Raw genomic sequence first — 72,089 nt, 5'->3', positions numbered from 1 at the left:
TGTGATCCCTCAGCACCCATCCCAGATCAGACCTATACTTGCAGCCGTTGTGGCAGGACCTGCTTGTCCCGCATAGGCCTCGACAGACACCAGCGTGCCTGCAGAAGACGTGGATGTCCTTCCTAGATCTTCGTTCGCGAAGCCAAGCCATGATGATGATGATCTCCATCAGCATTGCAACATTGTATACTTATTTTTACAGATAAAGCCGATAAATGTATCACAGTTTACAGGCCATTGTAAATGTGCAAACTAACAACATGCACATAATTATTCAAGGAGATGCCCATCCCTATTCAAACGGAAGCGAACGATGATTCAGCATATAAATACTGAGGCTTAAGCACAATGGCCACATGAGCTTAATTATGTTGCTAGATATGAGGAGCTTTAGTACCGTGAATAGCAATTGAATGCAAATAAGTTCATGAAGAAAATGATTCTAGCGAGATTTCGTAAATGGGAAGAATAATCCGAACCAGTGTGCCCTAGCAATGGCAAGCAAATTGAAGTATGAACTTGAAAAAGACTTCATGCAAATAAACTAAACCCATGGCTTCAATACACTCATTAAATATGAGGACAAAATTCCTAATATTGTTAATAATTCCAAGCGTCTGGAGTGGAACCAGAGAAGGAATTTGAATCGCACGCTTTTCTGTAATTAGCGTAACGTACGTCAGTGTTGTGGGGCATTTATATCGTCAGCTTAACCTGTGAAAATAATCACAAGACCCCGCTATCTAAGTATTCTACTGTTTGTATGTACATGGATCTGTACTTCTGTGTATGTCCACTCGTGTGTTTATTTACACTCGTTAATGTGGATATGAACATGCGTGAATGTGTGTGTACAGGTATGTACAATCATTTGTTCGCACATTTGTTCGTGTAGTAGAACGCAATCCCTTTGTACGTCAACTACTGTGTATGTACACTCGTGTGTGTATGCGCACTTGTATGCATGTGCACCCGTGTGTGTATGTATGAAGCAGTGTGTATGCACATCTATATATATAAAATCGTTCATGTCTGTGTGTCTGTGTGTGTGTGTGTGGACTGCACTTTCATTGGACGGCGGTTGCCCCTGGCAACGGCTAGCCACGCCTTCGCAGCTTTCATTGGACCTGGCAACGGCTAGCCACGCCTTCGCCAAGGGCTGCAGTTTCATTGGACGGCGGTTGCCCCTGCCAACGGCTAGCCACGCCTTCGCCACTTTCATAAGCTCCGTATTTAATTAAATATTAGCCATTACACAGTATTGTTGGAGCGCTAGGGGGGGGGGAAGGAACGCCACCCGTACCCTGCCTCTTCCAAGCCCACAATTTTAGGCGAGACCGCAGGCTTTGCACGCTACTAGGCCTCGACACCCACCACGCCACTCTGAGGTAAATTCATCAAAGTTTTTCCTACTCTTCACTACACCCCCACCACAATGTGTGCTATTAATATTACTTTTAAACCCAACGCGCCAACAATCGATCACTTTAATGTTCACTGTACAAATACTCATTAAGCTGGGTGAGCGTACTGCCAGTCTATCATGTACACTGTAGCCTGCTTATTAAGCTCGGTGAGCGTACTGCCACTCTATCATGTACACTCTAGCCTGCTTATGAAGCTGAGTGCGTGTACTGGCAGTCTATAATGTGGACTCTTGCCTGCTTATTATAATCGATTCTTTATATGTTCTTTGTACAAACAGTCATTAAGCTGCTTGAGCGACCCCAGTTCGATTCCAACTCACGCCCACCACCGCTGACGATTATTTGAAACGGACCTGGCCCTCCCCTAGGTCCACTCAGCCTCAAAAGCGTAACTGCTGTCGTGTGTGAACATCGTCACTGGGGAGACAAAGGCGGCGGGGCATCGTGGATCCAAGTCCCCGGCAAAGCCGGGTCATGTGTGTGTGTGTTTGTGTTTATGTGTATGTCTGTGTGTCTCTATGTATGTGTGTATGTATGTGTATGTATGTGTTTGTGTGTATGTGTGTGTGTATGTATGTGGGTTTTTTTTATGTCTTTATGTGTATGTCTGCGTGTCTCTATGTATGTGTGTATGTACGTGTGTGCATGTGTTTGTGTGTATGTATGTGTGTGTCTATGTATGTGTGTGTATGTGTTTCTGTGTATGTATGTGTGTGTATGTATGTGTGTTATGTGTCTGTCTGTGTCTGCATGTATGTGTGTGTGTATTGTGTATGTGTTTATGTGCATGTATGTGTGTGTTTGCGTGTATGTGTATGTCTGTGTGTATGTGTTTGTGTGTATGTGTGTGTATGTATGTGTGTGTATGTGTGTATGTCTGTGTGTGTATGTATGTCGGTTTTGCCGCCGTGGTGGATCCAAGTCAAGCGACGACTTTGTCGTATTAAGTCGCTATACACAGCGTTGCCCGGGAGGAAAATACATTTTTACTCTTAACAAATCTTTTCTACATTACATAGCAATGACAAAACAACTGTCTAATTACTTTTTAACCCGACGCGCAAAAAATATATTCTTTCTAAGGTCACTGTGCAAATACTCATTCAGCTGGCTGAGCGGACTGCCAGTATATTACGTACACTGTAGCCTGCTTATTACATTCGGTCAGTGCACTGCTTATGAAGCACAGTGGGTGTACTGCCAGTCTATAATGTGGACTGTAGCCTGGTTCTTAAATAAAGTTAGTCAATTGGTAACACGTAGGCTTTCGCTAACATTATTCATAAACACCGTTATTGCCTTTAGATCGCCTTATTTATTAATGTGTTGTAACACTCCACCACCCCACACGGACAATCAGTACAAAAGTGTCCCGTTGATAAAACAATCATAGTTCACTGCTTTACGCCACCGCTGTGTTCAAGCGTTCAAACACTACAATTAACATTTCTGATTAAAAAACAACTGTATCCTTATGTTTAAACCCCACGCGCCATTATGTTTCAACCACACGCGCCAAAAATCGATTCTTTCCATCTTCACTGTACTAATTGTCATTCAGCTGGGTGAGCGTACTGCCACTCTATAATGTACACTGTAGCCTGCTTAATAAGTAAAGTCACTCATTATGTAACACGTACGCTTTGCCAACCATTATTCAAAAACAACATTATTGCCTTTACATCGCCTTCTTTATTAATGTGTTGTAACCCTCCACCACCCCACACGGCCAATCACTACAAAAGTGTCCCCTTCATAAAACACTAATAGTTCACTGGTTTAGCCCACCGGTGTGTTCAAGCGTCAAACCACAAAAAATACCATTTCAGAGTAGGACGTTTCGCTTATGCTCGATTCAATTACCAGCCAAACGTCCTACTCCACAATTCTCTGTCCGTCTGTGTACGCTCGCTTGCGAGCCATTTGCCCGGAGCCACGTACCGTGCCCCGCCATGGCAATAGGCATGTCAGTATTTTTTTATCCGTCACCTTTAATGTCGTTTTTTTTCGTCTTTTGTTAACTTTGCTATTTATTAATTTCCCCGCGCCGCTCCGCGCTTCCCATACAAACTATTGCACCATCGATCCCCGCGTCTTTCATAGGAGAATATCTTTTTCAATCTTTTCTATTAAGTTTGCTGCCACGCATATTCATAATTTACTGTTAAACAATTTACTTTCACGCATTATACTTATTCTTTATTCATGTGCGTGACCATCCCAAATCACGCACCTTTCGTGGGGGAGACGGCTAATGCCAAGTTGCACGCTGGTAGTGACAGCAACATTTTTTTTCCCCTTAAAAATGCTTTACAAATACACTAAACGCTCACCTAAATTCTTCACTGCCTCATGTCCTGCCACATATCCACTTCTCCCGAGGGGGGTGCGGCCAACCGTGCGTTTTCTGTACCATGGCTTTGCCCACATTTACCTTCCGTACCAATCCGATATCTCGAGGATCCCCAAGCCGGTACACACTCATTTTCCGAGCGTTCGCGATTTTTGTGTTGCCTCACTCTAGAGTTTCCTGTAGCGAACCGGACTTCACCTAAAGCTAATGATCCGAGCCAACCGCCTACACCTTGAATTGTATGGCCAATGGCAGAGACGTGTTCACACCGCAAGGTGGAAACAGACTGGTCATACCGAAAGGCGTCAGGTCAACGTTTCGTTTGGAACCCCATAAATCGGGGCCACGCAACACTATTTTCACACCGCCATAGTCGTGTTGCCCCATCGGAAGGGCCCCATTGGAAGGGATCTCCAACACGACTTGAGAGCACCACAGTCGTGTTGCCTCATTGCTAGCGAACTACAACACTACTCTAAACTACAGTTGGGTTTCCCCATTCGTAGGGATAATCAACCCCACTGTCAACCGACATTTAGTGTTGACGCTTTTGCGTTCAGCGCTATTGGTGGTCTTTTCCCACGCACGTGTCAACTTGCTGCACTTCATTCGAAGTTCTTTTTTCTCTTCCATAGAAACAAAGTATCCATGTCTACATCAAGCAAGGGAAAGCGTAAAGCGCAAACCACGACAACTAAACAAGCCAACAAAAAAGCCCGTACAACCACCGACGAAGCACCCTCCATACCTGCACCAAAGCGCGTTATGACCGAACAACAAAAAAAGCTAAAACGTCAACGGCCGGCGTTTATACATGCGGCGCAAACGGCTAAAGCCTTGCAACAAAGCCGCCACAATAAAGCAATTGCCAAGGCGCGTTTGCGCACCCAAGCTACTGCAAAACAACTTGAAGCCAGACGCCAACGCAACCGAGAGCTCATGTCTTACGCACGTGCCAACGAAACCCCCGAAGAACGCGACGCGCGACACCTACGCAACCGTGAGGTTACGTCGGACGCACGTGCCGCGGAAACCGAGGAACAACGCGACGCGCGACGCCAACGCAACCGAGAGCTCATGTCGGACGCACGTGCCGAGGAAACCGACCATGAACGCGAGGCGCGACGCCAACGCAACCGAGAGCTCATGTCTTACGCACGTGCCAACGAAACCCCCGAACAACGCGAGGCGCGACGCCACCGCGACCGCGAGGCGACGTCGGACGCACGTGCTAACGAAACCGCTGAAGAACGCGACGCGCGACGCCTCCGCAACCGGGAAGTTATGTCGGCCGCACGTTCTAACGAAAGCACCGAAGAGCGTCAAGCGCGACGCCGAGTGGATCGCGAGGCAACTGCCGTGGCACGGCAAAATGAAGATGAACGCCAACTCTCAACACCACGCGCTGACGATGCGCAGCGCAGAGCTGTCCGGGTCTCGACAAACTATCGAGACCTAATTGGCGCGGCATTCGTCTATTCACCCCACGACCCATATGCCGATATGCGCGTTCTCCAACTTGGTCTCATGGACAAGCGGTGTGTCCAATGCACTGCTTTAACGTTTGCAGGAGAACCCAAGGGTCTATGTTGTGCAAGTGGCAAGGTTGTATTGCCTGCTTTGCCACAACCCCCTTCGCCGTTGAATCAACTGTTGTACGGGAATGGAGACTTGGATCGGCATTTCCAAAACAATATCCGGCGCTTTAACTCTGCATTTCAGATGACCAGCTTTGGTGCAGACGTTAAGGATCAGGGGGGCTTTATGCCAACGTTTCGCGTCAAGGGTCAAGTGTACCATAGAATAGGGTCATTGTTGCCTTTCGCTGATAATAATCCTCAGTTCTTGCAGATTTATTTCTGCGATGGTATCGACACCGCCACCAATGCTCGATTGAGCTTCACAGTTCAGAACGAACGAGATCGGTCCAAGGACCGTGAGGTGGTTGTGATGCTTCAAGACATGCTTAATGACCACAACGAGTTGGTGCGGCAGTTCAAAAACCATCTTGGGAATTTGACTACACCAGGCCAGCGCTTGATCATTCGTGGGGACAAAACACCTGGGGATGAACATCGTGGGCGCTACAACGCACCAACAGCACCCGACGTCGCAGTCATCATCTGTGGAGAAAACGGAAAGAAAAGGGACATTGTGCTTGACAAATCAAGCGGTGTTCTGGTGCGGATTTCCGAATTTAATCCAACGTATGATCCACTGCAGTACCCCTTGATTTTTTGGAACGGGCATGATGGTTATCACTTTGATATATATCAAAACGGAGGGCAAAGCGCTAAAAAGGTGTCATGTATGCAATTCTACTGCTACATGCTCATGATTCGCGACGGTACTAAGAACCTATTGCTATACTATCGTGAATTGTTCCATCAATTCGTGGTCGACATGTACGCCAAAATTGAATCTGAACGATTGGACTTTATCCGTTACAACCAAACAAAATTGCGCAGTGAATCTTACTTCCATTTGTGTGACGCGATGAATCAGGCAGACGCGGATCCTACTCAAATTGGGAGACGTGTCGTCTTGCCTGCTACGTTCACTGGTAGCCCGAGACACATGCACAAATACGCTCAAGATGCCATGGCGTATGTGCGCAAGTACGGCCGACCTGATCTTTTTGTTACGTTCACATGCAACCCCAAGTGGGAGGAAATACAACGTCATCTATTCCAAAACCAAAAACCTACACATCGTCACGATGTGATCGCTCGGGTCTTTCGTCTCAAGCTTAAAAAAATGATGGAAGTCATCTGGAAGGGAAAAATATTTGGTGACACCATTTGCCACATGTATTCGGTGGAATGGCAAAAACGTGGGTTACCCCATGCGCACATCTTGGTTTGGTTGGCTACAAAAATACGCCCCAATCAAGTGGATCTCATTATCACTGCTGAGATCCCAGATTCCAACATGGACCCTGCTTTGTACACAACTGTCACTACAAACTTGCTTCATGGTCCATGCGGAAGGGACAATCCTTCCTCACCGTGCATGCTGAATGGCGTTTGTTCCAAGCGCTACCCCAGGCAATTCATTGTCGAAACACAAACTGACAAAGAAGGGTATCCTTTATACAGAAGACGAGATTCCAACCATGGTGGTCATACATTCAAAAAGACTATCCGTGGGAAAGAATTTACGTACGACAACCGATATGTTGTGCCATATTCGCCGATTTTGTGCAAAATGTTCCATGCGCACATCAATGTCGAATTTTGTCAGTCTGTGAAGCCTATCAAATACATTTGCAAGTATGTCTACAAAGGCAGCGACCAAGCTGTGTTTGAGGTCACTGGAGGCACGGCAAATTTTGACGAGGTTCGACAGTTTCAACAGGCCCGCTACATAAGCAGCAACGAGGCTATATGGAGAATCTTCAGCTTTTCCATCCATGATCGGTTTCCTGCCGTTGTCCATCTTGATGTGCATCTAGAAAACGGTGAACGCGTGTATTTTACAGCCGGCAACGTCGACAAAGTCCTTCAAGTGCGTCGCAATACTACGTTGACTGCATTCTTCAAACTTTGCGAAAGCGATGAGTTTGCGCGTACGCTACTGTACTCTGACATTCCGTCGTATTACACTTGGAAGAACTACACTTGGAACCGTCGTCTCAAGGGCCTACCAGTGGAAGGCTGGCCTGGCGTTTGCAAGGACCACGCATTGGGTCGCCTCTATACCGTTCATATGTCCCAAACGGAATGCTATTATCTCCGCTTGCTTTTGATTAACGTCAGAGGCCCAACATCCTTTCACTCCATTAAAACGGTCGATGGACAACTTTGTGATACGTTTAAACAAGCGTGCCAAGGTTTGCACCTTCTGGAAAGCGAACATCATTTGCACCAGGCCATGCAAGAAGCAGTAGACTGTCGAGGACCGTCAAAAATCCGAGATCTATTCGCTATTATTTTGACTACGTATACTCCAGCTAATGCGAGACACCTGTGGGATGCTTACAAAGATCACATGGCTGAAGACATTCTATTTCGCTATCAAAATGAGTCCAACGACCAAGGACTTAAATTGTCCGATGCTATGACTAATGAGGCTTTGATCTTGATAGAGAACATCACTTTGTCTATGGCGGGCCGCCCGTTGGAACACTTTGGTCTGGATACACCTCGACGAGACCTTCCAGTGCCCCTTTGTGCTGAAATTGTTCGGGAGCAGAACTACGATACTATTGCTCTCTCACATTTAGTGGACCACAATCTGCCTCTATTGCAGAATGTGCCTGCGCAACATACGGCATATGTATCATTGATAGAGAAGATCTACTCCGGACAAGGTTCCGTCACCTTCCTCGACGCACCTGCTGGCACTGGGAAGACGTTCCTCATCAACACCATATTAGCCTCTGTCCGGTGCAAAGGAGATATTGCGTTAGCAACAGCTTCTTCTGGCATTGCTGCTACTCTTATGGATGGGGGACGCACAGCTCATTCCACATTCAAGCTACCACTCAATTTGACACGTGAAGATGCCACTTGCAATATCTCCAACCAAAGTGGTACTGCCAAATTGTTACGTGCTTGCAAAGTCATTGTTTGGGATGAATGTACGATGGCACACAAAAGAGCTGTAGAACTCCTCGATGACACTTTACGCGATATCCGCGAACCCCGTCAAGTCATGGGAGGAGTCTGTGTCATTTTTATCAGGGGACTTTCGTCAGACACTGCCTATCATTACCCGGGGAACCATGGCGGATGAGGTCCATGCGTGCTTGAAGAAAAGCCGCCTTTGGACCCAGGTCGATAAGCTAAAGTTGACTACTAACATGCGCCTATTGACCAGTGGGGATTTGTCGGCTCAACGTTTTGCCGACACATTACTCCACATTGGAAATGGGACTATGCAGCCAATCCATAACGATTACATTACACTCCCTATCGACTTTTGTCATATGTTGTCGTCTCCTAGCGACTTAAAAGACAAAGTCTATCCTGATATCGCCACCAAACCTATGGGAGATGATTTGTGCACTTGGCTATGTGCACGAGCTATACTGGCACCCCGGAACGATGATGTCAATGCAATCAATGCTCATATTTTGGGGTTGCTGCCACAGCCTGCTGTGACGTACAAGTCGTTCAACAAGACACTTGAAAATGACGATGCAGTACGCTTTCCCACTGAATTTCTTGACTCTCAAGAATTGCCAGGCATGCCTCAACACAAACTCACGCTGAAGGTTGGCGCACCTATACTTTTGTTGCGAAATCTCAATGCTCCAAAACTCTGCAATGGTACAAGACTTTGTGTCAAGTCTTTGTTTCCAAACTTAATTGAAGCAGTTGTGTTGACTGGCAGTCACAAAGGGGTTGAAGTGCTATTGCCACGGATCCCCATTATTGCCGAAGATGTCCCATTTCCCTTCAAGCGAACGCAATTCCCCATTCGTTTGGCTTATGCAATGACCATTAACAAATCTCAAGGTCAAACATTCCTAATTGCTGGGATCAATCTACAAACGCCTTGCTTTGCCCACGGCCAACTATACGTGGCCTGCTCTCGCGTCGGATCCGCCAAAAACTTATTTGTCTACGCACCTGGCGGTATCACGAAAAACATTGTGTACCCACAAGTTCTCATTGATTAGTTTCTAAACTTCCGTAATCAATTATCTTTAAACACTTCACTTAAACACACTCTTTACTTACCTTTTTATAACACTCCGTAATAAATTATTCGATACACTTTAACATCTTTCTCTGTCCCCACTTATGTACCCGCCACAAGCGCAACGCGTGCACATGCAAACCACAAAATACAAAGCCTCCAACTCAGACAACACGTGAGGACCCGTGCAACGGCGGGTTTTACTGCGAATTGCCAAAGTTGTCAATATGTGTGTCTGTTCAACATGTTAACCGTATTTCCCGACATGCAACAAACAGCAAATTTCGCATGGGGCTACTTTGCAGACTGTACACCATGCAAACATTCTCAAAATACACTTTTTTTAGGGGAGGGGGTGAGCTCAATAATTCATATATTTTGGTACACCAATTGACCTGTGACGTCAAATATGTCATGTGACCCGCGCATGTGTAAGCGTAACGCATTGCAGTGTCGTGGTTAGCGCGCCGCGCTACGAACCCGGCCACCCAAGTTCCATTCCCGCTCACGGCCACCACCGGTGACGATTATTTGAACCGGTCGTGGGCCTACCCTAGGTCCACTCAGCCTCAAAAAGAGTAACTGGTGTGGCGTATGAACATCGCCACTGGGGAGACAAAGGCGGCCTGGCGTCGTGTATCCAAGACCCGGGCGAAGCCGGGTAGTACAGCTAGTTCGTGTATGTTTCGACAGTGCTGTGTATGTCCACTCGTGTGTGGGTCTGTGTACATGGGAGTGTATATGTGTACTCGTGTATGATTGTGCATATTCGAACAAACACATTATTTTTATGTGTCGTACAATGAATTTAGGGGCAATGTGATAGGAATGAGACTCCCCGCTCGTGGTGCTAAATGAATGAAAACAGCGCCACTGAGCAGACAGAGCCCCGCCCCTACAGCTCGTGAGTGTGACGTAGTGAGTGTGACCAGCGAACTGCCACGATGCTGCCAGGTAAGGGTAAACTTGTGTGATGGAGATGCTTCACCTGAAACTCGCCTCCACACGTGTTCGCTATGAACATTGTAGCAATAAGGGACGATCAGTAATCTTTAACATAGCAGGTCTTTATTGTTCTGCAAGTATATTAACGTTAAAACTCGTAGAAACACATGCACACTCGTGTGTGATTGCACACCGCTGTATATACAGTCGTGTTTGGATGCACACTCGTGTGTGTATGTGTTCTCGTCCCTGTTTTTTTGAAAGGAAAGATATGATAGCAATTACGTACGATCAGTCATCTTTAAAAACAAATCAGGTCTTTATTATTCTGCAAAATTTTCACGTTAAAACTCGTATAGAAATCTTTATTAATACGCATGCTCAAACAGTTAAAATATATTCTTAAAATCAAACACGTAAACGTCGATTTCCCCTTTGACGTCCTTTTCGCTTGAAGCCATTCGTCTATAGTTTAAAATTGTTGTAAGAAGATGACAACACATGCCACCTTCTACAATAAACAGCACACATTTAACAGCCCCGATGATCCAACGACGAGACGAGGCTATGTATCTATCGAAGTATAAAATTGTTGTCATTCTGAAATCAGTGAACTCTTCTGGAACTTAAAAGGAAGACATTCATCTGAACACATTATAGAGCATTCACAACAGCACTCTAGCTTGAAGTCCTAGAAATCACCGAAAAAAATATATAAGAGACACGAATATGACTCTCCAGCCACTCCACTACATCAATCCATCTCTCAGGATGCAACTGCATGGGGTCTAAAGAGGAATTTCGTTTAGGACTCATGACAACATTTTTACTCTTTGTTTGATGATGCCTGTGAAGTGTTGATGACCGTGAAAATGCTTCCAACACACAGAGCAATCAATCGGTTTTGTTAAAATAATTACACTAGCTTGGAGTAGTGCTGGAAATCACTGATATAATCAATTGCACCTAATACATTGATCTAACAGAGACACAAACGTGCACATTCCAGGACTTTAACAGAAGTACTCAATACTTTGATTATCCAGCCACTCCAGCAGCCATTTCTCATTATCAACCCGCATGGGGTCGAAAAAATAATTGGCGTCAGGGCTCAGTACATCCAGCCATCTCGCAGGATCCAACTGCATGGGGTCGAAGTAGGAATTGTCGTCAGGACTCATTACATCCACTACATCCACGCATCTCTCTGGATCCACCTGCATAGGTTCAAAAGATGCATTTTTTTCGGGACTCATTGCAGCATTTTGTTTTTCACCTTTTGATTTCACTTGCCTATCATTGCTGATCTTCTCATGCTTGTTTCGGGGTGATGACCGTGTCCTCTCCAACGGAGAACAATTGAAGATGTGATTTCCGTGCAAATGCCTTCCCACACACAGAGCAATTGAATGGCTTCACGCCCGTGTGTGTTTTCTGGTGAGTGTTAAGAGTTGATTTCTGTGCAAATGACTTCAAACACACAGAGCAATTGAATGGCTTCGCGCCCGTGTGTGTGTTTTGGTGATGGTGAAGATCTGCTTTACGGGCAAATGCCTTCACACAAACAGAGCAATTGAATGGCTTTTCGCCCGTGTGTGTTTTCTGGTGACGGTTACGATTTGATGAATCTGCAAATGCCTTCCCACAAAGAGAGCAATTGAACCGCTTCTCGCCCGTGTGTGCGTGCCGCTGTGGAGAGTTTTTCCGCTCCATGTGACTGATTCTTTAGAGCAGAGTAACAGTCGCGGGTGTTGTTGAGAGTTAAAGGCGACCTCTAAGGTGCGTGGATGTCTGGCTTAAATCGCCAAGAAGCAAACTCTTACCAACGTCTAACTGAGACACAGTAACGTCTCCTAAGTCGGACTACACACGCGTTTACCAGTGTATCCACTAACAAAGACACTTACTTGTTGATGCACCGCATATCGATGTCCCTGTAACCCGTCTGAAGAGATCGCCACGAACTCTCCCGAAGCGAAGTCGCCAACCAGTCGCCAAGCAATCGTGCTCGCCAAGCTGGGTCTCGTGGAAGAAGGGTTATCTGCAGAGCGGGGAGTCGAGCGTCTATCCTCAGCAAAATCCGTCTCTAAATGACCTTGAGGTCTGATTTTAAGTCCCTTTAAACTTCGCTCTAGCATCCAAATCTTTTGTTCTCAAATTGGTCTTCATGGACTTTGCATTCAATTGTAATTTTACACTAACAATCCGCATATAAAGTAACATAATACGTATGTACATATCACTGAATAATTGTACACTTCCGTTTGAATACGGATGTGCATCTACATGCATAATTCCATGATTCGTGTTAATTTGCTAATATTCACCCCCCAATGTCCTCTAAACTTCTGCAAGTTTAGAGGTTGATAAAGTGACATACAGTCTGAAGTATCAAAATTGGTGATCTCGAGCTTGATTTGGAATAAGATGTGCAAGTTTATACTGTACTGATTTTGTTTTATAAATATATTTAAGGACAATCGTGTTGAGCGGGGTGTTTCTAGAAAACGACTGTTTTATATAAAAAATTCTGCCATTTGTTCGTGTAGTCGAACGCAATCCCTTTGTACTTACACTGCTGTGTATGTACACTCGTGTGTGTATGTATGAAGCAGTGTGTATGCACATTCGTGTATGTTTCTACCGCGCTGTGTATGTCCACTCGTGTGTGGGTGTGTGTACATGAGAGTGTATGTGTACTCGTGTATGATTATGTATTGGAACAAACAAATTATTTTTTATATTGTGTCGTAGAAATAATTGAGGGGCAACGTGGTAGGAATGCGACCCCATGCAGTTGGATCCTGCGAGATGGCTGGATGTACTGAGCCCTGACGCCAATTCCTCTTTCGACCCCATGCAGTTGGATTCTGAGAGATGGCTAGATGTAGTGGATATAATCAGCGCTGACGACAATTCCACTTTCGACCCCATGAAGTTGAATCCGGAGAGATGGCTGGATGTAGTGGAGTGGCTGAAGACTCAAACGTATTGAGTACATCCGTTAACTGTTACCCTGTGTATATTCGTGTCTCTTAGATATTTTTTTAGTGATTTCCAGTACTCCGAGCTAGAGTGATGTTGTGAATACTCTATAATGTGTTCAGATGAAAGTCTTCCTTTTAGGTTCCATAAGTGTTCACTTATTTCACGATGGCAACAATTTTATACTTCGATAGATACATTGCTTCGTCTGGTAATTGGATCATCGGGGCTGTTAAATGGCTGGTGCTTATGCTGGAAGGTGATGTGGTGTGATGCGCAGTGGTTCAATTCCTGATGTTACTCTCGTTGTTAAGTGATTTTGTTGAGCTAAAGTTGGAGAAAGACTGTGTTCACAACTTTGCTCAATATAAAAAAAGAATAATTTTCCTCATTGTTTAATTAAAACTACTGCAGATTATCGGTTTCAGGATGTACGTGGATTTCAGGTTCGTTGTTCCTGTGTTTGATGGCTTTGACTTCAGGATGAATATCTTCAATGGATGAAGACGTTAATGGAGAATGATACATCGATGTTTGCTTGTTTGATTTTGAGAATATTTTAAACTATTAAATTCCATGAAAGTAAAATAATTTGTCTCGATCCACAACTGTTTGACCAAATGAATATTAATAAAGATTTCGATACGAGTTTTAACGTCAATATTATTGCAGATTAAAAAACAACCTGATAAAAAAAAATGACTGATCGTACGTTATTGCTACCATATCCTTCCTTAAAAACACACGGACGAGTAGACATGCACACACGAGTGTGCATCCAAGCACCACTATGTATACAGCGATGTGCATACACACACGAGTGTGCATATACAGGCGTGTACATACAGACATACAATGCAGTGTACACATACACGCGAGTGTGCATGCACAGCATTATTAACGTTAATAATTTTTTTGCAGATGAATAAAAATCTGATTTTTCAAAAGTTATTTTGATACTTCAGACTGTATGTCGATGTTAAATCCTCTAAACCTGCAGCAGTTTAGAGGACATTGTCGGGTGAATATTAGCAAATTCACAGGAAGCACGGACTTATGCATGGAGATGTACATTTTTATTCAAACGGAAGCTTACAATTATGCAGTGGGATGCACATATATATTAAGGTTTAATTACAATGGCCAGATTAGATAAGCTATGTTGATTGATATGCGGATTGTAAATGTAAAACAAATTACAATTGAACGCAAAGTCCATGATAGGCCAAGCCGTAAACAAAGGATTTGTGCTTGCTAACAGCACTTGCCCCAAAAGTCTCACGAAGGCTATATGGGTTTTTTTTGGTCTTTGTGTGTGTGTCGACATGCTTCTGGGTGAGTGTCTGTGTGAGAGACACTGATCTATCAGCGCTGAGATCCTTAATGCTCCCCCCAGATTTGACTATCTCACGTGGTTCGTAATGACCTTGTCGGAAACTTGGACAATTCCATGCAATGTGTGTGTTTTATATTGTCCTTATAAAACAAAGTCAGTAAAGTATAAACTTGCACATCTTATTCGAAATCAAGCTCGAGATCTCCAATTTTGATATTTCAGACTGTATGTCGCTTTATAATCCTCTGAACTAGCAGCAGTTTAGATGTAATTGGTAGGTGAATATTAGCAAATTAATACGAAGCACGGAATTATGCATGGAGATGCACATCCTTATTCAAACGGAAGTGTACAATTATGCAGTGAGATGTACATACGTATTATGTTGCTAGATATGCGGATTGTTAATGTAAAAATTAACAATTGAAAGCAAAGTCCATAATAGGCCAAGTCAAGAACAAAGGATTTGAATGCGAGAGCGAAGATATAAGGGGCTTAAAATCAGACCTCAAGGTCATTTCGAGAGGGATTTTGCTGAGGATAGACGCTCGACTCCTCGCTCTGCAGATAACCCTTCTTCCACGAGACCCACCCTGGTGAGCACGATTGCTTGGCGACTGGTTGGCGACTTCGCTTCGGGAGAGTTCGTGGCGATCTCTTCAGACGGGTTACAGGGACATCGATACGCCGTGCATCAACAAGTAAGTGTCTTTGTTAGTGGATAAACTGGTAATCGCGTGTGTAGTCCGACTTACTGTGTATCGGTTAGACGTTGGTAAGAGTTTGCTTCTTGGCGATTTGAGCCAGACAACCACACAGCTTAGAGGGTGCCTTTTACTCTCAACAACACCCACGACAGTTTCTCTGCTCTGAAGAATCAGTCACATGGAGCAGAAAACTCTACACAGCGCCACACAAACACTGGCAAGAAGCGGTTCAATTGCTCTCTTTGTGGGAAGGCATTTTCACGGAAACAAAAACTTCACACTCACCAGAACACACACACGGGCGAAAAGCCGTTCAATTGCTCTGTGTGTGGGAAGGCATTTGCAGATTCATCAAATTTTCACCGTCACCAGAAAACACACTCGGGTGAGAAGCCGTTCAATTGCTCTGTGTGTGGGAAGGCATTTGCAGATTCATCAAATCTTCACCGTCACCAGAAAACACACTCGGGCGAGAAGACGTTCAATTGCTCTGTGTGTGTGAAGGCATTTGCCCGTAAAGCAGATCTTCACACTCACCAAAAAACGCACTCGGATGAGAAGCCATTCAATTGTTCTCCGTTGGAGAGGACACGGTCATCGCCCCGAAACAAGCATGAGAAGATCAGCAAAAATAGGGAAGTGAAATCAAAAGGTGAAAAACAAAGTGCTGCAATGAGTTCAGCAAAAAATGCATCTTTCGAACCTATGCAGGTGGATACTGAGAGATGCGTGGATGTAGTGGATGTACTGAGCCCTGACGACAATTCCTATTTCGACCCCATGCAGTTGGATCCTGCGAGATGGCTGGATGTACTGAGCCCTGACGCCAATTCTTTTTTTGACCCCATGCAGATTGATAATGAGAAATGGCTGCTGGAGTGGCTGGATAATCAAAGTATTGAGTACTTCTGTTAAAGTCCTGGAATGTGCACGTTTGGGTCTCTGTTAGATTGATGTATTAGGTGCAACTGATTACATCAGTGATTTCCAGCACTACTCCAAGCTAGTGTTATTATTTTAACAAAACCGATTGATTGCTCTGTGTGTTGGAAACATTTTCACGGTCAGCAACACTTCACAGGCATCATCAAACAAAGAGTACAAATGTTGTCATGAGTCCTAAACGAAATTCCTCTTTCGACCCCATGCAGTTGCATCCTGAGAGATGGCTTGATGTAGTGGAGTGGCTGGAGAGTCATATTCGTGTCTCTTATATATTGTTTCGGTGATTTCTAGGACTTAAAGCGAGAGTGATGTTGTGAATGCTCTGCATTGTGTTCAGATAAAAGTGTTCCTGATAAATTTCTGGATGACAACAATTTTATACTTCGATAGATACATTGCTTCGTCTCGTCGTTAGATCATCGGGGCTGTTAAATATGTGGTGTTTATGGTAGAAGTTGCCATGTGTTGTCATCTTCTCACAGCTACTGATCTGGGTGTGCCGTCTTGTTTTAGGATTTGCCCATTCCTGTTATTCATTTTGTCGTGGTGTTTGTGTGGAATTCCGTGTCTTGAGTGTTGAGGTTTATTGTAGACTTCGTCACGTTAAGGTGGTGCTTTGTAGTCCTATCGGATTACTTGTTGATGTGGTGTGATGTGCAGTGGTTGTGAGGTGTTTCAATTCCTGATTTTACTCGAGTGGTTAAGTGGTCTTGTTGAGCTAAAGTTGGAGAAAGTCTGTGATCACAACTTTGCTCAATATTTTAAACATGTTTATTAATTTTCATGATTGTGTAATAAATTAATTAACTTCAAATAATAGGTTTCAGAGTGTGAGTGGATTGCACGTTCGTTGTTCCTGTGTTTGATGGCTTGGACTTTTGGACGAATGGCTTCAGTGGAAAAGGACGTCAAAGGGGAAATCGACGTTTCCTTGTTTGATTTTAAGAATATCTTTTAACTGTTGAATTCCTATTGGGAAATAATTTGCCAAGTTCCTTTCCTGTTTGAGCCTGCGTATTAATAAAGATTTCGATACGAGTATTAACGTGAGTTTTCTTGCAGATTAATAAAGACCTGATTTGTTTTTAAAGATGACTGATCTACGTTATTGCTACCATAGTTTTCCTTTAAAAAAACACGGGCGAGTAGACATACACACACGAGTGTGCATCCAAACACGACTGTATATACAGCGTTGTACATTCACACACGAGTGTGCATGTGTTTCTACGAGTTTTAACGTTAATATACTTGCAGAACAATAAAGACCTGCTATGTTAAAGATGACTGATCGTCCCTTATTGCTACAATGTTCATAGCGAACACGTGTGGAGGCGAGTTTCAGGTGAAGCATCTCCATCACACAAGTTTACCCTTACCTGGCAGCATCGTGGCAGTTCGCTGGTCACACTCACGAGCTGTAGGGGCGGGGCTCTGTCTGCTCAGTGGCGCTGTTTTCATTCATTTAGCACCACGAGCGGGGAGTCTCATCCCTGTAGTTCCCTGTTGTGGTGGCGCATTCCTACCACGTTTCCCCTAAATTATTTGGACGACACAATATAAAAACAATTAGTTTGTTCCAATACATAATCAAACACGAGTACACATATCCACTCCCATGTACACACACCCACACACGAGTGGACATGCACAGAAGTACAGATCCATGTACATACAAACAGTAGTATACTTGTATAGCGGGGGTTTGTCATTATTTTCACAGGTTAAGCTGACAATATGAATCTTAGATGCCCCGCTGCGTGGTCAACACATCTATGCTTCTATATAAGGAACAAAACAGTGAGACTTCCCAAATCTGGCTGTCGACTGATGAAGCTAGTTTTAATTACAGGCGAAACGTCGTACTCAGATTGTAAATGTTGTGGCTTGGCTCTCCAACACACCGGTGTGCTGTGCTAGTGACAAATTTGCATGTTCTGTTTACGTGACAACCCTTACTAGTTGATTTGTCGAGTGGTGGCGGGTTTCAACTACACATTTGTATATTTAAGCGATCTTTCAGATGAATATTTAAAGTCCACTCATTTTCTAGAAGCACCCCGCTCAACACGATTGTCCTTAAATATATTTATAAAACAAAGTCAGTACAGTATAAACTTGCACATCTTATTCTAAATCAATCTCGAGATCACCAATTTTTGATATTTCAGACTGTATGTCGCTTCATAATCCTCTAAACTTGCAGCAGTTTAGAGGACATTGGGGGTGAATATTAGCAAATTAATACGAAGCACGGAATTATGCATGGAGATGCACATCCTTATTCAAACGGAAGTGTACAATTATGCGTGAGATGTACATACGTATTATGTTGCTAGATATGCGGATTGTTAATGTAAAATTAACAATTGAATGCAAAGTCCATAATAGGCCAAGTCGAGAACAAAGGATTTGGATGCTAGAGCGAAGTTATAAGGGGCTTAAAATCAGAACTCAAGGTCATTTCGAGAGGGATTTTGCTGAGGATAGACGCTCGACTCCCCGCTCTGCAGATAACCCTTCTTCCACGAGACCCAGCCTGGCGAGCACGATTGCTTGGCGACTGGTTGGCGACTTTGCTTCGGGAGAGTTCGTGGCGATCTCTTCAGACGGGTTCCAGGGACATCGATACGCCGTGCATCAAAAAGTAAGTGTCTTTGTTAGTGGATAAACTGGTAATCGCGTGTGTAGTCCGACTTACGAAACGTTACTGTCTCTCGGTTAGACGTTGGTAAGAGTTTGCTTCTTGGCTATTTGAGCCAGACATCCACGCACCTTAGAGGGCGCCTTTAACTCTCAACAACACCCGCGACAGTTTCTCTGCTCTGAAGAATAATTCACATGGAGCAGAAAAACTCTCCACAGCGCCACACAAACACTGGCAAGAAGTGGTTCAATTGCTCTCTTTGTGGTAAGGCATTTTCACGGAAACAAAAACTTCACAGTCACCAGAACACACACACGGGCGAGAAGCCGTTCAATTGCTCTGTGTGTGGGAAGGCATTTGCAGATTCATCAAATTTTCACCGTCACCAGAAAACACACACGGGCGAGAAGCCATTCAAGTGCTCTCTTTGTGGGAAGGCATTTGCACAGTCGGCAACACTGAACAATCACCAGAAAACACACTCGGGCGAGAAGCCTTTCAATTGCTCCGTGTGTGGGAAGGCGTTTTCGCGGAAATCAACTCTTAACACTCACCAGAAAACACACACAGGTGAGAAGCCATTCAATTGCGCTGTGTGCAGGAAGGCATTTGCACAGAAATCATATCTTCACAGGCACCAGAAAACACACAAGGGCGAGAATCCATTCAATTGTTCTCCGTTGGAGAGGACACGGTCATCGCCCCGAAACAAGCATGAGAAGATCAGCAAAAATAGGGAAGTGAAATCAAAAGGTGAAAAACAAAGTGCTGCAATGAGTTCAGCAAAAAATGCATCTTTCGAACCTATGCAGGTGGATACTGAGAGATGCGTGGATGTAGTGGATGTACTGAGCCCTGACGACAATTCCTATTTCGACCCCATGCAGTTGGATCCTGCGAGATGGCTGGATGTACTGAGCCCTGACGCCAATTCTTTTTTTGACCCCATGCAGATTGATAATGAGAAATGGCTGCTGGAGTGGCTGGATAATCAAAGTATTGAGTACTTCTGTTAAAGTCCTGGAATGTGCACGTTTGGGTCTCTGTTAGATTGATGTATTAGGTGCAATTGATTACATCAGTGATTTCCAGCACTACTCCAAGCTAGTGTTATTATTTTAACAAAACCGATTGATTGCTCTGTGTGTTGGAAACATTTTCACGGTCAGCAACACTTCACAGGCATCATCAAACAAAAAGTACAAATGTTGTCATGAGTCCTAAACGAAATTCCTCTTTCGACCCCATGCAGTTGCATCCTGAGAGATGGCTTGATGTAGTGGAGTGGCTGGAGAGTCATATTCGTGTCTCTCTATTTTTTTGGTGATTTCTAGTGATGTTGTGAATGCTCTAAAATGTGTTCAGATGAATGTCTTCCTTTTAAGTTCCAGTGTTCACTGATTTCAGAATGACAACAATTTTATACTTTGGACGAATGGCTTCAGTGGAAAAGGACGTCAAAGGGGAAATCGACGTTTACGTTTCCTTGTTTGATTTTAAGAATATCTTTTAACTGTTGAATTCCTATTGGGAAATAATTTGCCTTGTTTCTTTCCTGTTTGAGCATGCGTATTAATAAAGATTTCGATTCGAGTATTAACGTGAGTTTTCTTGCAGATTAATAAAGACCTGATTTGTTTTTAAAGATGACTGGTCGTACGTTATTGCTACCATATTGGTTGGACAGCACATTCGTGCACGACAGAAAGCTCGCGGTCACGTGATGCACTTCAACCAATCCCTGAACGTACAAGTTCGGGAGGGGCGATGCACGACAGACAAATAATCCCTGGTGGGCAGTGTGAAACTGTTGCTCCTACCTGTGTAATTCCACTCGTTGAGTTATCCTTCAGCGATGATGACTCCAGACCGATTTTCTTCTCACCCACTCCGTTCGACCACCACTCGGCAGGTCACAACACTTTTCTCTCGGCTTCCTCCACGCACTGTTCAAATTTTGAAGTCCATCTTACGGTTTCAATTCTAATTATCTTGCTAATTTCTATAAATATTTTGATTTCACACTTGATGATGCTTGCTTGTGTTGCAGTCGAAACGTCGTGATAATTTTGTTTGATATTTTTATTATTTTATGATTTCCCTTCTACGTGACTTGGCCGAAAAAAACAATAATATGAATGCCATAAACATGTTAACTCTTATGTACTACAACTTTGATTGTCGTGCTGTTCATTGCTGACCGTATGACATGTTGGTCTTCTGGATCTATGCTCAGCAACCATAACGAATGAAAACAAGCATGCGTTTTGTGCAGGCCACGCATATTCCTTCGAGTAAAATTGTCCACTGGCAAAATATCACCTCGTGGAGATGCCGGGGATTGAACCCGGGGCCTCACACATGCGAAGCGTGCGCTCTACCACTGAGCTACATCCCCATGGTGGCTCAACCTGGGCTCAGTTCCACCTCGGTACGGGGTGAAACGTCGTCATCAGCTTCTTCCTCTCCCTCGTCACCCCACTCACTCTCCTGTTGGCCCTGGGCCCTGTACACTTCGGGTCTGCACAGAGTCCAAGCAAAATGTATTTCTTTGAAAGAAATAGAAATAACAAGCATACATGTGGATCGATACTATGATGCTTTCCCAATTTATTTATTATTGGAAATATTTAATTCGGAAATAAAAAAGTTTTTGGATACTTTTAAGCACTGGTTTTCAGCTCCGAAATTTTAAGTAAACAATTTGATCACTGTGTGCATCGCTAGTTATACAAATAGCAAGTTCCTGAAATCAACACAAATTCACCCTCAGGTATCGTTCATATAGGGTTATACTGGTAGGAAGCACCTGGTTCCACCAGCCCACAGGGGATTATTGTGTGGAGAGGGGAGGGTGGTGAGGGACTGGGTGGAGGAGGGTGGGGGAGGGTGGGGAAGGGCTGGTCACCCCGTGGTGCCCTTATAAAACTCAACGTTTAACCGACTCACGCCGGCTTGTGCCCAACCTCACTGTTGGCCATATTGGCGAAATACACCACGCCGCCGTTGACCCTGGCCATTGACCGAGCAAACCAACGTTCCTTCCAGCTCCCTCCGCAGGAATCTGTTTACGAGAGTTCATGTGCACCCCGATTACAGGGACATGGACACAGCCAATTGATTTTGAAAATCAACCTTTGTTGGAAACATAAATAAATAAACTTCCAACATGGATTCCAGATCCAACATGGAGATGCCGGGGATTGACCCCAGGGCCTCACACATGCGAAGCGTGCACTCGACCACTGAGCTACAGCTCCATTCTGGTTCTACAGGGGCGCAGTTTCACCTCGGTACGGGGTGAAACTTCGTCATCAGCTTCTTCCTCTCCCTTGTCACCCCACTCACTCTCCTGTTGGCCCTGGGCCCTGGACACATCGAGTCTGCACAGAGTACAAGCAAAATGTATTTCTTTGAAACAAAAGAAATAACAAGAATACATGTGGATGGATAATATAATGCTGTCCTAATTAATTTATTATTGGAAATCTTTTATTCGGAAATAAAAGTGTTCTGGATACTTTTAAGCACTGGCTTTCATCTACAAATGTTTAAGTAAACAATTTGATCACTGTGTGCATCGCTAGTTATAGAAATAGCGAGTTCCTGAAATCAACACAAATTCATCCGAAGGTATCGTTCATATAGGGTAATATTTACGAGATTTCATGTGCACCCCTATTACAGGGACATTGACACAGCCAATTGATTTTGGAATTCAAACTTTGTTGGAAAAAATATTTAAATAAAAGCTTCCGAGATGGAGATGCCGGGGATTGAACCCAGGGCCTCACACATGCAAAGTGTGCGCTCTCCCACTGAGCTACATCCCCACCACGCTGGCAGCCAGCCAGGTAGCCAGCCCCCTGAACTATCGGCCCCTCCCCTGACCCTCCTCCCTTAGGCACCTCCCCTGACCCTCCTCCCTTAGGCACCTCCTCTCTCCGTACCCGGCAGTAGGTCTTCACCAATCAAAGAGCTGTTTATGTTATATATTTATTTATGCACGACAGACAGACAGTCAGACAGACAGACAATAAATCTCTGGTGGGCAGTGTGGAACATTGTTCCTACCTGTAAAATCCGCTACCTCATCGGCGGTGCCGGACGGTAACGCTGCGGTGGATGTGAGCAATGTCCTGGAGGGAAGGCTCGTAGCCACCACAGAGGCCCACGAGGTCTCTGGACGGGTGCGAGGCGCTGGTAACCTCCCCATATTCAATGCAATAATCATTTAAAAAAAACATCCAAAATATTAAACACATACACACGAGTTTAACACGTAGGATTTCGGGGCCAATACCATCCATAAGAGGTTGTTAGGTTAGATCGCTGAAGTATATAAATGTGTCTTTAAATTAAAACATTAAATAAATGCATGCCGACAAAGGGCAGCATACTTCAATAGAGCGCAGCTGCGTGGTCAACACATCTATGCTTCAATATAAGCAACGAAACAGTGAGACTTCCCAAATCTGGCTGTCGACTGATGAAGCTAGTTTTAATTACATATATTTAAGCGATCTAACCCAAAAAACATTAATATGGACATAATTACAAACCACGCTTACACGCTAAACTATTCAGATCATTGTTTAAAGTTCATGGCAGAAATTATAATATAAAACACTCGTTTTCTAGAAACACCCCGCTCAACACGATTGTCCTTAAATATATTTATAAAACAAAATCAGTACAGTATAAACTTGCACATCTTATTCCAAATCAAGCTCGAGATCACCAATTTTGATATTTCAGACTGTATGTCGCTTTATCATCCTCTAAACTTGCAGCAGTTTAGAGGACATTGGGGGGTGAATATTAGCAAATTAACACGAATCATGGAATTATGCATGGAGATGCACATCCTTATTCAAACGGAAGTGTACAATTATGCAGTGAGATGTACGTATGTATTATTTTGCTAGATGTGCGGATTGTTAGTGCAAAAATTACAATTGAATGCAAAGTCCATGATAGACCAAGTCGAGAACAAAGGATTTGGATGCTAGAGCGAAGTTTAAAGGGGCTTAAAATCAGACCTCAAGGTCATTTCGAGACGGATTTTGCTGAGGATAGAAGCTCGACTCCCCGCTCTGCAGATAACCCTTCTTCCACGAGACCCAGCCTGGCGAGCACGATTGCTTGGCGACTGGTTGGCGACTTCGCTTCGGGAGAGTTCGTGGCGATCTCTTCAGCCGGGTTACAGGGACATCGATCCGCCGTGCATCAGCAAGTAAGTGTCTTTGTTAGTGGATAAACTGGTAATCGCGTGTGTAGTCCGACTTACAAAACGTTACTGTGTCTCGGTTAGACGTTGGTAAGAGTTTGCTTCCTGGCGATTTGAGTCAGACATCCACGCAGCTTGGAAGGTGCCTTTTGCTCTCAACAACATCCGCGACTGTTACTCTGCTCTGAAGAATCAGCCACATGGAGCAGAAAAACTCTCCACAGCGTCACGCACACACGGGTAAGAAGCCATTCAATTGCGCTGTGTGTGGTAAGGAATTTTCACTGAAACAAAATCTTCACACTCACCAGAAAACACACACGGGCGAGAAGCCGTTCAATTGCGCTGTGTGTGGGAAGACATTTGCACAGAAATCACATCTTCACAGTCACTAGAAAACACACACGGGTGAGACGCCATTCAAGTGCTCTGTGTGTGAGAAGTCATTTTCACGGAAATCAACTGTTAACAGACATCATAAAACACACACCGGCGAGAAGCTATTCAATTGTTCTCCGTTGGAAAGGACACGGTCATCACCCCGAAACAAGCATGAGAAGATCCGCAATGAAGTGAAGTGAAATCAAAAGGTGAAATACAAAATGCTGCAATGAGTCCTGAAAAAAATGCATCTTTCGAACCTATGCAGGTGGATCCTAAGAGATGCGTGGATGTAGTGGATGTAATGAGTCCTGACGACAATTCCTCTTTCGACCCCATTCAGTTGGATCCTGCGAGATGGCTGGATGTACTGAGCCCTGACGACAATTCCTATTTCGTTGTTCCTGTGTTTGATGGCTTGGACTTCTGGACGAATGGCTTTTAAGAATATCTTTTAACTGTTGAATTCCTATTGGGAAATAATTTGCCTAGTTCCTTTCCTGTATGAGCATGCGTATTAATAAAGATTTCGATACGAGTATTAACGTGAGTTTTCTTGCAGATTAATAAAGACCTGATTTGTTTTTTAAAGATGACTGATCGTATGTTATTGCTACCATATCCTTCCCTAAAAAAACGGATAAGAAGACATATACACACGAGTGTGCATCCAAACACGACTGTATATACAGCGGTGTGCATTCACACACGAGTGTGCATGTGTTTTTACAAGTCTCAACGTTAATATACTTGCAGAACAATAAAGACCTGCTATGTTAAAGATCACTGATCGTCCCTTATTGCTACAATGTTCATAGCGAACACGTGTGGAGGCGAGTTTCAGGTGAAGCATCTCCATCACACAAGTTTACCCTTACCTGGCAGCATCGTGGCAGTTCGCTGGTCACACTCACTACGTCACACTCACGAGCTGTAGGGGCGGGGCTCTGTCTGCTCAGTGGCGCTGTTTTCATTCATTTAGCACCACGAGCGGGGAGTCTCATCCCTGTAGTTCCCTGTTGAGGTGGCGCATTCCTACCACGTTGCCCCTCAATTATTTGTACGACACAATATAATACATTAATATTAGTTTACAGGCCATTGTAAATGTGCAAACTACCTTGCTTTTTCAGTATATGTAAGGACACGTGTTGATATGGGTGCATCAAAACAACCAAGGTGATTTGTTCTATTCAATCCACGACAATGAATACAATTGCTATTCTCTTTGGTTCTTTCGGTAAAGTCATGTAGATTATCTAGCTGGATTATTTTTGTCCGCCTGAGTACGACCGCTTGTGTTGCGATCGAAACGTCGAGATTTAATATTTTATTATTTTTATATCTACGTGATTCCTGCAGTCACGAAAGCTTCAAATCAAGATCACAATTACTCTCATAAACTTTTATTAATTATCTAAATGGTAGCACATCTTCACAATTACCAAAAAACACACACGGGCGAGAAGCAATCTTGCTCGCCAGGCTGGGTCTCGTGGAAGAAGAGTTATCTGCAGAGCGAGGAGTCGAGCGTCTATCCTCAGTAAAATCCCTCTCGAAATGATCTTGAGGTCTGATTTTAAGCCCCTTATAACTTCGCTCTCGCATCCAAATCCTTTGTTCTCGACTTGGCCTATTATAGTCTTTGCATTCAATTGTTAATTTTTACATTAACAATCCGCATATCTAGCAACATTACGTATGTACATCTCACTGCATAATTGTACACTTCCGTTTGAATAAGGATGTGCATCTCCATGCATAATTCCGTGCTTCGTGTTAATTTGCTAATATTCACGACTCACCCATTGACACGACGGTCAATGGTACAGTGTATAATAACAAATAGTATAACATTTATATGCTTAATACAATGTACAGAGCAGTGGCGGCTCGTCAATAGAGGGCGCAGGGGCGCCGCCCCCATCAATATTCAAGAAATATACATATGCAAAATTTATATAAAAATACATAAATAAAATATTTTTTTCATACGATGTGCCGGCTGGTAGTAAGAAAAGCATCAGCATTTAATAAAAACTGGCTTTAATCGGTCAACTATTTTCTATGTTTTTCAATGTGTTTCATGCGGGGCGCCGGACAAATGGATGTCTATGTGAGACTTTACATTTTCGGACAGCATGTGACCTGAAGCTGGTCTCTAATTGGTTTCTTAAAGATTCTCCTCGGGGCGCAAGTCGTTGCGTCCCTGGCCAATCAGAATTGGATACATGTTATTTTATCCAATCTGATTGGTTCTCGTCACCTGTCATTCAAATTTACGCTGTAGGCCACTACTGCGAGTGCGAAGGCGACACCACTTTGACACTTGCTAGGCTGATCAAATTTTTTGTGTAAACAATGGCAGCAGTTCATCCAAATTCTGTAATTTATTTACAAAAAAACCCTTTCACAAGGCTTTCGCTGGAAGAAATAAAAAAGATAAAGGATCTCGGACCGGACCAACCCGATTTACAAATCCAGCAGCAGGCCAGTGACAGAGGACGAAGCTACACACGAAGCTTCACCCGCGCTTGTTATGAGAAACGGAGGTGGCTGGCTGGATGTGATGTTAGCAATTCTCTTTTTTGTTTTCCCTGTCTTTTATTTCAAAGTGTCGGCACTGAAGTTTTGTGGACAACGACGGGGGTAAGAGACCTCAAACATCTCTCTGACAAATGCAAACGTCATGAAAGTAGCCGCAGCCATATTGATAATAGCATGAAACTAACGTTTTTATGTTCAAGTAGGAAACATGCTTTTTGGTACTTTGGTCTGAAATGTATATAAAAGAGAAACATTTATGTTCAAGTAGGAAACATGCTTTTTGGTACTTCTTTTGGTCTGAAATGTAAATAAAGATCATCAAAATTTATATTCAAGTAGTCAAAATGGTTTTTGGTACTGCTTTATATTTATTTGCCCCCCTCAATAAAATAAAAAAAATGCGCCCCCCCAAAAATAAATATCACCAGCCGCCACTGGTACAGAGTAATATATAGTATCGTAATTATATAGTGAACATATAGCAGTGTGATACACATTAGGGTGGGTAGAATAATACATCATGTTATGTTAAAATGTTTATAGCAATACAGTATATAATGTAATGTTGTGTTTGTCTATGGCAGTATATAGTACGGTGTAGACTCGTGTCATGTAAGAGAACAAAGTTTAGATGGAAGCATATTATATTATTTTTACGACGTAGAATTGTAATGTATTACTTACTGTTAGTAACCCAGCTTATTGTAGAGTATAGTAAGTATACTGATGATGCTATGTAGTTTATACTTTAGTTGTTTAAGCGTGGTGGTGTTTCATTCAGACGCTGTCTCCCCGACAGACCTGGTCTTCACCTGAGGACAGCTGTGTGCGTTGTGGCCGAAACGTCGTAAGAATTATTTATTTGTATTATTTCCCTTATACTTGACTTTACCGAAAGAACCAAAAAGATGATTAATCGATGTTTACGTGTTTGATTTGAGAATATTTTATAACTGTTGCATTCCTGAAAGTGATATAAATTTCCTAGTTTGTTAACCGTTTGACCAAGCGAATTGATACAAACATTTAATGCGAGTTTTACTGTTAATATTCTTGCAAATCAATACAGACCTGATTTGTTTTTAAACATGGCTGATCGTACGTTATTGCTACCATTTCCTTCCTTAAAAAAAACACGGACGAGAAGACATACACACACGAGTGTGCATCCAAACACGACTGTATATACAGCGGTTTTATACTTCGATAGATATATTGCATCGTCTCGTAGTTTGATCATCGGCTCTCTTAAATATGTGGTGTTTATTGTAGAAGTTGCCATGTGTTGTCATCTTCTCACAACTACTGATGTGGGTGTGCCGTCTTGTTTTAGGATTTTCCCATTCCTGTAATTAATTGTGTCGTGGTGTTTGTGTTGAATTCCGTCTCCTGAGTGTTGAGGTTTATTCTAGACTTCGTCACGTTAAGATGGTACTTTGTAGTACTATCGGATTACTTGTTGATGTGGTGTGATGTGCAGTGGTTGTGAGGTGGTTCAATTCCTGATTTTACTCTCGTGGTTAAGTGGTCTTGTTGAGCTAAAGTTGGAGAAAGTCTGTGATCACAACAATATTTTAAACATGTTATTGAATTTTCATCATTGTGTAATAAATTACATCACTTCAAATAATAAGTTTCAGAGTGTGCGTGGATTGCACGTTCGTTGTTCCTGTGTTTGATGGCTTGGACTTCTGGACGAATGGCTTCAGTGGAAAGGACGTCAAAGGGGAAATCGACGTTTCCTTGTTTGATTTTAAGAATCTGTTTTCACTGTTGAATTCCTATTGGGAAATAGCATGCGTATTAATAAAGATTTCGATACGAGTATTAACGTGAGTTTTCTTGCAGATTAATAAAGACCTGATTTGTTTTTAAAGATGACTGATCGTACGTTATTGCTACCATATTTTCCTTCAAAAAAACACGGACGAGTAGACGTGCACAAACGAGTGTGTTTCTACAAGTCTTAACGTTAATATACTTGCAGAACAATAAAGACCTGATAATTTAAAGATGACTGATCGTCCCTTATTGCTACATATTTAATGAGTGTATTGAAGTCATGGGTGTAGTTTATTTGCATGAAGTCGTTTTCAAGTTCATACTTCCATTTGCTTGCCATTGCTACGACACACTGTTTCGGATTATTCTTCCCATTTATGAAATCTCGCTCTAATCATTATCTTCATGAACTTATTTGCATTTAATTGCTATTCACTGTACTAAAGCTCCTCATATCTAGCAACATACCTAAGCTCATATGGCCATTGTGCTTAAGCCTAAGTAAGAATATGCTGAATCATCGTTCGCTTCCGTTTGAATAGGGATGGGCATCTCCTTGAATAAGTATGTACATGTTGTTAGTTTGCACATTTACAATGGCCTGTAAACTGTGATCAATTTATCGACTTTATCTATGAAAATAAGTATAAAATGTTGCAATGCTTTATAGCGTGGTGACTTGATTTTATGGATATTTTTAAGGACTCTTGTTGATGGTGTGTCTAACCAACGAGGGTTATTTGTAATATTCCATCAATTAAAATGGTTACAATTGCTCTGGATACCCATCTGGATGGTATAGTTTGTAAGTGTTGTTTATTATTATAACCATTATCAGTCTATAGCAGTGTGTATTTACACTGATGTGTATGTACAGTGATGTGTGTGTTTTTATTTACCACGTGTTCTCACGGTAAGTGCATTGAATGTGGAGGGGTTACCAGCCCCTCGCAACAGTCCGGAGACCTCGTGGGCCTCTGTGATGTCTATGAGCCTTCCCTCTCGGACATTGCACACATTGACCACAGCGTTACCGCTCTGCACCGCCGATGAGGTAGGGGGTTGTTTTTACAGAACTTTACTCGTGGGCAGGGGAATGCCAAACAACAGGGAGTGTGGCTCTTCTTTTGAACAAAATAATGAAGGGGCAAACCGTGGCGGTGAGCTGTAGGAAGGTGTATGCCCCACGCGTGGAGTGGTGATTGTTCCTGCCTGCACTGAAGGTGAACATCAGTGTCGGGATGCGGGCAAGGCCGATTAGTCATATGCCTTTCATAATATCCCATATTATAACCATACTGCTCGAATGAATAAGAACTGCGGGCTGCGGGATTTGAATTGCATTATAATCACTCGTATCACATTGTGGTCGTTATTAGATTCACACAATCCACTGCTGGATCTGCCCTCTCAATGGATTCGAGAGTAGGATGGTGACAGCGCCGCAGCTGGATGCAGTCCCGGATCGCTCTCACAGTTTATCAACCGTAACCACACCTCGTACCTTACCCACTTCCTTCTTCACTCACCACCGCTCTTCTTACTTTCATCTTCTATCATATAATTTATTTTATTATTTCCATTATTACTTTGGCGTCGCCCGAGTTTTGGGTGGCGGCAGATCCCTGCACCCAACCCCGCCAGCCTCCGTGTTCACTGCACACGCCCCGCGGTGCGACAACAAATCTTCACCGTCACCAGAAAACACACTCGGGCGAGAAGACGTTCAATTGCTCTGTGTGTGAAGGCATTTGCCCGTAAAGCAGATCTTCACACTCACCAAAAAACGCACTCGGATGAGAAGCCATTCAATTGTTCTCCGTTGGAGAGGACACGGTCATCGCCCCGAAACAAGCATGAGAAGATCAGCAAAAATAGGGAAGTGAAATCAAAAGGTGAAAAACAAAGTGCTGCAATGAGTTCAGCAAAAAATGCATCTTTCGAACCTATGCAGGTGGATACTGAGAGATGCGTGGATGTAGTGGATGTACTGAGCCCTGACGACAATTCCTATTTCGACCCCATGCAGTTGGATCCTGCGAGATGGCTGGATGTACTGAGCCCTGACGCCAATTCTTTTTTTGACCCCATGCAGATTGATAATGAGAAATGGCTGCTGGAGTGGCTGGATAATCAAAGTATTGAGTACTTCTGTTAAAGTCCTGGAATGTGCACGTTTGGGTCTCTGTTAGATTGATGTATTAGGTGCAACTGATTACATCAGTGATTTCCAGCACTACTCCAAGCTAGTGTTATTATTTTAACAAAACCGATTGATTGCTCTGTGTGTTGGAAACATTTTCACGGTCAGCAACACTTCACAGGCATCATCAAACAAAGAGTACAAATGTTGTCATGAGTCCTAAACGAAATTCCTCTTTCGACCCCATGCAGTTGCATCCTGAGAGATGGCTTGATGTAGTGGAGTGGCTGGAGAGTCATATTCGTGTCTCTTATATATTGTTTCGGTGATTTCTAGGACTTAAAGCGAGAGTGATGTTGTGAATGCTCTGCATTGTGTTCAGATAAAAGTGTTCCTGATAAATTTCTGGATGACAACAATTTTATACTTCGATAGATACATTGCTTCGTCTCGTCGTTAGATCATCGGGGCTGTTAAATATGTGGTGTTTATGGTAGAAGTTGCCATGTGTTGTCATCTTCTCACAGCTACTGATCTGGGTGTGCCGTCTTGTTTTAGGATTTGCCCATTCCTGTTATTCATTTTGTCGTGGTGTTTGTGTGGAATTCCGTGTCTTGAGTGTTGAGGTTTATTGTAGACTTCGTCACGTTAAGGTGGTGCTTTGTAGTCCTATCGGATTACTTGTTGATGTGGTGTGATGTGCAGTGGTTGTGAGGTGTTTCAATTCCTGATTTTACTCGAATGGTTAAGTGGTCTTGTTGAGCTAAAGTTGGAGAAAGTCTGTGATCACAACTTTGCTCAATATTTTAAACATGTTTATTAATTTTCATGATTGTGTAATAAATTAATTAACTTCAAATAATAGGTTTCAGAGTGTGAGTGGATTGCACGTTCGTTGTTCCTGTGTTTGATGGCTTGGACTTTTGGACGAATGGCTTCAGTGGAAAAGGACGTCAAAGGGGAAATCGACGTTTCCTTGTTTGATTTTAAGAATATCTTTTAACTGTTGAATTCCTATTGGGAAATAATTTGCCAAGTTCCTTTCCTGTTTGAGCCTGCGTATTAATAAAGATTTCGATACGAGTATTAACGTGAGTTTTCTTGCAGATTAATAAAGACCTGATTTGTTTTAAAAGATGACTGATCTACGTTATTTCTACCATAGTTTTCCTTTAAAAAAACACGGGCGAGTAGACATACACACACGAGTGTGCATCCAAACACGACTGTATATACAGCGTTGTACATTCACACACGAGTGTGCATGTGTTTCTACGAGTTTTAACGTTAATATACTTGCAGACCAATAAAGACCTGCTATGTTAAAGATGACTGATCGTCCCTTATTGCTACAATGTTCATAGCGAACACGTGTGGAGGCGAGTTTCAGGTGAAGCATCTCCATCACACAAGTTTACCCTTACCTGGCAGCATCGTGGCAGTTCGCTGGTCACACTCACGAGCTGTAGGGGCGGGGCTCTGTCTGCTCAGTGGCGCTGTTTTCATTCATTTAGCACCACGAGCGGGGAGTCTCATCCCTGTAGTTCCCTGTTGTGGTGGCGCATTCCTACCACGTTTCCCCTAAATTATTTGGACGACACAATATAAAAACAATTAGTTTGTTCCAATACATAATCAAACACGAGTACACATATACACTCCCATGTACACACACCCACACACGAGTGGACATGCACAGAAGTACAGATCCATGTACATACAAACAGTAGTATACTTGTATAGCGGGGGTTTGTCATTATTTTCACAGGTTAAGCTGACAATATGAATCTTAGATGCCCCGCTGCGTGGTCAACACATCTATGCTTCTATATAAGGAACAAAACAGTGAGACTTCCCAAATCTGGCTGTCGACTGATGAAGCTAGTTTTAATTACAGGCGAAACGTCGTACTCAGATTGTAAATGTTGTGGCTTGGCTCTCCAACACACCGGTGTGCTGTGCTAGTGACAAATTTGCATGTTCTGTTTACGTGACAACCCTTACTAGTTGATTTGTCGAGTGGTGGCGGGTTTCAACTACACATTTGTATATTTAAGCGATCTTTCAGATGAATATTTAAAGTCCACTCATTTTCTAGAAGCACCCCGCTCAACACGATTGTCCTTAAATATATTTATAAAACAAAGTCAGTACAGTATAAACTTGCACATCTTATTCTAAATCAATCTCGAGATCACCAATTTTTGATATTTCAGACTGTATGTCGCTTCATAATCCTCTAAACTTGCAGCAGTTTAGAGGACATTGGGGGTGAATATTAGCAAATTAATACGAAGCACGGAATTATGCATGGAGATGCACATCCTTATTCAAACGGAAGTGTACAATTATGCGTGAGATGTACATACGTATTATGTTGCTAGATATGCGGATTGTTAATGTAAAATTAACAATTGAATGCAAAGTCCATAATAGGCCAAGTCGAGAACAAAGGATTTGGATGCTAGAGCGAAGTTATAAGGGGCTTAAAATCAGAACTCAAGGTCATTTCGAGAGGGATTTTGCTGAGGATAGACGCTCGACTCCCCGCTCTGCAGATAACCCTTCTTCCACGAGACCCAGCCTGGCGAGCACGATTGCTTGGCGACTGGTTGGCGACTTTGCTTCGGGAGAGTTCGTGGCGATCTCTTCAGACGGGTTCCAGGGACATCGATACGCCGTGCATCAAAAAGTAAGTGTCTTTGTTAGTGGATAAACTGGTAATCGCGTGTGTAGTCCGACTTACGAAACGTTACTGTCTCTCGGTTAGACGTTGGTAAGAGTTTGCTTCTTGGCTATTTGAGCCAGACATCCACGCACCTTAGAGGGCGCCTTTAACTCTCAACAACACCCGCGACAGTTTCTCTGCTCTGAAGAATAATTCACATGGAGCAGAAAAACTCTCCACAGCGCCACACAAACACTGGCAAGAAGTGGTTCAATTGCTCTCTTTGTGGTAAGGCATTTTCACGGAAACAAAAACTTCACAGTCACCAGAACACACACACGGGCGAGAAGCCGTTCAATTGCTCTGTGTGTGGGAAGGCATTTGCAGATTCATCAAATTTTCACCGTCACCAGAAAACACACACGGGCGAGAAGCCATTCAAGTGCTCTCTTTGTGGGAAGGCATTTGCACAGTCGGCAACACTGAACAATCACCAGAAAACACACTCGGGCGAGAAGCCTTTCAATTGCTCCGTGTGTGGGAAGGCGTTTTCGCGGAAATCAACTCTTAACACTCACCAGAAAACACACACAGGTGAGAAGCCATTCAATTGCGCTGTGTGCAGGAAGGCATTTGCACAGAAATCATATCTTCACAGGCACCAGAAAACACACAAGGGCGAGAATCCATTCAATTGTTCTCCGTTGGAGAGGACACGGTCATCGCCCCGAAACAAGCATGAGAAGATCAGCAAAAATAGGGAAGTGAAATCAAAAGGTGAAAAACAAAGTGCTGCAATGAGTTCAGCAAAAAATGCATCTTTCGAACCTATGCAGGTGGATACTGAGAGATGCGTGGATGTAGTGGATGTACTGAGCCCTGACGACAATTCCTATTTCGACCCCATGCAGTTGGATCCTGCGAGATGGCTGGATGTACTGAGCCCTGACGCCAATTCTTTTTTTGACCCCATGCAGATTGATAATGAGAAATGGCTGCTGGAGTGGCTGGATAATCAAAGTATTGAGTACTTCTGTTAAAGTCCTGGAATGTGCACGTTTGGGTCTCTGTTAGATTGATGTATTAGGTGCAATTGATTACATCAGTGATTTCCAGCACTACTCCAAGCTAGTGTTATTATTTTAACAAAACCGATTGATTGCTCTGTGTGTTGGAAACATTTTCACGGTCAGCAACACTTCACAGGCATCATCAAACAAAAAGTACAAATGTTGTCATGAGTCCTAAACGAAATTCCTCTTTCGACCCCATGCAGTTGCATCCTGAGAGATGGCTTGATGTAGTGGAGTGGCTGGAGAGTCATATTCGTGTCTCTCTATTTTTTTGGTGATTTCTAGTGATGTTGTGAATGCTCTAAAATGTGTTCAGATGAATGTCTTCCTTTTAAGTTCCAGTGTTCACTAATTTCAGAATGACAACAATTTTATACTTTGGACGAATGGCTTCAGTGGAAAAGGACGTCAAAGGGGAAATCGACGTTTACGTTTCCTTGTTTGATTTTAAGAATATCTTTTAACTGTTGAATTCCTATTGGGAAATAATTTGCCTTGTTTCTTTCCTGTTTGAGCATGCGTATTAATAAAGATTTCGATTCGAGTATTAACGTGAGTTTTCTTGCAGATTAATAAAGACCTGATTTGTTTTTAAAGATGACTGGTCGTACGTTATTGCTACCATATTGGTTGGACAGCACATTCGTGCACGACAGAAAGCTCGCGGTCACGTGATGCACTTCAACCAATCCCTGAACGTACAAGTTCTGGAGGGGCGATGCACGACAGACAAATAATCCCTGGTGGGCAGTGTGAAACTGTTGCTCCTACCTGTGTAATTCCACTCGTTGAGTTATCCTTCAGCGATGATGACTCCAGACCGATTTTCTTCTCACCCACTCCGTTCGACCACCACTCGGCAGGTCACAACACTTTTCTCTCGGCTTCCTCCACGCACTGTTCAAATTTTGAAGTCCATCTTACGGTTTCAATTCTAATTATCTTGCTAATTTCTATAAATATTTTGATTTCACACTTGATGATGCTTGCTTGTGTTGCAGTCGAAACGTCGTGATAATTTTGTTTGATATTGTTATTATTTTATGATTTCACTTCTACGTGACTTGGCCGAAAAAAACAATAATATGAATGCCATAAACATGTTAACTCTTATGTACTACAACTTTGATTGTCGTGCTGTTCATTGCTGACCGTATGACATGTTGGTCTTCTGGATCTATGCTCAGCAACCATAACGAATGAAAACAAGCATGCGTTTTGTGCAGGCCACGCATATTCCTTCGAGTAAAATTGTCCACTGGCAAAATATCACCTCGTGGAGATGCCGGGGATTGAACCCGGGGCCTCACACATGCGAAGCGTGCGCTCTACCACTGAGCTACATCCCCATGGTGGCTTAACCTGGGCTCAGTTCCACCTCGGTACGGGGTGAAACGTCGTCATCAGCTTCTTCCTCTCCCTCGTCACCCCACTCACTCTCCTGTTTGCCCTGGGCCCTGTACACTTCGGGTCTGCACAGAGTCCAAGCAAAATGTATTTCTTTGAAAGAAATAGAAATAACAAGCATACATGTGGATCGATACTATGATGCTTTCCCAATTTATTTATTATTGGAAATATTTAATTCGGAAATAAAAAAGTTTTTGGATACTTTTAAGCACTGGTTTTCAGCTCCGAAATTTTAAGTAAACAATTTGATCACTGTGTGCATCGCTAGTTATACAAATAGCAAGTTCCTGAAATCAACACAAATTCACCCTCAGGTATCGTTCATATAGGGTTATACTGGTAGGAAGCACCTGGTTCCACCAGCCCACAGGGGATTATTGTGTGGAGAGGGGAGGGTGGTGAGGGACTGGGTGGAGGAGGGTGGGGGAGGGTGGGGAAGGGCTGGTCACCCCGTGGTGCCCTTATAAAACTCAACGTTTAACCGACTCACGCCGGCTTGTGCCCAACCTCACTGTTGGCCATATTGGCGAAATACACCACGCCGCTGTTGACCCTGGCCATTGACCGAGCAAACCAACGTTCCTTCCAGCTCCCTCCGCAGGAATCTGTTTACGAGAGTTCATGTGCACCCCGATTACAGGGACATGGACACAGCCAATTGATTTTGAAAATCAACCTTTGTTGGAAACATAAATAAATAAACTTCCAACATGGATTCCAGATCCAACATGGAGATGCCGGGGATTGACCCCAGGGCCTCACACATGCGAAGCGTGCACTCGACCACTGAGCTACAGCTCCATTCTGGTTCTACAGGGGCGCAGTTTCACCTCGGTACGGGGTGAAACTTCGTCATCAGCTTCTTCCTCTCCCTTGTCACCCCACTCACTCTCCTGTTGGCCCTGGGCCCTGGACACATCGAGTCTGCACAGAGTACAAGCAAAATGTATTTCTTTGAAACAAAAGAAATAACAAGAATACATGTGGATGGATAATATAATGCTGTCCTAATTAATTTATTATTGGAAATCTTTTATTCGGAAATAAAAGTGTTCTGGATACTTTTAAGCACTGGCTTTCATCTACAAATGTTTAAGTAAACAATTTGATCACTGTGTGCATCGCTAGTTATAGAAATAGCGAGTTCCTGAAATCAACACAAATTCATCCGAAGGTATCGTTCATATAGGGTAATATTTGCGAGATTTCATGTGCACCCCTATTACAGGGACATTGACACAGCCAATTGATTTTGGAATTCAAACTTTGTTGGAAAAAATATTTAAATAAAAGCTTCCGAGATGGAGATGCCGGGGATTGAACCCAGGGCCTCACACATGCAAAGTGTGCGCTCTCCCACTGAGCTACATCCCCACCACGCTGGCAGCCAGCCAGGTAGCCAGCCCCCTGAACTATCGGCCCCTCCCCTGACCCTCCTCCCTTAGGCACCTCCCCTGACCCTCCTCCCTTAGGCACCTCCTCTCTCCGTACCCGGCAGTAGGTCTTCACCAATCAAAGAGCTGTTTATGTTATATATTTATTTATGCACGACAGACAGACAGTCAGACAGACAGACAATAAATCTCTGGTGGGCAGTGTGGAACATTGTTCCTACCTGTAAAATCCGCTACCTCATCGGCGGTGCCGGACGGTAACGCTGCGGTGGATGTGAGCAATGTCCTGGAGGGAAGGCTCGTAGCCACCACAGAGGCCCACGAGGTCTCTGGACGGGTGCGAGGCGCTGGTAACCTCCCCATATTCAATGCAATAATCATTTAAAAAAAACATCCAAAATATTAAACACATACACACGAGTTTAACACGTAGGATTTCGGGGCCAATACCATCCATAAGAGGTTGTTAGGTTAGATCGCTGAAGTATATAAATGTGTCTTTAAATTAAAACATTAAATAAATGCATGCCGACAAAGGGCAGCATACTTCAATAGAGCGCAGCTGCGTGGTCAACACATCTATGCTTCAATATAAGCAACGAAACAGTGAGACTTCCCAAATCTGGCTGTCGACTGATGAAGCTAGTTTTAATTACATATATTTAAGCGATCTAACCCAAAAAAACATTAATATGGACATAATTACAAACCACGCTTACACGCTAAACTATTCAGATCATTGTTTAAAGTTCATGGCAGAAATTATAATATAAAACACTCGTTTTCTAGAAACACCCCGCTCAACACGATTGTCCTTAAATATATTTATAAAACAAAATCAGTACAGTATAAACTTGCACATCTTATTCCAAATCAAGCTCGAGATCACCAATTTTGATATTTCAGACTGTATGTCGCTTTATCATCCTCTAAACTTGCAGCAGTTTAGAGGACATTGGGGGGTGAATATTAGCAAATTAACACGAATCATGGAATTATGCATGGAGATGCACATCCTTATTCAAACGGAAGTGTACAATTATGCAGTGAGATGTACGTATGTATTATTTTGCTAGATGTGCGGATTGTTAGTGCAAAATTTACAATTGAATGCAAAGTCCATGATAGACCAAGTCGAGAACAAAGGATTTGGATGCTAGAGCGAAGTTTAAAGGGGCTTAAAATCAGACCTCAAGGTCATTTCGAGACGGATTTTGCTGAGGATAGAAGCTCGACTCCCCGCTCTGCAGATAACCCTTCTTCCACGAGACCCAGCCTGGCGAGCACGATTGCTTGGCGACTGGTTGGCGACTTCGCTTCGGGAGAGTTCGTGGCGATCTCTTCAGACGGGTTACAGGGACATCGATCCGCCGTGCATCAGCAAGTAAGTGTCTTTGTTAGTGGATAAACTGGTAATCGCGTGTGTAGTCCGACTTACAAAACGTTACTGTGTCTCGGTTAGACGTTGGTAAGAGTTTGCTTCCTGGCGATTTGAGTCAGACATCCACGCAGCTTGGAAGGTGCCTTTTGCTCTCAACAACATCCGCGACTGTTACTCTGCTCTGAAGAATCAGCCACATGGAGCAGAAAAACTCTCCACAGCGTCACGCACACACGGGTAAGAAGCCATTCAATTGCGCTGTGTGTGGTAAGGAATTTTCACTGAAACAAAATCTTCACACTCACCAGAAAACACACACGGGCGAGAAGCCGTTCAATTGCGCTGTGTGTGGGAAGACATTTGCACAGAAATCACATCTTCACAGTCACTAGAAAACACACACGGGTGAGACACCATTCAAGTGCTCTGTGTGTGAGAAGTCATTTTCACGGAAATCAACTGTTAACAGACATCATAAAACACACACCGGCGAGAAGCTATTCAATTGTTCTCCGTTGGAAAGGACACGGTCATCACCCCGAAACAAGCATGAGAAGATCCGCAATGAAGTGAAGTGAAATCAAAAGGTGAAATACAAAATGCTGCAATGAGTCCTGAAAAAAATGCATCTTTCGAACCTATGCAGGTGGATCCTAAGAGATGCGTGGATGTAGTGGATGTAATGAGTCCTGACGACAATTCCTCTTTCGACCCCATTCAGTTGGATCCTGCGAGATGGCTGGATGTACTGAGCCCTGACGACAATTCCTATTTCGTTGTTCCTGTGTTTGATGGCTTGGACTTCTGGACGAATGGCTTTTAAGAATATCTTTTAACTGTTGAATTCCTATTGGGAAATAATTTGCCTAGTTCCTTTCCTGTATGAGCATGCGTATTAATAAAGATTTCGATACGAGTATTAACGTGAGTTTTCTTGCAGATTAATAAAGACCTGATTTGTTTTTTAAAGATGACTGATCGTATGTTATTGCTACCATATCCTTCCCTAAAAAAACGGATAAGAAGACATATACACACGAGTGTGCATCCAAACACGACTGTATATACAGCGGTGTGCATTCACACACGAGTGTGCATGTGTTTTTACAAGTCTCAACGTTAATATACTTGCAGAACAATAAAGACCTGCTATGTTAAAGATCACTGATCGTCCCTTATTGCTACAATGTTCATAGCGAACACGTGTGGAGGCGAGTTTCAGGTGAAGCATCTCCATCACACAAGTTTACCCTTACCTGGCAGCATCGTGGCAGTTCGCTGGTCACACTCACTACGTCACACTCACGAGCTGTAGGGGCGGGGCTCTGTCTGCTCAGTGGCGCTGTTTTCATTCATTTAGCACCACGAGCGGGGAGTCTCATCCCTGTAGTTCCCTGTTGAGGTGGCGCATTCCTACCACGTTGCCCCTCAATTATTTGTACGACACAATATAATACATTAATATTAGTTTACAGGCCATTGTAAATGTGCAAACTACCTTGCTTTTTCAGTATATGTAAGGACACGTGTTGATATGGGTGCATCAAAACAACCAAGGTGATTTGTTCTATTCAATCCACGACAATGAATACAATTGCTATTCTCTTTGGTTCTTTCGGTAAAGTCATGTAGATTATCTAGCTGGATTATTTTTGTCCGCCTGAGTACGACCGCTTGTGTTGCGATCGAAACGTCGAGATTTAATATTTTATTATTTTTATATCTACGTGATTCCTGCAGTCACGAAAGCTTCAAATCAAGATCACAATTACTCTCATAAACTTTTATTAATTATCTAAATGGTAGCACATCTTCACAATTACCAAAAAACACACACGGGCGAGAAGCAATCTTGCTCGCCAGGCTGGGTCTCGTGGAAGAAGAGTTATCTGCAGAGCGAGGAGTCGAGCGTCTATCCTCAGTAAAATCCCTCTCGAAATGATCTTGAGGTCTGATTTTAAGCCCCTTATAACTTCGCTCTCGCATCCAAATCCTTTGTTCTCGACTTGGCCTATTATAGTCTTTGCATTCAATTGTTAATTTTTACATTAACAATCCGCATATCTAGCAACATTACGTATGTACATCTCACTGCATAATTGTACACTTCCGTTTGAATAAGGATGTGCATCTCCATGCATAATTCCGTGCTTCGTGTTAATTTGCTAATATTCACGACTCACCCATTGACACGACGGTCAATGGTACAGTGTATAATAACAAATAGTATAACATTTATATGCTTAATACAATGTACAGAGTAATATATAGTATCGTAATTATATAGTGAACATATAGCAGTGTGATACACATTAGGGTGGGTAGAATAATACATCATGTTATGTTAAAATGTTTATAGCAATACAGTATATAATGTAATGTTGTGTTTGTCTATGGCAGTATATAGTACGGTGTAGACTCGTGTCATGTAAGAGAACAAAGTTTAGATGGAAGCATATTATATTATTTTTACGACGTAGAATTGTAATGTATTACTTACTGTTAGTAACCCAGCTTATTGTAGAGTATAGTAAGTATACTGATGATGCTATGTAGTTTATACTTTAGTTGTTTAAGCGTGGTGGTGTTTCATTCAGACGCTGTCTCCCCGACAGACCTGGTCTTCACCTGAGGACAGCTGTGTGCGTTGTGGCCGAAACGTCGTAAGAATTATTTATTTGTATTATTTCCCTTATACTTGACTTTACCGAAAGAACCAAAAAGATGATTAATCGATGTTTACGTGTTTGATTTGAGAATATTTTATAACTGTTGCATTCCTGAAAGTGATATAAATTTCCTAGTTTGTTAACCGTTTGACCAAGCGAATTGATACAAACATTTAATGCGAGTTTTACTGTTAATATTCTTGCAAATCAATACAGACCTGATTTGTTTTTAAACATGGCTGATCGTACGTTATTGCTACCATTTCCTTCCTTAAAAAAAAACACGGACGAGAAGACATACACACACGAGTGTGCATCCAAACACGACTGTATATACAGCGGTTTTATACTTCGATAGATATATTGCATCGTCTCGTAGTTTGATCATCGGCTCTCTTAAATATGTGGTGTTTATTGTAGAAGTTGCCATGTGTTGTCATCTTCTCACAACTACTGATGTGGGTGTGCCGTCTTGTTTTAGGATTTTCCCATTCCTGTAATTAATTGTGTCGTGGTGTTTGTGTTGAATTCCGTCTCCTGAGTGTTGAGGTTTATTCTAGACTTCGTCACGTTAAGATGGTACTTTGTAGTACTATCGGATTACTTGTTGATGTGGTGTGATGTGCAGTGGTTGTGAGGTGGTTCAATTCCTGATTTTACTCTCGTGGTTAAGTGGTCTTGTTGAGCTAAAGTTGGAGAAAGTCTGTGATCACAACAATATTTTAAACATGTTATTGAATTTTCATCATTGTGTAATAAATTACATCACTTCAAATAATAAGTTTCAGAGTGTGCGTGGATTGCACGTTCGTTGTTCCTGTGTTTGATGGCTTGGACTTCTGGACGAATGGCTTCAGTGGAAAGGACGTCAAAGGGGAAATCGACGTTTCCTTGTTTGATTTTAAGAATCTGTTTTCACTGTTGAATTCCTATTGGGAAATAGCATGCGTATTAATAAAGATTTCGATACGAGTATTAACGTGAGTTTTCTTGCAGATTAATAAAGACCTGATTTGTTTTTAAAGATGACTGATCGTACGTTATTGCTACCATATTTTCCTTCAAAAAAACACGGACGAGTAGACGTGCACACACGAGTGTGCATCCAAACACGACTGTATATACAGCGTTGTGCATTCACACACGAGTGTGCATGTGTTTCTACAAGTCTTAACGTTAATATACTTGCAGAACAATAAAGACCTGATAATTTAAAGATGACTGATCGTCCCTTATTGCTACATATTTAATGAGTGTATTGAAGTCATGGGTGTAGTTTATTTGCATGAAGTCGTTTTCAAGTTCATACTTCCATTTGCTTGCCATTGCTACGACACACTGTTTCGGATTATTCTTCCCATTTATGAAATCTCGCTCTAATCATTATCTTCATGAACTTATTTGCATTTAATTGCTATTCACTGTACTAAAGCTCCTCATATCTAGCAACATACCTAAGCTCATATGGCCATTGTGCTTAAGCCTAAGTAAGAATATGCTGAATCATCGTTCGCTTCCGTTTGAATAGGGATGGGCATCTCCTTGAATAAGTATGTACATGTTGTTAGTTTGCACATTTACAATGGCCTGTAAACTGTGATCAATTTATCGACTTTATCTATGAAAATAAGTATAAAATGTTGCAATGCTTTATAGCGTGGTGACTTGATTTTATGGATATTTTTAAGGACTCTTGTTGATGGTGTGTCTAACCAACGAGGGTTATTTGTAATATTCCATCAATTAAAATGGTTACAATTGCTCTGGATACCCATCTGGATGGTATAGTTTGTAAGTGTTGTTTATTATTATAACCATTATCAGTCTATAGCAGTGTGTATTTACACTGATGTGTATGTACAGTGATGTGTGTGTTTTTATTTACCACGTGTTCTCACGGTAAGTGCATTGAATGTGGAGGGGTTACCAGCCCCTCGCAACAGTCCGGAGACCTCGTGGGCCTCTGTGATGTCTATGAGCCTTCCCTCTCGGACATTGCACACATTGACCACAGCGTTACCGCTCTGCACCGCCGATGAGGTAGGGGGTTGTTTTTACAGAACTTTACTCGTGGGCAGGGGAATGCCAAACAACAGGGAGTGTGGCTCTTCTTTTGAACAAAATAATGAAGGGGCAAACCGTGGCGGTGAGCTGTAGGAAGGTGTATGCCCCACGCGTGGAGTGGTGATTGTTCCTGCCTGCACTGAAGGTGAACATCAGTGTCGGGATGTGGGCAAGGCCGATTAGTCATATGCCTTTCATAATATCCCATATTATAACCATACTGCTCGAATGAATACGAACTGCGGGCTGCGGGATTTGAATTGCATTATAATCACTCGTATCACATTGTGGTCGTTATTAGATTCACACAATCCACTGCTGGATCTGCCCTCTCAATGGATTCGAGAGTAGGATGGCGACAGCGCCGCAGCTGGATGCAGTCCCGGATCGCTCTCACAGTTTATCAACCGTAACCACACCTCGTACCTTACCCACTTCCTTCTTCACTCACCACCGCTCTTCTTACTTTCATCTTCTATCATATAATTTATTTTATTATTTCCATTATTACTTTGGCGTCGCCCGAGTTTTGGGTGGCGGCAGATCCCTGCACCCAACCCCGCCAGCCTCCGTGTTCACTGCACACGCCCCGCGGCGCGACAACAGCTGACAAATGCCGGCTGCTGCAGTGTCACACAACCCGCCTAAACTGCCGCATCGCACAGAAGATTGTATAATAATAAATAGTATAAAAGTGTAATGTTTAATATAATGTATAAGGTAATAAAGTAATTGTATAGTGAATATACAGCAGTGTGGTATACTGTAGAGTGGGTAGAATAATACATAGTGTAATATTATAATGTATAGTCTAAGGTAGAAATTATAATATAAAAACTCGTTTTCCAGAAGCACCCCGCTCATGACGATTGTCCTTAAATATATTTATGAAACAAAGTCAGTACAGTATAAACTTGCACATCGTATTCCAAATCAAGCTCGAGATCACCAATTTTGATATTTCAGGCTGTATGTCGCTTTATAATCCTCTAAACTTGCATCAGTTTAGAGGACATTGGGGGGTGAATATTAGCAAATTAACACGAATCATGGAATTATGCAGGGAGATGCACATCCTTATTCAAACGGAAGTGTACAATTATGCAGTGAGATGTACATACGTATTATGTTGCTAGATATGCGGATTGTTAATGTAAAAATTTACAATTGAATGCAAAGTCCATAATAGGCCAAGTCGAGAACAAAGGATTTGGATGCTAGAGCGAAGTTATAAGGGGCTTAAAATCAGACCTCAGGGTCATTTCGAGACGGATTTTGCTGAGGATAGACGCTTGACTCCTCGCTCTGCAGATCACCCTTCTTTCACGAGACCCAGCCTGGCGAGCACGATTGCTTGGCGACTGGTTGGCGACTTCGCTTCGGGAGAGTTCGTGGCAATCTCTTCAGACGGGTTACAGGGACATCGATACGACGTGCATCCACAAGTAAGTGTCTTTGTTAGTGGATAAACTGGTAATTGCGTGTGTAGTCCGACTTACGAGACGTTACTGTGTCTCAGTTAGACGTTGGTAAGAGTTTGCTTCCTGGCGATTTGAGCCAGACATCCACGCAGCTTAGAGGGCGCCTTTTGCTCTCAACAACATCCGCGACAGTTTCTCTGCTCTGAAGAATGGAGCAGAAAAACTCTCCACAGCGCCACGCACACACGGGTAAGAAGCCATTCAATTGCTCTGTTTGTGTGAAGGCATTTGCCCGTAAAGCAGATCTTCACAGGCACCAGAAAACACACACGGGCGAAAAGCCTTTCAATTGCTCTGTTTGTGAGAAGTCATTTTCACGGAAATCAAATCTTCACAGTCACCAGAAAACACACTCGGGTAAGAAGCCATTCAAGTGCTCTGTGTGTGAGAAGGCATTTGCCCGTAAAGCAGAACTTCACATTCACCAAAAAACACACACGGGCGAGAAGCCGTTCAATTGTTCTGTGTGTGGGAAGGCATTTGCAGATTCATCAAATCTTCACCGTCACCAAAAAACACACAAGGGCGAAAAGCCGTTCAATTGCGCTGTGTGTGAGAAGGCATTTGTACAGAAATCACATCTTCACAGTCACCAGAAAACACACACGGGCGAGAAGCCATTCAATTGCTCTGTGTGTGAGAAGACATTTGCACAGAAATCACATCTTCACAGTCACCAGAAAACACACACGGGCGAGAAGCCATTCAAGTGTTCTCCGTTGGAAATGACACGGTCATCAACCCGAAACAAGCATGAGAAGATCCGCAATGATAGGGAAGTGAAATCAAAAGTTGAAATACAAAGTGCTGCAATGAGTCCTGAAAAAAATGCATCTTTCGAACCTATGCAGGTGGATCCTGAGAGATGCGTGGATGTAGTGGATGTAATGAGTCCTGACGACAATTCCTCTTTCGACCCCATGCAGTTGGATCCTGCGAGATGGCTGGATGTACTGAGCCCTTACGACAATTCCTATTTCGACCCCATGCAGGTTGATAATGAGAAATGGCTGCTGGAGTGGCTGGATAATCAAAGTATGGAGTACTTCTGTTAACTGTTGAAGTCTTGGAATGTGCATGTTTGTGTATCAATGTATTAGCAATTGTATATCAGTGATTTCCAGCACTACTCTAAGCTAGTGTAATTATTTTAACAAAACCGTTTGATTGCTCTGTGTGTTGGGAGCATTTTCACGTTTAGCAACACTTCACAGGCATCAGGAAACAAAAGGTGAAATCGAAAGTGCTGTAATGAGGCCTAAAGGAAATTCGTCTTTCGACCCCATGCAGTTAGAGATGGCTGGATGTAGTGGAGTGGCTGTAGAGTACTGTTGCACTGTGTATATTCATATTTGTCTTCGATCTTTTTTCAGTAAATTACATTACTCCGAGCTAGAGTGATGTTGTGAATGCTCTACAATGTGTTCAGATACAAGTGTTCCTGATAAGTTCCAGAAGTGTTCACTTATTTCAGGATGACAACAATTTTATACTTCGATAGATACATTGCTTCGTCTCGTAGTTGGATCATCGGCTATGTTAAATGTTTGGTGTTTATGGTAGAAGTTGCCATGTGTTGTCATCTTCTCACAGCTACTGATCTGGGTGTGCCGTCTTGTTTTAAGATTTGCCCATTCCTGTTATTCATTTTGTCGTGGTGTTTATGTTGAATTCCGTGTCTTGAGTGTTGAGGTTTATTCTAGACTTCGTCACGTTAAGGTGGTGCTTTGTCGTCCGATCGGATTACTTGTTGATGTGGTGTGATGTGCAGTGGTTGTGAGGTGGTTCAATTCCTGATTTTACTCTAGTGGTTAAGTGGTCTTTTTGAGCTAAAGTTGGAGAAAGTCTGTGACCACAACTTTGCTCAATATTTTAAACATGTTTTTTTAATTTTCATCATTGTGTAATAAATGAATTAACTTCAAATAATAGGTTTCAGAGTGTGCGTGGATTGCACGTTCGTTGTTCCTGTGTTTGATGGCTTGGACTTTTGGACGAATGGCTTCAGTGGAAAAGGACGTCAAAGGGGAAATCGACGTTTACGTTTTTGATTTTAAGAATATATTTTAACTGTTGAATTCCTATTGGGAAATAATTTGCCAAGTTCCTTTCCTGTTTGAGCCTGCGTATTAATAAAGATTTCGATACGAGTATTAACGTGAGTTTTCTTGCAGATTAATAAAGACCTGATTTGTTTTTAAAGATGACTGATCTACGTTATTGCTACCATAGTTTTCCTTTAAAAAAATACACGGGCGAGTAGACATACACACACGAGTGTGCATCCAAACACGACTGTATAAACAGCGTTGTGCATTCACACACGAGTGTGCATGTGTTTCTACGAGTCTTAACGTTAATATACTTGCAGAACAATAAAGACCTGATAATTTAAAGATGACTGATCGTCCCTTATTGCTACATATTTAATGAGTGTATTGAAGTCATGGGTGTAGTTTATTTGCATGAAGTCGTTTTCAAGTTCATACTTCCATTTGCTTGCCATTGCTACGACACACTGGTTCGGATTATTCTTCCCATTTATGAAATCTCGCTCTAATCATTATCTTCATAAACTTATTTGCATTTAATTGCTATTCACTGTACTAAAGCTCCTAATATCTAGCAACATACCTAAGCTCATATGGGCATTGTGCTTAAGCCGAAGTAAGAATATGCTGAATCATCGTTCGCTTCCGTTTGAATAGGGATGGGCATCTCCTTGAATAAGTATGTGCATGTTGTTAGTTTGCACATTTACAATGGCCTGTAAACTGTGATCAATTTATCGACTTTATCTGTGAAAATAAGTATAAAATGTTGCAATGCTGATGGAGATATACTAAGAGGTGCATGCTTTATAGCGTGGTGACTTGATTTTATGTATATTTTTAAGGACTATTGTTGATGGTGTGTCTAAACAACGAGGGTTATTTGTTATATTCGATCAATTAAAATGGTTACAATTGCTCTGGATACCCATCTGGATGGTATAGTTTGCAAGTGTTGTTTATTATTATAACCATTATCAGTCTATAGCAGTGTGTATTTACACTGATGTGTATGTACAGTGATGTGTGTGTTTTTATTTACCACGTGTTCTCACGGTAAGTGCATTGAATGTGGAGGGGTTACCAGCCCCTCGCAACAGTCCGGAGACCTCGTGGGCCTCTGTGATGTCTATGAGCCTTCCCTCTCGGACATTGCTCACATTGACCACAGCTTTACCGCTCTGCACCGCTGATGAGGTAGGGGGTTGTTTTTACAGAACTTTACTCGTGGCAGGGGAATGCCAAACAACAGGGAGTGTGGCTTTTCTTTTGAACAAAATAATGAAGGGGCATGGAACCGTGGCGGTGAGCTGTAGGAAGGTGTATGCCCCACGCGTGGAGTGGTGATTGTTCCTGCCTGCACTGAAGGTTAACATCAGTGTCGGGATGCGGGCAAGGCCGATTAGTCATATGCCTTTCATAATATCCCATATTATAACCATACTGCTCGAATGAATACGAACTGCGGGCTGCGGGATTTGAATTGCATTATAATCACTCGTATCACATTGTGGTCGTTATTAGATTCACACAATCCACTGCTGGATCTGCCCTCTCAATGGATTCGAGAGTAGGATGGCGACAGCGCCGCAGCTGGATGCAGTCCCGGATCGCTCTCACAGTTTATCAACCGTAACCACACCTCGTACCTTACCCACTTCCTTCTTCACTCACCACCGCTCTTCTTACTTTCATCTTCTATCATATAATTTATTTTATTATTTCCATTATTACTTTGGCGTCGCCCGAGTTTTGGGTGGCGGCAGATCCCTGCACCCAACCCCGCCAGCCTCCGTGTTCACTGCACACGCCCCGCGGCGCGACAACAGCTGACAAATGCCGGCTGCTGCAGTGTCACACAACCCGCCTAAACTGCCGCATCGCACAGAAGATTGTATAATAATAAATAGTATAAAAGTGTAATGTTTAATATAATGTATAAGGTAATAAAGTAATTGTATAGTGAATATACAGCAGTGTGGTATACTGTAGAGTGGGTAGAATAATACATAGTGTAATATTATAATGTATAGTCTAAGGTAGAAATTATAATATAAAAACTCGTTTTCCAGAAGCACCCCGCTCATGACGATTGTCCTTAAATATATTTATGAAACAAAGTCAGTACAGTATAAACTTGCACATCGTATTCCAAATCAAGCTCGAGATCACCAATTTTGATATTTCAGGCTGTATGTCGCTTTATAATCCTCTAAACTTGCATCAGTTTAGAGGACATTGGGGGGTGAATATTAGCAAATTAACACGAATCATGGAATTATGCAGGGAGATGCACATCCTTATTCAAACGGAAGTGTACAATTATGCAGTGAGATGTACATACGTATTATGTTGCTAGATATGCGGATTGTTAATGTAAAAATTTACAATTGAATGCAAAGTCCATAATAGGCCAAGTCGAGAACAAAGGATTTGGATGCTAGAGCGAAGTTATAAGGGGCTTAAAATCAGACCTCAGGGTCATTTCGAGACGGATTTTGCTGAGGATAGACGCTTGACTCCTCGCTCTGCAGATCACCCTTCTTTCACGAGACCCAGCCTGGCGAGCACGATTGCTTGGCGACTGGTTGGCGACTTCGCTTCGGGAGAGTTCGTGGCAATCTCTTCAGACGGGTTACAGGGACATCGATACGACGTGCATCCACAAGTAAGTGTCTTTGTTAGTGGATAAACTGGTAATTGCGTGTGTAGTCCGACTTACGAGACGTTACTGTGTCTCAGTTAGACGTTGGTAAGAGTTTGCTTCCTGGCGATTTGAGCCAGACATCCACGCAGCTTAGAGGGCGCCTTTTGCTCTCAACAACATCCGCGACAGTTTCTCTGCTCTGAAGAATGGAGCAGAAAAACTCTCCACAGCGCCACGCACACACGGGTAAGAAGCCATTCAATTGCTCTGTTTGTGTGAAGGCATTTGCCCGTAAAGCAGATCTTCACAGGCACCAGAAAACACACACGGGCGAAAAGCCTTTCAATTGCTCTGTTTGTGAGAAGTCATTTTCACGGAAATCAAATCTTCACAGTCACCAGAAAACACACTCGGGTAAGAAGCCATTCAAGTGCTCTGTGTGTGAGAAGGCATTTGCCCGTAAAGCAGAACTTCACATTCACCAAAAAACACACACGGGCGAGAAGCCGTTCAATTGTTCTGTGTGTGGGAAGGCATTTGCAGATTCATCAAATCTTCACCGTCACCAAAAAACACACAAGGGCGAGAAGCCGTTCAATTGCGCTGTGTGTGAGAAGGCATTTGTACAGAAATCACATCTTCACAGTCACCAGAAAACACACACGGGCGAGAAGCCATTCAATTGCTCTGTGTGTGAGAAGACATTTGCACAGAAATCACATCTTCACAGTCACCAGAAAACACACACGGGCGAGAAGCCGTTCAATTGCTCTGTGTGTGGTAAGGCATTTGCATGGAAATCAAATCTTCACAGTCACCAGAAAACACACACGGGCGAGAAGCCATTCAAGTGTTCTCCGTTGGAAATGACACGGTCATCAACCCGAAACAAGCATGAGAAGATCCGCAATGATAGGGAAGTGAAATCAAAAGTTGAAATACAAAGTGCTGCAATGAGTCCTGAAAAAAATGCATCTTTCGAACCTATGCAGGTGGATCCTGAGAGATGCGTGGATGTAGTGGATGTAATGAGTCCTGACGACAATTCCTCTTTCGACCCCATGCAGTTGGATCCTGCGAGATGGCTGGATGTACTGAGCCCTTACGACAATTCCTATTTCGACCCCATGCAGGTTGATAATGAGAAATGGCTGCTGGAGTGGCTGGATAATCAAAGTATGGAGTACTTCTGTTAACTGTTGAAGTCTTGGAATGTGCATGTTTGTGTATCAATGTATTAGCAATTGTATATCAGTGATTTCCAGCACTACTCTAAGCTAGTGTAATTATTTTAACAAAACCGTTTGATTGCTCTGTGTGTTGGGAGCATTTTCACGTTTAGCAACACTTCACAGGCATCAGGAAACAAAAGGTGAAATCGAAAGTGCTGTAATGAGGCCTAAAGGAAATTCGTCTTTCGACCCCATGCAGTTAGAGATGGCTGGATGTAGTGGAGTGGCTGTAGAGTACTGTTGCACTGTGTATATTCATATTTGTCTTCGATCTTTTTTCAGTAAATTACATTACTCCGAGCTAGAGTGATGTTGTGAATGCTCTACAATGTGTTCAGATACAAGTGTTCCTGATAAGTTCCAGAAGTGTTCACTTATTTCAGGATGACAACAATTTTATACTTCGATAGATACATTGCTTCGTCTCGTAGTTGGATCATCGGCTATGTTAAATGTTTGGTGTTTATGGTAGAAGTTGCCATGTGTTGTCATCTTCTCACAGCTACTGATCTGGGTGTGCCGTCTTGTTTTAAGATTTGCCCATTCCTGTTATTCATTTTGTCGTGGTGTTTATGTTGAATTCCGTGTCTTGAGTGTTGAGGTTTATTCTAGACTTCGTCACGTTAAGGTGGTGCTTTGTCGTCCGATCGGATTACTTGTTGATGTGGTGTGATGTGCAGTGGTTGTGAGGTGGTTCAATTCCTGATTTTACTCTAGTGGTTAAGTGGTCTTTTTGAGCTAAAGTTGGAGAAAGTCTGTGACCACAACTTTGCTCAATATTTTAAACATGTTTTTTAATTTTCATCATTGTGTAATAAATGAATTAACTTCAAATAATAGGTTTCAGAGTGTGCGTGGATTGCACGTTCGTTGTTCCTGTGTTTGATGGCTTGGACTTTTGGACGAATGGCTTCAGTGGAAAAGGACGTCAAAGGGGAAATCGACGTTTACGTTTTTGATTTTAAGAATATATTTTAACTGTTGAATTCCTATTGGGAAATAATTTGCCAAGTTCCTTTCCTGTTTGAGCCTGCGTATTAATAAAGATTTCGATACGAGTATTAACGTGAGTTTTCTTGCAGATTAATAAAGACCTGATTTGTTTTTAAAGATGACTGATCTACGTTATTGCTACCATAGTTTTCCTTTAAAAAAATACACGGGCGAGTAGACATACACACACGAGTGTGCATCCAAACACGACTGTATAAACAGCGTTGTGCATTCACACACGAGTGTGCATGTGTTTCTACGAGTCTTAACGTTAATATACTTGCAGAACAATAAAGACCTGATAATTTAAAGATGACTGATCGTCCCTTATTGCTACATATTTAATGAGTGTATTGAAGTCATGGGTGTAGTTTATTTGCATGAAGTCGTTTTCAAGTTCATACTTCCATTTGCTTGCCATTGCTACGACACACTGGTTCGGATTATTCTTCCCATTTATGAAATCTCGCTCTAATCATTATCTTCATAAACTTATTTGCATTTAATTGCTATTCACTGTACTAAAGCTCCTAATATCTAGCAACATACCTAAGCTCATATGGGCATTGTGCTTAAGCCGAAGTAAGAATATGCTGAATCATCGTTCGCTTCCGTTTGAATAGGGATGGGCATCTCCTTGAATAAGTATGTGCATGTTGTTAGTTTGCACATTTACAATGGCCTGTAAACTGTGATCAATTTATCGACTTTATCTGTGAAAATAAGTATAAAATGTTGCAATGCTGATGGAGATATACTAAGAGGTGCATGCTTTATAGCGTGGTGACTTGATTTTATGTATATTTTTAAGGACTATTGTTGATGGTGTGTCTAAACAACGAGGGTTATTTGTTATATTCGATCAATTAAAATGGTTACAATTGCTCTGGATACCCATCTGGATGGTATAGTTTGCAAGTGTTGTTTATTATTATAACCATTATCAGTCTATAGCAGTGTGTATTTACACTGATGTGTATGTACAGTGATGTGTGTGTTTTTATTTACCACGTGTTCTCACGGTAAGTGCATTGAATGTGGAGGGGTTACCAGCCCCTCGCAACAGTCCGGAGACCTCGTGGGCCTCTGTGATGTCTATGAGCCTTCCCTCTCGGACATTGCTCACATTGACCACAGCTTTACCGCTCTGCACCGCTGATGAGGTAGGGGGTTGTTTTTACAGAACTTTACTCGTGGCAGGGGAATGCCAAACAACAGGGAGTGTGGCTTTTCTTTTGAACAAAATAATGAAGGGGCATGGAACCGTGGCGGTGAGCTGTAGGAAGGTGTATGCCCCACGCGTGGAGTGGTGATTGTTCCTGCCTGCACTGAAGGTTAACATCAGTGTCGGGATGCGGGCAAGGCCGATTAGTCATATGCCTTTCATAATATCCCATATTATAACCATACTGCTCGAATGAATACGAACTGCGGGCTGCGGGATTTGAATTGCATTATAATCACTCGTATCACATTGTGGTCGTTATTAGATTCACACAATCCACTGCTGGATCTGCCCTCTCAATGGATTCGAGAGTAGGATGGCGACAGCGCCGCAGCTGGATGCAGTCCCGGATCGCTCTCACAGTTTATCAACCGTAACCACACCTCGTACCTTACCCACTTCCTTCTTCACTCACCACCGCTCTTCTTACTTTCATCTTCTATCATATAATTTATTTTATTATTTCCATTATTACTTTGGCGTCGCCCGAGTTTTGGGTGGCGGCAGATCCCTGCACCCAACCCCGCCAGCCTCCGTGTTCACTGCACACGCCCCGCGGCGCGACAACAGCTGACAAATGCCGGCTGCTGCAGTGTCACACAACCCGCCTAAACTGCCGCATCGCACAGAAGATTGTATAATAATAAATAGTATAAAAGTGTAATGTTTAATATAATGTATAAGGTAATAAAGTAATTGTATAGTGAATATACAGCAGTGTGGTATACTGTAGAGTGGGTAGAATAATACATAGTGTAATATTATAATGTATAGTCTAAGGTAGAAATTATAATATAAAAACTCGTTTTCCAGAAGCACCCCGCTCATGACGATTGTCCTTAAATATATTTATGAAACAAAGTCAGTACAGTATAAACTTGCACATCGTATTCCAAATCAAGCTCGAGATCACCAATTTTGATATTTCAGGCTGTATGTCGCTTTATAATCCTCTAAACTTGCATCAGTTTAGAGGACATTGGGGGGTGAATATTAGCAAATTAACACGAATCATGGAATTATGCAGGGAGATGCACATCCTTATTCAAACGGAAGTGTACAATTATGCAGTGAGATGTACATACGTATTATGTTGCTAGATATGCGGATTGTTAATGTAAAAATTTACAATTGAATGCAAAGTCCATAATAGGCCAAGTCGAGAACAAAGGATTTGGATGCTAGAGCGAAGTTATAAGGGGCTTAAAATCAGACCTCAGGGTCATTTCGAGACGGATTTTGCTGAGGATAGACGCTTGACTCCTCGCTCTGCAGATCACCCTTCTTTCACGAGACCCAGCCTGGCGAGCACGATTGCTTGGCGACTGGTTGGCGACTTCGCTTCGGGAGAGTTCGTGGCAATCTCTTCAGACGGGTTACAGGGACATCGAAACGACGTGCATCCACAAGTAAGTGTCTTTGTTAGTGGATAAACTGGTAATTGCGTGTGTAGTCCGACTTACGAGACGTTACTGTGTCTCAGTTAGACGTTGGTAAGAGTTTGCTTCCTGGCGATTTGAGCCAGACATCCACACAGCTTAGCGGGCGCCTTTTGCTCTCAACAACATCCGCGACAGTTTCTCTGCTCTAAAGAATGGAGCAGAAAAACTCTCCACAGCGCCACGCACACACGGGTAAGAAGCCATTCAATTGCTCTGTTTGTGTGAAGGCATTTGCCCGTAAAGCAGATCTTCACAGGTACCAGAAAACACACACGGGCGAAAAGCCTTTCAATTGCTCTGTTTGTGAGAAGTCATTTTCACGGAAATCAAATCTTCACAGTCACCAGAAAACACACTCGGGTAAGAAGCCATTCAAGTGCTCTGTGTGTGAGAAGGCATTTGCCCGTAAAGCAGAACTTCACATTCACCAAAAAACACACACGGGCGAGAAGCCGTTCAATTGTTCTGTGTGTGGGAAGGCATTTGCAGATTCATCAAATCTTCACCGTCACCAAAAAACACACAAGGGCGAGAAGCCGTTCAATTGCGCTGTGTGTGAGAAGGCATTTGTACAGAAATCACATCTTCACAGTCACCAGAAAACACACACGGGCGAGAAGCCATTCAATTGCTCTGTGTGTGAGAAGACATTTGCACAGAAATCACATCTTCACAGTCACCAGAAAACACACACGGGCGAGAAGCCGTTCAATTGCTCTGTGTGTGGTAAGGCATTTGCATGGAAATCAAATCTTCACAGTCACCAGAAAACACACACGGGCGAGAAGCCATTCAAGTGTTCTCCGTTGGAAATGACACGGTCATCAACCCGAAACAAGCATGAGAAGATCCGCAATGATAGGGAAGTGAAATCAAAAGTTGAAATACAAAGTGCTGCAATGAGTCCTGAAAATAATGCATCTTTCGAACCTATGCAGGTGGATCCTGAGAGATGCGTGGATGTAGTGGATGTAATGAGTCCTGACGACAATTCCTCTTTCGACCCCATGCAGTTGGATCCTGCGAGATGGCTGGATGTACTGAGCCCTTACGACAATTCCTATTTCGACCCCATGCAGGTTGATAATGAGAAATGGCTGCTGGAGTGGCTGGATAATCAAAGTATGGAGTACTTCTGTTAACTGTTGAAGTCTTGGAATGTGCATGTTTGTGTATCAATGTATTACAATGTGTTCAGATACAAGTGTTCCTGATAAGTTCCAGAAGTGTTCACTTATTTCAGGATGACAACAATTTTATACTTCGATAGATACATTGCTTCGTCTCGTAGTTGGATCATCGGCTATGTTAAATGTTTGGTGTTTATGGTAGAAGTTGCCATGTGTTGTCATCTTCTCACAGCTACTGATCTGGGTGTGCCGTCTTGTTTTAAGGATTTGCCCATTCCTGTTATTCATTTTGTCAGTGGTGTTTATGTTGAATTCCGTGTCTTGAGTGTTGAGGTTTATTCTAGACTTCGTCACGTTAAGGTGGTGCTTTGTCGTCCGATCGGATTACTTGTTGATGTGGTGTGATGTGCAGTGGTTGTGAGGTGGTTCAATTCCTGATTTTACTCTAGTGGTTAAGTGGTCTTTTTGAGCTAAAGTTGGAGAAAGTCTGTGACCACAACTTTGCTCAATATTTTAAACATGTTCTTTAATTTTCATCATTGTGTAATAAATGAATTAACTTCAAATAATAGGTTTCAGAGTGTGCGTGGATTGCACGTTCGTTGTTCCTGTGTTTGATGGCTTGGACTTCTGGACGAATGGCTTCAGTGGAAAAGGACGTCAAAGGGGAAATCGACGTTTACGTTTTTGATTTTAAGAATATATTTTAACTGTTGAATTCCTTTTGGGAAATAATTTGCCTAGTTCCTTTCCTGTTTGAGCATGCGTATTAATAAAGATTTCGATACGAGTATTAACGTGAGTTTTCTTGCAGATTAATAAAGACCTGATTTGTTTTTAAAGATGACTGATCTACGTTATTGCTACCATAGTTTTCCTTTAAAAAAATACACGGGCGAGTAGACATACACACACGAGTGTGCATCCAAACACGACTGTATATACAGCGTTGTGCATTCACACACGAGTGTGCATGTGTTTCTACGAGTCTTAACGTTAATATACTTGCAGAACAATAAAGACCTGATAATTTAAAGATGACTGATCGTCCCTTATTGCTACATATTTAATGAGTGTATTGAAGTCATGGGTGTAGTTTATTTGCATGAAGTCGTTTTCAAGTTCATACTTCCATTTGCTTGCCATTGCTACGACACACTGGTTCGGATTATTCTTCCCATTTATGAAATCTCGCTCTAATCATTATCTTCATAAACTTATTTGCATTTAATTGCTATTCACTGTACTAAAGCTCCTAATATCTAGCAACATACCTAAGCTCATATGGGCATTGTGCTTAAGCCGAAGTAAGAATATGCTGAATCATCGTTCGCTTCCGTTTGAATAGGGATGGGCATCTCCTTGAATAAGTATGTGCATGTTGTTAGTTTGCACATTTACAATGGCCTGTAAACTGTGATCAATTTATCGACTTTATCTGTGAAAATAAGTATAAAATGTTGCAATGCTGATGGAGATATACTAAGAGGTGCATGCTTTATAGCGTGGTGACTTGATTTTATGGATATTTTTAAGGACTATTGTTGATGGTGTGTCTAAACAACGAGGGTTATTTGTTATATTCGATCAATTAAAATGGTTACAATTGCTCTGGATACCCATCTGGATGGTATAGTTTGCAAGTGTTGTTTATTATTATAACCATTATCAGTCTATAGCAGTGTGTATTTACACTGATGTGTATGTACAGTGATGTGTGTGTTTTTATTTACCACGTGTTCTCACGGTAAGTGCATTGAATGTGGAGGGGTTACCAGCCCCTCGCAACAGTCCGGAGACCTCGTGGGCCTCTGTGATGTCTATGAGCCTTCCCTCTCGGACATTGCTCACATTGACCACAGCTTTACCGCTCTGCACCGCTGATGAGGTAGGGGGTTGTTTTTACAGAGCTTTACTCGTGGGCAGGGGAATGCCAAACAACAGGGAGTGTGGCTCTTCTTTTGAACAAAATAATGAAGGGGCTAACCGTGGCGGTGAGCTGTAGGAAGCTGTATGCCCCACGCGTGGAGTGGTGATTGTTCCTGCCTGCACTGAAGGTGAACATCAGTGTCGGGATGCGGGCAAGGCCGATTAGTCATATGCCTTTCATAATATCCCATATTATAACCATACTGCTCGAATGAATACGAACTGCGGGCTGCGGGATTTGAATTGCATTATAATCACTCGTATCACATTGTGGTCGTTATTAGATTCACACAATCCACTGCTGGATCTGCCCTCTCAATGGATTCGAGAGTAGGATGGCGACAGCGCCGCAGCTGGATGCAGTCCCGGATCGCTCTCACAGTTTATCAACCGTAACCACACCTCGTACCTTACCCACTTCCTTCTTCACTCACCACCGCTCTTCTTACTTTCATCTTCTATCATATAATTTATTTTATTATTTCCATTATTACTTTGGCGTCGCCCGAGTTTTGGGTGGCGGCAGATCCCTGCACCCAACCCCGCCAGCCTCCGTGTTCACTGCACACGCCCCGCGGCGCGACAACAGCTGACAAATGCCGGCTGCTGCAGTGTCACACAACCCGCCTAAACTGCCGCATCGCACAGAAGATTGTATAATAATAAATAGTATAAAAGTGTAATGTTTAATATAATGTATAAGGTAATAAAGTAATTGTATAGTGAATATACAGCAGTGTGGTATACTGTAGAGTGGGTAGAATAATACATAGTGTAATATTATAATGTATAGTCTAAGGTAGAAATTATAATATAAAAACTCGTTTTCCAGAAGCACCCCGCTCATGACGATTGTCCTTAAATATATTTATGAAACAAAGTCAGTACAGTATAAACTTGCACATCGTATTCCAAATCAAGCTCGAGATCACCAATTTTGATATTTCAGGCTGTATGTCGCTTTATAATCCTCTAAACTTGCATCAGTTTAGAGGACATTGGGGGGTGAATATTAGCAAATTAACACGAATCATGGAATTATGCAGGGAGATGCACATCCTTATTCAAACGGAAGTGTACAATTATGCAGTGAGATGTACATACGTATTATGTTGCTAGATATGCGGATTGTTAATGTAAACATTTACAATTGAATGCAAAGTCCATAATAGCCCAAGTCGAGAACAAAGGAATTTGGATGCTAGAGCGAAGTTATAAGGGGCTTAAAATCAGACCTCAGGGTCATTTCGAGACGGATTTTGCTGAGGATAGACGCTTGACTCCTCGCTCTGCAGATCAACCTTCTTTCACGAGACCCAGCCTGGCGAGCACGATTGCTTGGCGACTGGTTGGCGACTTCGCTTCGGGAGAGTTCGTGGCAATCTCTTCAGACGGGTTACAGGGACATCGATACGACGTGCATCCACAAGTAAGTGTCTTTGTTAGTGGATAAACTGGTAATTGCGTGTGTAGTCCGACTTACGAGACGTTACTGTGTCTCAGTTAGACGTTGGTAAGAGTTTGCTTCCTGGCGATTTGAGCCAGACATCCACGCAGCTTAGCGGGCGCCTTTTGCTCTCAACAACATCCGCGACAGTTTCTCTGCTCTGAAGAATGGAGCAGAAAAACTCTCCACAGCGCCACGCACACACGGGTAAGAAGCCATTCAATTGCTCTGTTTGTGTGAAGGCATTTGCCCGTAAAGCAGATCTTCACAGGCACCAGAAAACACACACGGGCGAAAAGCCTTTCAATTGCTCTGTTTGTGAGAAGTCATTTTCACGGAAATCAAATCTTCACAGTCACCAGAAAACACACTCGGGTAAGAAGCCATTCAAGTGCTCTGTGTGTGAGAAGGCATTTGCCCGTAAAGCAGAACTTCACATTCACCAAAAAACACACACGGGCGAGAAGCCGTTCAATTGTTCTGTGTGTGGGAAGGCATTTGCAGATTCATCAAATCTTCACCGTCACCAAAAAACACACAAGGGCGAGAAGCCGTTCAATTGCGCTGTGTGTGAGAAGGCATTTGTACAGAAATCACATCTTCACAGTCACCAGAAAACACACACGGGCGAGAAGCCATTCAATTGCTCTGTGTGTGAGAAGACATTTGCACAGAAATCACATCTTCACAGTCACCAGAAAACACACACGGGCGAGAAGCCGTTCAATTGCTCTGTGTGTGGTAAGGCATTTGCATGGAAATCAAATCTTCACAGTCACCAGAAAACACACACGGGCGAGAAGCCATTCAAGTGTTCTCCGTTGGAAATGACACGGTCATCAACCCGAAACAAGCATGAGAAGATCCGCAATGATAGGGAAGTGAAATCAAAAGTTGAAATACAAAGTGCTGCAATGAGTCCTGAAAATAATGCATCTTTCGAACCTATGCAGGTGGATCCTGAGAGATGCGTGGATGTAGTGGATGTAATGAGTCCTGACGACAATTCCTCTTTCGACCCCATGCAGTTGGATCCTGCGAGATGGCTGGATGTACTGAGCCCTTACGACAATTCCTATTTCGACCCCATGCAGGTTGATAATGAGAAATGGCTGCTGGAGTGGCTGGATAATCAAAGTATGGAGTACTTCTGTTAACTGTTGAAGTCTTGGAATGTGCATGTTTGTGTATCAATGTATACAATGTGTTCAGATACAAGTGTTCCTGATAAGTTCCAGAAGTGTTCACTTATTTCAGGATGACAACAATTTTATACTTCGATAGATACATTGCTTCGTCTCGTAGTTGGATCATCAGCTCTGTTAAATGTTTGGTGTTTATGGTAGAAGTTGCCATGTGTTGTCATCTTCTCACAGCTACTGATCTGGGTGTGCCGTCTTGTTTTAGGATTTGCCCATTCCTGTTATTCATTTTGTCATGGTGTTTATGTTGAATTCCGTGTCTTGAGTGTTGAGGTTTATTCTAGACTTCGTCACGTTAAGGTGGTGCTTTGTCGTCCGATCGGATTACTTGTTGATGTGGTGTGATGTGCAGTGGTTGTGAGGTGGTTCAATTCCTGATTTTACTCTAGTGGTTAAGTGGTCTTTTTGAGCTAAAGTTGGAGAAAGTCTGTGACCACAACTTTGCTCAATATTTTAAACATGTTCTTTAATTTTCATCATTGTGTAATAAATGAATTAACTTCAAATAATAGGTTTCAGAGTGTGCGTGGATTGCACGTTCGTTGTTCCTGTGTTTGATGGCTTGGACTTCTGGACGAATGGCTTCAGTGGAAAAGGACGTCAAAGGGGAAATCGACGTTTACGTTTTTGATTTTAAGAATATATTTTAACTGTTGAATTCCTTTTGGGAAATAATTTGCCTAGTTCCTTTCCTGTTTGAGCATGCGTATTAATAAAGATTTCGATACGAGTATTAACGTGAGTTTTCTTGCAGATTAATAAAGACCTGATTTGTTTTTAAAGATGACTGATCTACGTTATTGCTACCATAGTTTTCCTTTAAAAAATACACGGGCGAGTAGACATACACACACGAGTGTGCATCCAAACACGACTGTATATACAGCGTTGTGCATTCACACACGAGTGTGCATGTGTTTCTACGAGTCTTAACGTTAATATACTTGCAGAACAATAAAGACCTGATAATTTAAAGATGACTGATCGTCCCTTATTGCTACATATTTAATGAGTGTATTGAAGTCATGGGTGTAGTTTATTTGCATGAAGTCGTTTTCAAGTTCATACTTCCATTTGCTTGCCATTGCTACGACACACTGGTTCGGATTATTCTTCCCATTTATGAAATCTCGCTCTAATCATTATCTTCATAAACTTATTTGCATTTAATTGCTATTCACTGTACTAAAGCTCCTAATATCTAGCAACATACCTAAGCTCATATGGGCATTGTGCTTAAGCCGAAGTAAGAATATGCTGAATCATCGTTCGCTTCCGTTTGAATAGGGATGGGCATCTCCTTGAATAAGTATGTGCATGTTGTTAGTTTGCACATTTACAATGGCCTGTAAACTGTGATCAATTTATCGACTTTATCTGTGAAAATAAGTATAAAATGTTGCAATGCTGATGGAGATATACTAAGAGGTGCATGCTTTATAGCGTGGTGACTTGATTTTATGGATATTTTTAAGGACTATTGTTGATGGTGTGTCTAAACAACGAGGGTTATTTGTTATATTCGATCAATTAAAATGGGTACAATTGCTCTGGATACCCATCTGGATGGTATAGTTTGCAAGTGTTGTTTATTATTATAACCATTATCAGTCTATAGCAGTGTGTATTTACACTGATGTGTATGTACAGTGATGTGTGTGTTTTTATTTACCACGTGTTCTCACGGTAAGTGCATTGAATGTGGAGGGGTTACCAGCCCCTCGCAACAGTCCGGAGACCTCGTGGGCCTCTGTGATGTCTATGAGCCTTCCCTCTCGGACATTGCTCACATTGACCACAGCTTTACCGCTCTGCACCGCTGATGAGGTAGGGGGTTGTTTTTACAGAGCTTTACTCGTGGGCAGGGGAATGCCAAACAACAGGGAGTGTGGCTCTTCTTTTGAACAAAATAATGAAGGGGCTAACCGTGGCGGTGAGCTGTAGGAAGCTGTATGCCCCACGCGTGGAGTGGTGATTGTTCCTGCCTGCACTGAAGGTGAACATCAGTGTCGGGATGCGGGCAAGGCCGATTAGTCATATGCCTTTCATAATATCCCATATTATAACCATACTGCTCGAATGAATACGAACTGCGGGCTGCGGGATTTGAATTGCATTATAATCACTCGTATCACATTGTGGTCGTTATTAGATTCACACAATCCACTGCTGGATCTGCCCTCTCAATGGATTCGAGAGTAGGATGGCGACAGCGCCGCAGCTGGATGCAGTCCCGGATCGCTCTCACAGTTTATCAACCGTAACCACACCTCGTACCTTACCCACTTCCTTCTTCACTCACCACCGCTCTTCTTACTTTCATCTTCTATCATATAATTTATTTTATTATTTCCATTATTACTTTGGCGTCGCCCGAGTTTTGGGTGGCGGCAGATCCCTGCACCCAACCCCGCCAGCCTCCGTGTTCACTGCACACGCCCCGCGGCGCGACAACAGCTGACAAATGCCGGCTGCTGCAGTGTCACACAACCCGCCTAAACTGCCGCATCGCACAGAAGATTGTATAATAATAAATAGTATAAAAGTGTAATGTTTAATATAATGTATAAGGTAATAAAGTAATTGTATAGTGAATATACAGCAGTGTGGTATACTGTAGAGTGGGTAGAATAATACATAGTGTAATATTATAATGTATAGTCTAAGGTAGAAATTATAATATAAAAACTCGTTTTCCAGAAGCACCCCGCTCATGACGATTGTCCTTAAATATATTTATGAAACAAAGTCAGTACAGTATAAACTTGCACATCGTATTCCAAATCAAGCTCGAGATCACCAATTTTGATATTTCAGGCTGTATGTCGCTTTATAATCCTCTAAACTTGCATCAGTTTAGAGGACATTGGGGGGTGAATATTAGCAAATTAACACGAATAATGGAATTATGCAGGGAGATGCACATCCTTATTCAAACGGAAGTGTACAATTATGCAGTGAGATGTACATACGTATTATGTTGCTAGATATGCGGATTGTTAATGTAAACATTTACAATTGAATGCAAAGTCCATAATAGCCCAAGTCGAGAACAAAGAATTTGGATGCTAGAGCGAAGTTATAAGGGGCTTAAAATCAGACCTCAGGGTCATTTCGAGACGGATTTTGCTGAGGATAGACGCTTGACTCCTCGCTCTGCAGATCAACCTTCTTTCACGAGACCCAGCCTGGCGAGCACGATTGCTTGGCGACTGGTTGGCGACTTCGCTTCGGGAGAGTTCGTGGCAATCTCTTCAGACGGGTTACAGGGACATCGAAACGACGTGCATCCACAAGTAAGTGTCTTTGTTAGTGGATAAACTGGTAATTGCGTGTGTAGTCCGACTTACGAGACGTTACTGTGTCTCAGTTAGACGTTGGTAAGAGTTTGCTTCCTGGCGATTTGAGCCAGACATCCACACAGCTTAGCGGGCGCCTTTTGCTCTCAACAACATCCGCGACAGTTTCTCTGCTCTAAAGAATGGAGCAGAAAAACTCTCCACAGCGCCACGCACACACGGGTAAGAAGCCATTCAATTGCTCTGTTTGTGTGAAGGCATTTGCCCGTAAAGCAGATCTTCACAGGTACCAGAAAACACACACGGGCGAAAAGCCTTTCAATTGCTCTGTTTGTGAGAAGTCATTTTCACGAAAATCAAATCTTCACAGTCACCAGAAAACACACTCGGGTAAGAAGCCATTCAAGTGCTCTGTGTGTGAGAAGGCATTTGCCCGTAAAGCAGAACTTCACATTGACCAACAAACACACACGGGCGAGAAGCCGTTCAATTGTTCTGTGTGTGGGAAGGCATTTGCAGATTCATCAAATCTTCACCGTCACCAAAAAACACACAAGGGCGAGAAGCCGTTCAATTGCGCTGTGTGTGAGAAGGCATTTGTACAGAAATCACATCTTCACAGTCACCAGAAAACACACACGGGCGAGAAGCCATTCAATTGCTCTGTGTGTGAGAAGACATTTGCACACGGGCGAGAAGCCATTCAATTGCTCTGTGTGTGAGAAGACATTTGCACAGAAATCACATCTTCACAGTCACCAGAAAACACACACGGGCGAGAAGCCGTTCAATTGCTCTGTGTGTGGTAAGGCATTTGCATGGAAATCAAATCTTCACAGTCACCAGAAAACACACACGGGCGAGAAGCCATTCAAGTGTTCTCCGTTGGAAATGACACGGTCATCAACCCGAAACAAGCATGAGAAGATCCGCAATGATAGGGAAGTGAAATCAAAAGTTGAAATACAAAGTGCTGCAATGAGTCCTGAAAATAATGCATCTTTCGAACCTATGCAGGTGGATCCTGAGAGATGCGTGGATGTAGTGGATGTAATGAGTCCTGACGACAATTCCTCTTTCGACCCCATGCAGTTGGATCCTGCGAGATGGCTGGATGTACTGAGCCCTTACGACAATTCCTATTTCGACCCCATGCAGGTTGATAATGAGAAATGGCTGCTGGAGTGGCTGGATAATCAAAGTATGGAGTACTTCTGTTAACTGTTGAAGTCTTGGAATGTGCATGTTTGTGTATCAATGTATTACAATGTGTTCAGATACAAGTGTTCCTGATAAGTTCCAGAAGTGTTCACTTATTTCAGGATGACAACAATTTTATACTTCGATAGATACATTGCTTCGTCTCGTAGTTGGATCATCAGCTCTGTTAAATGTTTGGTGTTTATGGTAGAAGTTGCCATGTGTTGTCATCTTCTCACAGCTACTGATCTGGGTGTGCCGTCTTGTTTTAGGATTTGCCCATTCCTGTTATTCATTTTGTCATGGTGTTTATGTTGAATTCCGTGTCTTGAGTGTTGAGGTTTATTCTAGACTTCGTCACGTTAAGGTGGTGCTTTGTCGTCCGATCGGATTACTTGTTGATGTGGTGTGATGTGCAGTGGTTGTGAGGTGGTTCAATTCCTGATTTTACTCTCGTGGTAAGTGGTCTTTTTGAGCTGAAGTTGGAGAAAGTCTGTGACCACAACTTTGCTGCAATATTTTAAACATGTTCTTTAATTTTCATCATTGTGTAATAAATTAATTAACTTCAAATAATAGGTTTCAGAGTGTGCGTGGATTGCACGTTCGTTGTTCCTGTGTTTGATGGCTTGGACTTCTGGACGAATGGCTTCAGTGGAAAAGGACGTCAAAGGGGAAATCGACGTTTACGTGTTTGATTTTAAGAATATCTTTTAACTGTTGAATTCCTATTGGGAAATCATTTGCCTAGTTCCTTTCCTGTTTGAGCCTGCGTATTAATAAAGATTTCGATTCGAGTATTAACGTGAGTTTTCTTGCAGATTAATAAAGACCTGATTTGTTTTTAAAGATGACTGATCGTACGTTATTGCTACCATATTTTCCTTTAAAAAAACACGGACGAGTAGACATACACACACGCGTGTGCATCAAAACACGACTGTATATACAGCGGTGTGCATTCACACACGAGTGTGCATGTGTTTCTACGAGTTTCAACGTTAATATACTTGCAGAACAATAAAGACCTGCTATGTTAAAGATGACTGATCGTCCCTTATTGCTACAATGTTCATAGCGAACTCGTGTGGAGGCGAGTTTCAGGTGAAGCATCTCCATCACACAAGTTTACCCTTACCTGGCAGCATCGTGGCAGTCCGCTGGTCACACTCACTACGTCACACTCACGAGCTGTAGGGGCGGGGCTCTGTCTGCTCAGTGGCGCTGTTTTCATTCATTTAGCACCACGAGCGGGGGGTCTCATTCCTGTAGTTTTCTGTTGTGGTGGCGCATTCCGACCACGTTTCCCTTAAATGATTTGTACCACACAATATAAAAACAATTTGTTTGTTCCAATACATAATCATACACGAGTACACATATACACTCCCATGTACACACACCCACACACGAGTGGACATACACAGAAGTACAGATCCATGTACATACAAACAGTAGTATACTTGTATAGCGGGGTTTTGTCATTATTTTCACAGGTTAAGCTGACGATATGAATCTTAGATGCCCCGCTGCGTGGTCAACACATTTATGCTTCTATATAAGGAACAAAACAGTGAGACTTCCCAAATCTGGCTGTCGACTGATGAAGCTAGTTTTAATTACAGGCGAAACGTCGTACTCAGATTGTAAATGTTGTGGCTTGGCTCTCCAACACACCGGTGTGCTGTGCTAGTGACAAATGTGCATGTTCTGTTTACGTGACAACCCTTACTAGTTGGCTTTGTCGAGTGGTGGCGGGTTTCACCTACACATTTGTATATTTAAGCGATCTTTCAGATGAATATTTAAAGTCCATGGCAGAAATTATAATATAAAACACTCATTTTCTAGAAGCACCCCGCTCAACACGATTGTCATTAAATATATTCGTGAAACAAAGTCAGTACAGTATAAACTTGCACATCTTATTCCAAATCAAGCTCGAGATCACCAATTTTGATATTTCAGGCTGTATGTTGCTTTATAATCCTCTAAACTTGCAGCAGTTTAGAGGACAATGGGGGGTGAATATTAGCAAATTAACACGAAGCACGGAATTATGCATGGATATGCACATCCTTATTCAAACGGAAGTGTACAATTATGCAGTGATATGTACATACGTATTATGTTGCTAGATATGCGGATTGTTAATGCAACAAAATTACAATTGAATGCAAAGTCCATGAAGACCAATTCGAGAACAAAAGATTTGGATGCTAGAGCGAAGTTTAAAGGGGCTTAAAATCAGACCTCAAGATCATTTCGAGAGGGATTTTGCTGAGGATAGAAGCTCGACTCCTCGCTCTGCAGATAACACTTCTTCCACGAGACCCAGCCTGGCGAGCACGATTGCTTGGCGACTGGTTGGCGACTTCGCTTCGGGAGAGTTCGTGGCGATCTCTTCAGACGGGTTACAGGGACATCGATAAGTCGTGCATCCACAAGTAAGTGTCTTTGTTAGTGGATAAACTGGTAATCAAGTGTGTAGTCCGACTTAGGAGACGTTACTGTGTCTCAGTTAGACGTTGGTAATAGTTTGCTTCTTGGCGATTTAAGCCAGACATCCACGCAGCTTAGAGGGTGCCTTTAACTCTCAACAACACCCGCGACTGTTACTCTGCTCTGAAGAATCAGTCACATGGAGCAGAAAAACTCTCCACATCGGCACGCACACACTGGCAAGAAGCGGTTCAATTGCTCTCTTTGTGGGAAGGCATTTTCACTGAAACAAAATCTTCACACTCACCAGAACACACACACGGGCGAAAAGCCGTTCAATTGCTCTGTGTGTGGGAAGGCATTTGCACAGAAATCAACTCTTCGCAATCACCAGAAAACACACACGGGCGAGAAGCCGTTCAATTGCTCTGTGTGTGGGAAGGCATTTGCACAGAAATTAACTCTTCACACTCACCAGAAAACACACACGGGCGAGAAGCCGTTCAATTGCTCTGTGTGCGGGAAGGCATTTGCAGATTCATCAAATCTTCACCGTCACCAAAAACACACACGGGCGAGAAGCCGTTCATTTGCTCTGTGTGTGAGAAGTCATTTTCACGTAAATCAAATCTTTATAGTCACCAGAAAACACACTCGGGTGAGACGCCGTTCAATTGCGCTGTGTGGTGGAAGGCATTTGCACGGAAATCAGATCTTCACAGGCACCAGAAAACACACAAGGGCGATAATCCATTCAATTGTTCTCCGTTGGAGAGGACACGGTCATCACCCCGAAACAAACATGAGAAGATTAGCAATGAAAGAGAAGTGAAATCAAAAGGTGAAACACAAAGTGCTGCAATGAGTCCTGAAAAAAATGCATCTTTCGAACCTATGCAGGTGGATCCTGAGAGATGCGTGGATGTAGTGGATGTACTGAGTCCTGACGACAATTCCTATTTCGACCCCATGCAGTTGAATCCTGCGAGATGGCTGGATGTACTGAGCCCTGACGCCAATTCTTTTTTTGACCCCATGCAGGTTGATAATGAGAAATGGCTGCTGGAGTGGCTGGATAATCAAAGTATTGAGTACTTCTGTTAAAGTCCTGGAATGTGCACGTTTGTGTCTCTGTTAGATCAATGTATTAGGTGCAATTGATTATATCAGTGATTTCCAGCACTACTCCAAGATAGTGTCATTATTTTAACAAAACCGATTGATTGCTCTGTGTGTTGGAAGCATTTTCACGGTCAGCAACACTTCACAGGCATCATCAAACAAAGAGTAAAATGTTGTTATGAGTCCTAAACGAAATTCCTCTTTCAACCTCGTACAGTTGCATCCTGAGAGATGGCTTGATGCAGTGGAGTGGCTGGAGAGTCATATTCGTGTCTCTTATATATATATATTTCGGTGATTTCTAGGACTTTAAGGGAGAGTGATGCTGTGAATGCTCAATAATGTGTTCAGATGAATGTCTTCCTTTTAAGTTCCAGAAGAGTTCACTGATTTCAGAATGACAACAATTTTATACTTCGATAGATACATAGCCTCGTCTCGTCGTTGGATCATCGGGGCTGTTAAATGTGTGCTGTTTATTGTAGAAGGTAGCATGTGTTGTCATCTTCTCACAACAATTTTAAACTATGGACGAATGGCTTCAAGCGAAAAGGACGTCAAAGGGGAAATTGACGTTTACGTGTTTGATTTTAAGAATATAGTTTAACTGTTTGAGCATGCGTATTAATAAAGATTTCGATACGAGTATTAACGTGAGTTTTTTTGCAGATTAATAAGGACCTGTTTTTAAACATGACTGATCGTACGTTATTGCTACCATATTTCTAAATAAAAAACACAGACGAGTAGACACACACACACGATTGTGCATCCAAACACGACTGTATATACAGCGTTGTACATTCACACACGAGTGTGCATGTGTTTCTACGAGTTTTAACGTTGATATACTTGCAGAACAATAAAGACCTGCTATGTTAAAGATGACTGATCGTCCCTTATTGCTACAATGTTCATAGCGAACACGTGTGGAGGTGAGTTTCAGGTGAAGCATCTCCATCACACAAGTTTACCCTTACCTGGCAGCATCGTGGCAGTCCGCTGGTCACACTCACTACGTCACACTCACGAGCTGTAGGGGCGGGGCTCTGTCTGCTCAGTGGCGCTGTTTTCATTCATTTAGCACCACGAGCGGGGAGTCTCATTCCTGTAGTTTTCTGTTGTGGTGGCGCATTCCGACCACGTTTCCCTTAAATGATTTGTACGACACAATATAAAAAACAATTTGTTTGTTCCAATACATAATCATACACGAGTACACATATACACTCCCATGTACACACACCCACACACGAGTGGACATACACAGAAGTACAGATCCATGTACATACAAACAGTAGTATACTTGTATAGCGGGGTTTTGTCATTATTTTCACAGGTTAAGCTGACGATATGAATCTTAGATGCCCCGCTGCGTGGTCAACACATCTATGCTTCTATATAAGGAACAAAACAGTGAGACTTCCCAAATCTGGCTGTCGACTGATGAAGCTAGTTTTAATTACAGGCGAAACGTCGTACTCAGATTGTAAATGTTGTGGCTTGGCTCTCCAACACACCGGTGTGCTGTGCTAGTGACAAATTTGCATGTTCTGTTTACGTGACAACCCTTACTAGTTGGCTTTGTCGAGTGGTGGCGGGTTTCAACTACACATTTGTATATTTAAGCGATCTTTCAGATGAATATTTAAAGTCCATGGCAGAAATTATAATATAAAACACTCATTTTCTAGAAGCACCCCGCTCAACACGATTGTCATTAAATATATTCATGAAACAAAGTCAGTACAGTATAAACTTGCACATCTTATTCCAAATCAAGCTCGAGATCACCAATTTTTGATATTTCAGACTGTATGTCGCTTTATAATCCTCTAAACTTGCAGCAGTTTAGAGGACATTGGGGGGTGAATATTTGCAAATTAACACGAAGCACGGAATTATGCATGGAGATGCACATCCTTATTCAAACGGAAGTGTACAATTATGCGTGAGATGTACATACGTATTATGTTGCTGGATATGCGGATTGTTAACGTAAAATTTAACAATTTAATGCAAAGTCCATAATAGGCCAAGTTGTGAACAAAGGATTTGGATGCTAGAGCGAAGATATAAGGGGCTTAAAATCACACCTCAAGATCATTTCGAGAGGGATTTTGCTGAGTATAGAAGCTCGACTCCCCGCTCTGCAGATAACACTTCTTCCACGAGACCCAGCCTGGCGAGCACGATTGCTTGGCGACTGGTTGGGGACTTTGCTTCGGGAGAGTTCGTGGCGATCTCTTCAGACGGGTTACAGGGACATCGATACGCCGTGCATCAACAAGTAAGTGTCTTTGTTAGTGGATAAACTGGTAATCGCGTGTGTAGTCCGACTTACTGTGTCGCGGTTAGACGTTAGTGAGAGTTGCTTTTTGGCGATTTCAGCCAGACATCCACGCAGCTTAGAGGGTGCCTTTAACTCTCAACAACACCCGCGACTGTTACTCTGCTCTGAAGAATCAGTCACATGGAGCAGATAAACTCTCCACAGCGCCACGCACACACGGGCGAGAAGCCATTCAATTGCTCGGTGTGTGGTAAGGCATTTTCACGGAAATCAAATCTTCACAGTCACCAAAAAACACACTCGAGCGAGAATCCATTCAAGTGTTCTCTTTGTGGGAAGGAATTTGCATGGAAGTCAGCTCTTCACAGGCACCAGAAAACACACTCGGATGAAAAGCCATTAAATTGCTCTACGAGGGAGAGGACATGTTCACAGTCATCACCCCCAAACAAGCATCAGAAGATCCGCAATGATAGGGAAGTGAAATCAAATAGTGAAATTCAAAGTGCTGAAATGAGTCCTGAAAAAAATGCATGTTTCGAACCTCGGCAGGTGGATCCTGAGAGATTGCTGAATGTAGCGGGTGCAATGAGTCCTGACGACAATTCCTCTTTCGACCCCATGCAGTTGGATGCTGAGAGACGGCGAGATGTAGTGGATATAATCAGCGCTGACGATAATTCCACTATCGACCCCATGAAGTTGAATCCGGAGAGATGGCTGGATGTAGTGGAGTGGCTGAAGACTCAAACGTATTGAGTACATCTGTTAACTGTTGCCCTGTGTATATTCGTGTCTCTTAGATATATTGTTTCAGTGATTTCCAGTACTCCGAGCTAGAGTGATGTTGTGAATGCTCTATAATCTGTTCAGATGAACGAATTCCTTTTAAGTTCCAGAAGTGTTCACTTATTTCAGGATGACAATTTTATATTTCGATAGATGTGATGCTTCGTCTGGTGGTTGTATCATCGGGACTAGTAAATGTGTGGTGTTTATGGTAGAAGGTGCCATGTCATCTTCTCACAGCTAATTGCGTGTTAAAGTTTATTCCAGACTTCGTCACGTTAAGGTGGTGCTTTGTAGTCCTATCGGACTACTTGTTGATGTGTTGTGAAGAGCAGTGGTTGTGTGGTGGTTCAATTTCTAATTTTACTCTCGTGGTTAAGTGATTTTGTTGAGCTAAAGTTGGAGAAATACTGTGATCACAACTTTGCTCAA

General features: G+C 42.7%; 4 non-coding genes across 4 annotated transcripts; all 4 read right to left on the bottom strand.

Moving 5' to 3' along the window:
- Positions 1-21,317: 21,317 nt before the first annotated feature.
- On the bottom strand, positions 21,318-21,389 carry TRNAA-CGC (transfer RNA alanine (anticodon CGC)). Its single transcript has one exon. It is a non-coding gene; the product is annotated as a tRNA-Ala (tRNA).
- A 1,363-nt stretch (positions 21,390-22,752) lies between these two features.
- Positions 22,753-22,824, bottom strand: TRNAA-UGC (transfer RNA alanine (anticodon UGC)). Its single transcript has one exon. It is a non-coding gene; the product is annotated as a tRNA-Ala (tRNA).
- A 13,268-nt stretch (positions 22,825-36,092) lies between these two features.
- TRNAA-CGC (transfer RNA alanine (anticodon CGC)) lies at positions 36,093-36,164 on the bottom strand. The gene has a single exon. It is a non-coding gene; the product is annotated as a tRNA-Ala (tRNA).
- Positions 36,165-37,527: 1,363 nt separating this feature from the next.
- Positions 37,528-37,599, bottom strand: TRNAA-UGC (transfer RNA alanine (anticodon UGC)). Its single transcript has one exon. It is a non-coding gene; the product is annotated as a tRNA-Ala (tRNA).
- Between the last annotated feature and the right edge of the window lie 34,490 nt (positions 37,600-72,089).

The sequence above is a fragment of the Lethenteron reissneri genome, unplaced genomic scaffold, assembly GCF_015708825.2.
Source record: "Lethenteron reissneri isolate LAM-NWPU_2019-01 unplaced genomic scaffold, ASM1570882v1 scaffold_84, whole genome shotgun sequence".
Lineage (NCBI taxonomy): Eukaryota > Metazoa > Chordata > Hyperoartia > Petromyzontiformes > Petromyzontidae > Lethenteron > Lethenteron reissneri.
The sequence above is the reverse complement of the archived record's forward strand: the minus strand, read 5'-3'. Positions and strand labels throughout refer to the sequence as shown.